Source organism: Punica granatum, chromosome 4 (assembly GCF_007655135.1).
Source record: "Punica granatum isolate Tunisia-2019 chromosome 4, ASM765513v2, whole genome shotgun sequence".
NCBI classification, from domain to species: domain Eukaryota; kingdom Viridiplantae; phylum Streptophyta; class Magnoliopsida; order Myrtales; family Lythraceae; genus Punica; species Punica granatum.
The window spans coordinates 17632919-17693866 of NC_045130.1; the positions used below are offsets into that span (position 1 = coordinate 17632919).

At 38.2% G+C, this 60948-nt stretch overlaps 9 protein-coding genes across 13 annotated transcripts; 4 read left to right on the plus strand and 5 right to left on the minus strand.

The window, feature by feature from the left end:
* The first annotated feature begins 7831 nt into the window (after window positions 1-7831).
* LOC116206133 (U-box domain-containing protein 26-like) lies at window positions 7832-9800 on the plus strand. The gene has a single exon (XM_031538907.1). The coding sequence runs from the start codon at window positions 8218-8220 to the stop codon at window positions 9472-9474; it is 1257 nt and encodes a 418-aa protein (XP_031394767.1). The 5' UTR covers window positions 7832-8217; the 3' UTR covers window positions 9475-9800.
* A 2820-nt stretch (window positions 9801-12620) lies between these two features.
* On the minus strand, window positions 12621-18052 carry LOC116206134 (transcription factor bHLH95). Its single transcript, XM_031538908.1, has 3 exons — window positions 17162-18052; window positions 13575-14048; window positions 12621-12987 (listed from the first exon to the last, which is right to left on the minus strand). Exons 1-3 carry the CDS (start codon window positions 17555-17557, stop codon window positions 12889-12891), a joined length of 969 nt encoding a protein of 322 aa, XP_031394768.1. The 5' UTR covers window positions 17558-18052; the 3' UTR covers window positions 12621-12888.
* An 11208-nt stretch (window positions 18053-29260) lies between these two features.
* On the plus strand, window positions 29261-31524 carry LOC116205999 (caffeoyl-CoA O-methyltransferase). The gene is made up of 5 exons (XM_031538721.1): window positions 29261-29479; window positions 29612-29691; window positions 29789-29933; window positions 30103-30234; window positions 31044-31524. Exons 1-5 carry the CDS (start codon window positions 29363-29365, stop codon window positions 31335-31337), a joined length of 768 nt encoding a protein of 255 aa, XP_031394581.1. The 5' UTR covers window positions 29261-29362; the 3' UTR covers window positions 31338-31524.
* A 1362-nt stretch (window positions 31525-32886) lies between these two features.
* LOC116206070 (40S ribosomal protein S16-like) lies at window positions 32887-34201 on the minus strand. Its single transcript, XM_031538809.1, has 2 exons — window positions 33746-34201; window positions 32887-33230 (listed from the first exon to the last, which is right to left on the minus strand). Exons 1-2 carry the CDS (start codon window positions 34078-34080, stop codon window positions 33131-33133), a joined length of 435 nt encoding a protein of 144 aa, XP_031394669.1. The 5' UTR covers window positions 34081-34201; the 3' UTR covers window positions 32887-33130.
* A 1468-nt stretch (window positions 34202-35669) lies between these two features.
* LOC116204756 (filament-like plant protein 7) lies at window positions 35670-39677 on the minus strand. 5 transcript variants are annotated; one of them, XM_031537019.1, is made up of 7 exons: window positions 39659-39677; window positions 39334-39437; window positions 39148-39258; window positions 38908-39055; window positions 36822-38829; window positions 36578-36626; window positions 35670-36343 (listed from the first exon to the last, which is right to left on the minus strand). In XM_031537019.1, the coding sequence occupies exons 3-7, from the start codon at window positions 39247-39249 to the stop codon at window positions 35882-35884; spliced, it is 2769 nt and encodes a 922-aa protein (XP_031392879.1). In that variant the 5' UTR covers window positions 39250-39258; window positions 39334-39437; window positions 39659-39677; the 3' UTR covers window positions 35670-35881. The 5 variants fall into 5 exon arrangements, with proteins under 5 accessions (XP_031392879.1, XP_031392881.1, XP_031392880.1 ...); XM_031537021.1 differs by having other exon boundaries at window positions 39148-39251; window positions 39659-39675; XM_031537020.1 differs by lacking the exon at window positions 39659-39677 and having other exon boundaries at window positions 39148-39251; window positions 39334-39615.
* Window positions 39678-44540: 4863 nt separating this feature from the next.
* On the plus strand, window positions 44541-46324 carry LOC116204194 (scopoletin glucosyltransferase-like). Its single transcript, XM_031536264.1, has 3 exons — window positions 44541-44828; window positions 44925-45668; window positions 45848-46324. The coding sequence occupies exons 1-3, from the start codon at window positions 44547-44549 to the stop codon at window positions 46322-46324; spliced, it is 1503 nt and encodes a 500-aa protein (XP_031392124.1). The 5' UTR covers window positions 44541-44546.
* A 3168-nt stretch (window positions 46325-49492) lies between these two features.
* On the plus strand, window positions 49493-51341 carry LOC116203516 (protein IRX15-LIKE-like). Its single transcript, XM_031535265.1, has 2 exons — window positions 49493-50189; window positions 50813-51341. The coding sequence occupies exons 1-2, from the start codon at window positions 49589-49591 to the stop codon at window positions 51178-51180; spliced, it is 969 nt and encodes a 322-aa protein (XP_031391125.1). The 5' UTR covers window positions 49493-49588; the 3' UTR covers window positions 51181-51341.
* Window positions 51342-54375: 3034 nt separating this feature from the next.
* LOC116203517 (60S ribosomal protein L38-like) lies at window positions 54376-55881 on the minus strand. Its single transcript, XM_031535266.1, has 2 exons — window positions 55727-55881; window positions 54376-54785 (listed from the first exon to the last, which is right to left on the minus strand). The coding sequence occupies exons 1-2, from the start codon at window positions 55748-55750 to the stop codon at window positions 54549-54551; spliced, it is 261 nt and encodes an 86-aa protein (XP_031391126.1). The 5' UTR covers window positions 55751-55881; the 3' UTR covers window positions 54376-54548.
* Window positions 55882-57687: 1806 nt separating this feature from the next.
* On the minus strand, window positions 57688-60544 carry LOC116203515 (uncharacterized protein At4g06744-like). The gene is made up of 3 exons (XM_031535264.1): window positions 59736-60544; window positions 58345-58493; window positions 57688-58272 (listed from the first exon to the last, which is right to left on the minus strand). Exons 1-3 carry the CDS (start codon window positions 60490-60492, stop codon window positions 57901-57903), a joined length of 1278 nt encoding a protein of 425 aa, XP_031391124.1. The 5' UTR covers window positions 60493-60544; the 3' UTR covers window positions 57688-57900.
* Between the last annotated feature and the right edge of the window lie 404 nt (window positions 60545-60948).

Here is a 60948-nt window from a genome sequence, read left to right on the forward strand (position 1 = left end):
TTAAGACATTTACTATTGGATATATTTATTTTTATAATAATAATTATTATTATTGCAATTCAAAATTTATATTGTATATTAATTTATTAACATTCTATCTCTATTTATTAGGATTGATACAATTATATATATATATATATATATATATAAATAGATAATAGATAATAGATTTGATGTGTACTTGGGTCCCCTTCAGCACAGTCCACTCGTGCGGGACCCGCCTAGCCAAGAAACCACTCTGTTAACGTTATCTACGGAGATTTTCTTTCCATTATTCGGTCTGTACGAAAAAAAAGAAAGATAATGAAAATAATTAAATGAAAATGAAAAGTGAATATGTTGCAGAGGTGGAGAGAAAGACAGGCTGGACCCGCACACCTGTAATCTGTTCATCTTTGACCTTTGACTGCCCCCACTTCCCTAATAATTAATTTATTAATATCAATTGACTATTCAAACCTAATTGGATGGATATATCACACAAAGAAAGAAACAAGCCCCCCACTCCCTTTTCTCTTTTTCGGGGTGAGCTCCTCCTATTTTATGATCTTTCCTTTTGGCCCTTCAGATCTTCTGATTTTATATTTATTCCTTGGATGTGAAGTTCTCCATTTAAGGCCATTGCTTGATTTAACCCAACCTTCTAGGTCACTCAATCTCGTTTCCAGGTTGCTTTCGGGGAATCAGGATTGGACCCTTGTTGTAGAGACACAACTAGTTGATATATTTTCTCCAGGCAATAATGACTTTTTAGCATTGAAGCCGAAAACAGTTAAAGTGCTAAAACATATGATTTTACGCGTTTTTTGTATCTAAAAGTTTTATTAAGAAACCAATAACCATTAGGAACTATGGGCGCTACTGTGTTTCTGTTAACGTGCAAGTGGTTTATCAGATATTAACATTCCTCTTCTATAAGAAATGCCTTCTTTGCACGAAATCCTCGCAGGCCATATTAATGAAAGGTTGGTGTTTTGCATTTTTTTTATACGTTATCCTCAATTTGTTACTCGATAAAGATTAACTACGTGAGTATGAACAAAGATATTGTGAATGTATCCGTTAAAAAAGATGATTAGATATGGGAGAGAGAGGCACGTGCAATTTATGAAGGGAAGTCTCAGTTAAAAGATCAAGGCAATTGATATATCTAGCTAGTTTTTTAAATGCTTGATAATTAAAGTATTGGCTTCTTGATTTTTGTCATTAACTTGCCATCTGCTGGTGCGATACAATACTTTCGATTAATACTAGTGTACCTTTTATAAACTCGAATATATATATATACTAGCTAGGTCCATCATGACATCTCAAGCATAAATATCCTTCCTGTGGGGAAGCTTCTAGCAATTCTCTTATACTTGGTGGAGTGAAAAGAAAGATTCTCATTTGGTTGAGCCAAAAGGGTTAAGGTAGAGAGAAAATGGTATTTCACCTCAAAAGCATGCATCATGCTTGCACATAATGTGAAAGGATTGCTTTGACTACATTTACGTTGTAAAAAGCCAACAGAAAGGGAACATAGGTATCGTGAGATCGATCGACCTGACATAACATAAAAATAAGCTCTTCACCTTCAAAAGTGTTCTTCGTATAATTACAACTTTCTTGGCTGGTTTTCAAAAGGTAAAACATGCATGGCTGTCCTTTTTAATTAAGGATTTCTCAATGTCTTGAAAGTTATGTGAGAGCTAAGTACGAGATTTATTATATATATTAAACTAATTTGTACAAAGTAAGATATGTGGATCTCATTGGTTGATTTTGATTTGCACATTTGGCCATGAAAGGAACATATTTGCCGTTTCCTTTTTGGTGGACAAAGGACCGTTTAAAAGTGAGGATGCTTTTACAAGGTTAAAGGACACACACACAATCTTCTCTTCACATGCCTTTTTATAGCTTCCGCATGCTGCATACATCATGAGTTAAAGAGATCATGGAGTACCCCAACCCTGTCAGTCTTCGGGGACAAAAGACCTTCCATCTTTGACACAGACAAATAACATCATCTACTCAGAAAAAAAAAAGGCAAATAAATCACATATATATATAAAGCGCCAAGATCAAAGTTCTATAAAATCTTTTGGAGCTAGCTACTACCTTTTTTTTTTTTGGAATTGATTTGCCATATGGAACCCCTTGTAAACTCTTCATAGAATTGTAACCAATATTGTTCAAAGGAGACTATTCCAGATATTCTTAAACCCGATGTGCCGCTTTTGAAGGAAATGACATTTATGTGCTTTATTTTTTTTTATAAGTGAGACTTAACCCCGATGGTCTCACGAACCCCCCAACCATCCATTCCTCCGGGGTCGGGTGTGTACGTGCATGATAGTGCATATGAGGGGGGGCCTCCAAAAGTTGTTGCAGTAAGGTAGAATCGAATCTACAATTTTTTTTTTTGTTATGCAATAGAGAGAGATGTACTTAATTATTGAGAATTTAGAATGCTACATGAAAAAGTTAAGAATAATTCAATAGATTTATAAAATAATAGGTATTACAACTTAAAAATTCGAATTTTTAGTTGAAGATAGATCTAATAGCTTTGAAGACCTGTAGAAATTTTTTATCAATCACCCAGTGTTAACCTTTCAAAGATTATATTCACTGGAATTTTTTTTTTGGGAAAGGCTATTCACTGGAGTTTTTATCCTTGCAAGTAGAAAACTACAAAGAATAATTTCCACAACCGAATAGAACAAGTATCCCCATTTTTGTACTTGTAGCACTGGTGAGCTCTGACCTTTTCTAAGTACTTGTTTGTTTAGACTTCAAATTTCAGCACTGAAATTTTAAGCAATTAATAGAATAAGTGTTGAATTGGTTAAATCAAATTGTTTGGTAAAATAAGTAGTCAAAAATTAAAGTTATATTATTAAGAGCCCAATTTTTTGCTTATTTGTACTTTGATCCCTTTTTTTGTTTCCAAAAAAATAAAATGAAAACTAAAAAAAAATCAGACATGTGATATAATATGAGGCCTCGTCTGTGGCGATGGTGGTTGGAGATGAACCACTAACACCGAGATCTCACCCTCACTCTATCTCGCTTTGAAAACAGAGAGAAGAAGGAGAGCAGGGGAAAATTCCCGCGATTTTCCCGCGATGGTGTCCCAATCTTTAGTCACCATCCCTCCGGCGAGGTGGCGCAAACTAGGCGACCTTGCCCGAGGGGTGGTGGCCTACGATTGGACCACTGCCTTTCGGAATCAATGACAGTGGGGGAGGGTTGAGTCACGTCTTCCCCCTCTCTCTCTATTGGGTCTGGGAGCTGAGGGGTGGACTAAATTGCAAACAAAGAAACACTTTGAGGGCTCTGATGTAATAAATGAAGAAAAGCCCCTGCTGAGCGAATCCGTAAAGAAATGACTGAATGAAGCAGGTCCTCACCTACTTAATCATTTAGCACCTTTGAGTTAAGTCTATATTCTTTTTAGTGTTTATCAAACAAACTTAATTTCATTAAGTGTTGAATGATTAAATTCAGTACTTATTTTGTGTTATTAAACACATGCTAAGATTGCTTCAAGTAGCCCATTATAGTGAGACTGAAATATAGGGGGATTGATACAGGATTTGGATCAAAATTAGGGCGCGGGTCAGTAAGGTGGTAAAAAATAAAGTTTCTAAGATATGGGGTAAATATATGTAATTTTGTCGAGAGTGGAAGAATTACATGTAAATTTCTATCAAGATTTAATGGGACGATGTCTCCTCCAATCCACTCCTTCCGTCCTTGAATATACACGATCCTAGAAACTCGTCTGTATATATATATATATATATATATATATATAGAACATCCCATCATTTGAGCTCATATACTCAGTTGATACTTACGTATATATTTCTTCTCATACACAAAGATATACCCCAAAGATCGAGAGAATGATAATGGTTGTCCTATAAGTTTAATCAAATTATCAATTGAGTCTTATAAATTTTATTTTTACTAAATTAGTCTCAAAACGTCTTGTTTATTGTGCACTTTTGATCCATATCGTTGCCAACTGTGTTAATGGGTGATGATGAGTGCATTTAGCAACGTCAATTTTTTTTTCAACAGTAATTATAACTCCAATGTGACCAGCAAAAATCTTATAAGTTCATTCAATTGACAATTTACACAAAATTATAGGATCATTGATGTCCTTCCCTCCAAAGTTCATTAAACTGTTCGAGGGATTTGTGCAGTCGTCACTGAGGAACATGGAAACGGGTGGACTCGGCAAATAAGAGAAAATGAGAGGAGCCAACTGCGCAAAATGGAAATCTAGAGGGGCCAGGAGTGCAAAGGTAACCACCAATCATAGTGGTGGATGGCGTATCAAATCTCAAAAACAGTGATGAACACTAATTTGGTCAAGCATTATTAACACCGATACTTTTGATGTAAACAGAAGTTAGATTTCAGGCTTGAAAATAGAAAGGAAGCCGGGCCCCACAATCCCCCTCATGGAAGCATTTGACCGATCCAACCAGCTGGAGAAATTATTGTGACAGATTATTGCGATCTCTCCTTTACCATATGCATTGATTCACTCACTGTCGCATTTAACTAATCCATACTTTCTCCCTTTTTCTCTACTTGGACTTGGATAGCTGAGGCATCAAGTATGGTATTTCTCTTTTGCCAAGTTTGTGAGCCTAACTTTGAGCCATCTCGCAAGCTTGCAAAGCAGAAATTGTTTACATCTACTAATATCAGTTGAAGAAAATGCAACTTGCATACTCTAACTAATATCAATTGTTTACATCTACTAATATCAGTTGTGAGTCTTGTAATATCAATTGAAGAAAATGCAAGTTGACACGTATAACAATTCTACAACAATAAAGAGTATCATGACAATAATTTGCTCAATGACACAGAACTTGAACATTCTCATCGGTACAGAAACAAAACTAATCCACTAACTCTTACCCAAAAAACAGAAAAAAAAACAAGAGAAAGAATCCACTAATTATATAGTTTAATTACAAGGAGATATTATTTTAATTGATTTTATTTTCTTATATGTATATGTCAATTGTTTCTTTTTGGTATGTATATTGTTTTGACTCTCATGATGTATCTCCTGCATTACAAATAACACTTATTAGAAAAAAATAATTGCTTCCTATATTAAATATTTAATGAAACCAAAATCAAATACAATAAATACAGTGTATGTTCAATTACAAAGGAAAATAGAGTATGCTATTAATACAAAATTTTCCAAGACTTCTTATCTTTCCACCCATTTGCTAGAGACATAAAAATTTAATTATATATGAGCTTATTATAAGATTTCTAAAGAGCAGACTTACCTTCCAAGCTTTACCACTACTTTGTTAATTACAAGGCTGTATTTTCCTCCCATGGTTCCTTCATTGGAAAAGAAGCTCGTTCAAATTAATTTTCCTCTCCTACCGAAAAAACAAGATTTTCCTCCCATGGTTCCTTCATTAGAAAAGAAGCTCATTCAAATTAAAACGTGATATATGCACTACAGAGATAAATATGCCAAAAGGAAAAATATTATTTAATTTAGTAATTACAGATTTGCAACCAGACTCCAACCTGCCATTCAAATGCATATAAAAAAATTAAAACCAGACATATATAACTTAGTATAAACAAGAGAATAAAAAGAATTTAAACCCTTGATAAATTACCTGCACACGGAATCCAAATTACCATCACACACAACTTCAATCTTAGTATGGGGAGTCTTCCTATTTGAGAATGCCGAAGTCAAATATTTTGCACCGAAGATCATCCTTGACAAGGCCTTGCTGCACATATGCCTGAGCTTGCTAATTTGGACCTTCCCCTTTTACCGAACGAGAGAGAATTTGGTACTAAGATCCGCTTGTTACCTGAAAAAGAATGCGCTTGATAGTATTCAATTGACACTTCAGTATTGGCGATTGAAACAAGCAGCCAGCCTTAAAGATGTAAGCATTCGATCGTACAATTTTTGAAGTGGGTAACTGCAGAAGATCATGAATAAATAGAGGAAGAAGTGGACAGTTATTTTTTTCCTATTAAATATTAATTTCTTTTGGAAATTTGGATATTGATAAGAGAGAGGAGAGATCGTAGGGATACACTACTAAGAAATTGGGAGGGATTTTGGGAAGAGGTTAGGGTTGAGACCTCTATCATTATCGGTTAAAAGAATTTGATCTTAGAATTTCTCTTTGTTATTTAGGGTTATGCAAAATCAAGGGATTTTATTCTCACTGATATTTTGATTTGCCTAATTTTATATCATCAGATGTTAAAATTCAAATCCTAAATTTGATTTATTATTATTATTATTATTATTATTATGACTGAGCAAAGCAATTAACTATTTATACTTTGGCAATAATAGATAGCATATGGACTCATTCATACTTAGTCGAACCAATAATTAATTAAAGTTGGTTAGTACCGAGAAGTTATTGGATGATCTTACCTCACCATATGACATGAAGAAGCACTAATCAAATTGTATGAAACTCTGGATTTGGAGATAATTACTTGAATAATTACTATAATTATTCTTTATTCTTATTGGTTTTTTCTCACCACATCATTTGAGGTAGGATCATCTAAAATTTTCTCGTTAGTACCCAAGTCGTTTGTTCAAATTATTTACGATACATCAACAAATAATTAGTTTTAAGAGACTTATACTACAAAGAAAGTAAAAGTTAAATTAATTGATCCTAACCTAATATCATCCTTACTATTTACTTATCATTTATAAGTTATAAATATCAAGGTTATTTATAATTTGCTAACTCTCAAATGAAATAGGGTGAACTGTAATTATTTTAGTTGCAACAAAGGAGTCACTATAAATGACATCGTAATTAGTGGCCAATATAGATGTTCTCACTATAATAACGTGATTGGCGCCCTATTTCACAAGATTTAGCAACAATTTCTTTGTGACCACTCTTTATTCAGTCACAAATAATCTCGAATCAGTGAGTATTTCAAAATTGTCACTAATTATAATGACCAAGTGTAACATCAATGACTTTTTTTTTTAATCACTGTAAGTAAGATCATTAGTGACTAATTTTCTTGTGGTCACATATAAATCATCACTAGACATATATTTTCTTGTAGTGACAAGAGTGAACGCAGAGAAAAGTAGAAGTTTAAATCTCATACTGTGTCTTATGTTGCATAGCAAGGACATGCTTTACAACAATATGCAATATATGATAAATGTACAGCGATACCATTTCCGCCAAATGAATGCATAGCAATGTACATTCATTTACAGATGGATGAAATACACCAACGTCGATCGACTCGGAGGGACTTGTTTCTTGTGGACAATACAAAAACTCCTGTGTCAAGGAGGAAGTAGAAGCACTCTTACAGTGTGATCCCATGAATCACTGTAAATGTATCCGATCATGGATCATTTTTTTTCTCCTAAAATTATGAGGTATTTTTAACTTATTAATTGAAATTAATTCTCCCTCTAATATCAATCTGTCCTATTCCCCGTAAGTAAGTTTCAAACCTCCGCACTTTATGCAAAGTTTATCTACTGATAATGCAAGGTTTCAACGGTATCAGGCATCGTAATTCGTTATGGGATTTTTAAAGGGAGGGAACTAGAGTTGAGGGAATCGCCCAGAATGAGAACCACACGTGTGGCCCGGGGGGGGAGAGAGAGAGAGAGAGAGAGAGAGAGAAATGGACGAAGCGGGTCAGGGAGAAACCAAACTGAACCAAACCAAACCAAACCAGGGACTGTGCGCTAATTGGCAAATTGTCCCACCCAATTTCCATTTCTCATCATTTCCATTTCATGTATAAAGAGCACAACACACCCAGCATTTTTGCAGAGCTACCCTCTTCCCACTCTCTCCCTCTCTCTCTGTCTCACTCTCCCAAGTCTTACCCTCTCCTCTTCCACACCCCACATCCCATCCCTTGAACACTTCATCCTTTCTCCTTCTCCTTCTCCTTCTCCTTCTGATTTATAGTACTGCTAAGTTGGCCCTTAATAGAGAAAAAAAGGAGAGGGGACACAGACTTATTTAACAACAAAACAAAACCAAAGCTTTAGCTTTAGACAAGAGAGAAGAAAGAAAACCCACCCAACAGCTGCAGAGGGCACAAACACTGCAACAACAGCAGCAGCAGCAGCAGAAGACAACAACAGATCTGGTAATAGAAAGAGAAAGAGAGAGAGAGAGAGAGAGAGATAGAATGCCAGGGAGTGTGGAGCCGTTGGATCTGGTGGGCGTGCAGATACCGTACCACTTCAGGTGCCCAATCTCGCTTGAGCTGATGCGGGACCCCGTCACCGTCTGCACCGGCCAGACCTACGACCGCTCCAGCATCGAGTCCTGGGTCGCCACCGGCAACACCACCTGCCCCGTCACCCGCTCCCCTCTCTCCGACTTCACCCTCATCCCCAACCACACCCTCCGCCGCCTCATCCAGGATTGGTGCGTCGCCCACCGCTCCTTCGGCGTCGAGCGCATCCCCACCCCTAAGCAGCCCGCCGACCCTTCCCTCGTCCGCTCCCTCCTCTCCCAGCTCTCTTCTACTTCTTCCTGCCTCCCCGCCCTCCGCCGCCTCCGCTCCCTCGCCCGCGACTCCGACAAGAACCGCTCACTCATCGCTTCCCTCGGCGCCCGCCACGCCCTCCTCTCCATCCTCTTCTCCTCCCCCGACCACCCCGACCTCGCCCTCGAGTCCCTCGCCGTCCTCTCCCTCTTCCAGCTCACCGACTGCACCGAGTCCGACTGCACCGCCATCGCCTCCGACCCCGACAAGGTCTCCTTCCTCGCCCGCCTCCTCTTCCACCCCTCCTCCCTCGAGGTTAGGGTCAACTCCGCCGCCCTCATAGAGGCCACCGTAGCCGGCACCCGGTCTCAGGAGCTGCGGGCCCAGGTCAGCGGCGCCGAGGGCATCTTAGAGGGCGTCGTGGCCCTGCTCCGGGACGCCGGCGCGGCCTACCCGCGCGCCGCCAAGGTCGGGCTCAAGGCCCTCTTCGCGCTCTGCCTCGTGAAGCAGACCCGCCACCTCGCGGTGGCCGCGGGGGCACCCGAGGCCCTCGTGGACCGCTTGGCGGACTGCTCCGCCGGGGCGGACGCGGAGCGGGCGCTGGCTACGGCGGAGCTGCTGTGCAGGGTGCCGGCGGGGTGCGCGGCGTTCGGAGCCCACGCGCTGACCGTTCCGCTGCTGGTGAAGGCGATACTGAAGATATCGGACAGAGCGACGGAGTACGCGGCGGGGGCGCTCCTGTCGCTGTGCACGGCGAAGGAGAGGTGCCAGGGGGAGGCGGTGGCGGCGGGGGTGATGACGCAGCTGCTGCTGCTCGTGCAGAGCGACTGTACGGAGAGGGCCAAGAGGAAGGCTCAAATGCTGCTCAAGCTTCTCCGGGACTCATGGCCCGATGACTCCACCGGCAACAATTCCGACGATTTTGCTTGCAGTGAGGTCGTTGTACCCTTTTGACCAGAAGAAAAAAAAGAAGAGGAAATGCTCCGACCAGAAAAAAGGAAAAGAAAAAAAAAAGAAGAAATCTTCTCCTTTATTTGTTTTTTTACCTTAGTTTAATTAAATGATCTCATCTTATTTTTCTAATCCGTAGATAATGAGGGAAAAAGAGAGCAAGGAAATGAATGATGATTAGTTAACGTCGGCGGAGGAGGAGGAGGTAGATTTGGTGTATAGAGATTGAAATGTAATTTCTGTATGTAATTTTTGGATGCAAGGATTTTTCCTTTTTTTGTTTTGGCAAAAGGATTTTTATGTGAAAGATTTGATTAAGAAGCATACAATATGCCCACCCGAGCAGCAAATGATCTCTTCTTCTCATTTTTTTTTTCTATTTCATGATGTGTTATTACGGCAAAAGTTCCATCACAAGTAATGCAATAAACGGAACGAGATTCGCTGGTAAGGCAATCCATTTTGCGTATCGATATCAACTCGGGTCTTTCGCATTTTCCGTTAAATTTCTTTTTTTGGGGTTGATTAATATTAGGAGAAAAGCTTATTATATATTTGGGTAATGGAATGAAATCAATGTGATAGGAATAGGAATAGGAACAGGAACGGGAATAGGAACAGGAATAGGAATATATTGTGGCTTGCCCAATTTGAAGGAAGTGGGCAGAGTCTGGCATCGTTTTCTTTTATTGGTGAGATTGTGACGACCACGCCAATTCTATCATTTTTTTTTCGGTGAAAACGCCAATTCTATCATTGAACCTTCGTTAATGTGCACTAAATTTTGTCTCCCCAAGCCTAAGGTTTTTTCCCAACTCCTCCTTTTGATAATCGGTGCTTCAACATTTAAAAGTTGATCGTGACTCCATGATAAGATAATGGGTTTCTTATCGTACTTTCTAAAAAATCTCTTCTGAGGTTTCATATGAATTTAAGAAGCGACATGATAATTATTAAATATTAGTTAATAACATCTCGAGGTTAATTTCTGACTGCTATGATTCTTACTGCCGTTGTTTTTCCTGCACTTTCAAATTGTTAGTGTAAGATCTCAATGGATAGGGAGTACGACAATGAAACGTATTTATCGCACAGTAAGGTCTTTCGACATCATATGGTAAGATCGTGCAAGATATAATACGATAAGACACCCGAATGCGAACCATAGAATGTCAAGAAAAAGTGTTTGAATTCAAAGGGATCTTGACGTGGATAATAATAGGACAGAGATACACAGAGACGGCCCCTGATGTGATTTGTCTGAGTTGGAGACATATACGAGTGAATCACACTCCCTCACTATCATTAAGAGAAGGGAGGAATTGTCGGACTGGCAAGCTGAGGAGGGATATGATGTGGAGGAGGGAGGAGGATAGAGGCAAAGTCACATGCAGTGTGAATAAAACCATGGGAAACCTCATATGTATTATTGGGTTTTGATATTCTATCTTCCCCATTAGTTGATGGGGGCACTAGTGGTCACATGCATGCCCAATCTAACCTTTTCCCCACCCCTTTCTCTTCTTTTAGTCCACAAGAACAAAAGGCTATAACATATGTTCATTTGTCTTTGAACGAAAGATATGCGGCACTCGAGACCCAAATTATTCAATGACCCCTCTTCCTTTTTTGTCTAGGAGAGGTTATCAAAGTGTTGGGTTGACACCTCCTCTGCCCATTTGGCATCAATGGGTTATAATTTTCCCTGAACCCCACCCCCCCATATGATTCCGAGTGAATTTACGTACTGGAAATATCTTGTGATCTTTTTTTCTTTTTAGCTATGTAAATTTGTAGGGGACACTACTCTCGCAATTTCAAGAAATCGATCATTATCCCTCTTCCAATAAGTGCATTTTCCGATACTCGAAATTGTGTTTTCCTCCTTACGGGATTGAAATCACTTACCATTTAACCAATACTTTATTGGTTGATACTAGTTATCATTATTTTGTAATTTGGATATATCCTGCGAACTCGGATCCCTCTAACTACGACGACTATAATTGATTCGTTACGAAAAGAGCCGTGTCATGATCTAGCCATTCTACTGATGAAATCTTCACCACCATTGTATTGATAGTTTGAAAGGTAAAATTTTTTAACAGATGAATTTGATGGAAAAACTGAAAGTTTCACGTCCACCAAAGGCGTGTAATCTGAAAAATTTTCAAATCATTGCATATTCTTTATTTTTTGCTTGGTCGGAGGGATTTGGAAGAAAATAAAAGCAGAAAATTCACATGAAGAGTACAATTCCTTCGAGTCCCTTCTTTCAAGGAAGGAATTTTGTTTTGCCTAATGTAAAAGTTCCTTTTGACAACGAATTTCAAGAGGAATGGAATGACATTAGTAACGGATGGATTAAATAGGAACTCTTAATTTTGGGGATCCTCTTGCCTTCATTTCTCTCCCGATCCCTTCAAACAAAAATATAAAAGCTCACGCAGCCGTCAAGCCCATCATATTTCTTTCTACGGTCCCTCCATCCAAACAAAATGTAAAAGTTCCAGTCGGGGTCGAGCCCATCATAATGGCTACAGCCCAGTGGATCCCGTCTCAGTTTTTCTCCATCGAATCTTCTCGGCCCGAGGCCCAAAAACATTGCTGAACTCGAATGTTGATGGGCCGGTCGTAATTGCAATAGCAAGTTTTTTCTTTTCTTTTCTTTTTTGGTTGAATTGTAAAAGCAATTTGGTTCCCATGGAAAGAGGCTATTCTTAAAATTAGATAAAACCAACACACCAAAATGGCATTTGCAAATTCGAATTAAATGTCAAGCGAAAGAAATAGCTAATTTGGGATTCATACAGTATAATGTGCTAGATTTTAGAGGTACAGTTTACTGTATATGTGTCGGTCTCACCAAATATTTTCTTGTCAATTATCAAGTATTTTTTTTTTACTATGTATTCAGAAGTCCAACGGGCCCCGACTAATTTGATTTGAGTGGGGTCGGCATAATAAGTAGGTAAAACTCTCTGAGTATGGACTAAGCATCGACACAAATAACTCAAATATTGAAACAGTAACAAGTTTTTGAGGATTTTGTGAATTAAAAATGAAGCACATATGATGGATCTACTACAAATTGAAGTTCAGAGGGAGGTTCATGATCTTCAAATGATCTTCTTAATTAGAACCACACACACATATCAGGCTGAGCCATTTGATTAGGAGCTCCACAAACACGACCAGTGCAAATCTTAATTCGCAACTGAAATCTGAGCCACAATATATGTGTTCAGATTATCACAAATTCACTTAACATTTTCGAAATGATTGGGAGGTTCAAAAAGTACACTACTTTTGTTTTACTTTATTTAAATGTTTGGACTGCAAATATTCTAGCTAGGGTTTGATAAAGTTGCAAATCCATATATATATATTTATATAGATATAGACTTATGAAGAAGATCAAGGAGATGTCCAGAGCATGATCTCCCCAGCAGCCTGCCTGCATACATCTTCGATGGTGAGCACCTCGGTCAACTGATCATGGGCTTCCATGTTTACCTGCATCGATCGTATAATTATCTGAGCATCTGAGTCACAGCTAGACATATACATGTATGTGCATATATATATATATATATATATATACCCATATGATGCAACACCTAGTTGATGGAAATGCAGGATGCATGCATAGTTATACAGCAAATCAGTATCAACATTTCATTGAGTCGCTCGAGTTTGAGCGAACATTTCCCATTGATGCACTTGTGATCTCTTCGGAACATCGAACCAAAACATGGGAAACTCTGGAATTGTTCTAGTCAAATATCCAGTTGCAAGTACGCTCGAATCTGGTGTTCTAGCAAATATAGTGTTATGTGGCGCCATATTACTAAAGCTATTTGTGTACAGCACAGGAGTTTTATTCACTGAAATGCATTGGACTGCTCATGAAAACGTGTTTTTTGGGAACATTATTATCTCTATTACCTCTTAACACCTAAAAACATGTTACAAAGTTAGAAGCTTTATTGATCTTGCGGTGCAGTTTAAATATTCTGTATATATGTGCCTGAGAAGTCAGACAAAACCACAAGAACATATTTATGTTATAGTCGGAGGTAGAGAATCCATGAAACACTTACATGTGCCTGAATCATGTAGAAGGACCGATGGCAATCTGAAGAAACATGGACAGACATGACCTCAATCTTGTACTTCTCCAGCGCGCACAGAATCGCTGCCAGAACCCCAGGCCTCCTCGATGAGCAGATGTTGAAATGCACTGAGTCTCCGCATATATTAAGCACGACGTTGGAAGAAGTCCATGTCTGGAACACCACCGGGTATCTGGGGAGGGGAGATGAGTTCGAGCTGCTCGGACCACTTGGTGGCAGTGAGCCACCGTGGTTAATGTTGGAGGAAGAGCCTTGGTCGGCTAGGAATGCTTCGCGCGAGTTGTAAGGCAGCTTTTGGATCGGCGTGAGCAGGGATGGGTCATAGCTGAAGGTGGTGGCAGTGTGGAGCCTCTCCAGCTTCTGTTTCTGGAGCTTTTGGAGAGTGACTTGCAGGGATTTTATGTAGTTCACCGCTTCATCAACAACGGTCGACTTGTCGGCCTGTACATTATGCTCAAATCAATCAGTAACATATTCACAATCTTATCGATTGCATATAATTATAATTTTTCATCCATCGTTTGTCCTATCAATTCAACTGAAGTACCATAAACTTTGTTCTCAAATCTTGAAATCAATCTTTTGGTTCCTTATTATGAATCGAAGAATGCAAGTATATCTGTAACCGAAAAAAAGAATGCAGGTATATTCCTTAATCAATGCATTTTTCCCAGAATAGACGGATTCCTGAATACATATATATCCTTAATCAATTTACTGGGAAATTTAAATTACATGTATACTGACTCATAATAGAACTCATTGACAAAATTTTCAATAGTGAATATATGAAATAATTAAATAGATCTGTATATGAGCCCTGAAATCAATCATGCACCACTGTCTTTCTCTTCGTTAATTATACGAAACACCCCAAACCATCTAGGTGACAAAACCTAGCTATTTTCTTATTGAGCAATACATTTGACCGGAAAGGCCGAGCAATACCACTTTTTTAAAACTAATTGATGGCAAGAAGCAAGAAAAATGACATCTAAATAAATGGATCTATGATTTCTCTGATTTACTTCGATTTTGCAACTATGAAAGAGGTTGATGAGTCTAATAAGGAATAAAATAAACAGAAACAAAATGGTATGATTGGTCCAACTAATGAGAATCAAACACAGAATATCATGATTTCAAATTGGCTTATGCAACTGCACCAAAACTCTTTTTTGGATGAGAAAATCTAAAGCTCTTTTATCTTGAAATTCTTTTTGTTCCTTGGTCAGATATGATGGTGACTAATTAATGAAGGTATAACAACAAATTAAATGCTGAAAGTTATTATAAGGTCCTATATAGAAAAAGGCAAAGACGAATAAATGTGACAAACAGATTTCTCCTTGAATCTTTCTATATTGATGGAGTTCTTAAATTTCAAAAGAGACCGCATTAATTGTTCTTTTACTTTGTGGATCTTCGGAAAGAATGTCGAATATAGCAATATAGGGAAAAAAAAAGGATAAAAAGTTGGTGAAATCATAGAAGTTATTGGTAATAATCACTTGGATAATTGCCATAATTATTTTCTATTAAATAATTTTTATTGATGTTTCCACGCCAGCATCAATATGAGGTAGGATCATCTAAAATTTTGTGTTGAAATTAGGATTTTGCACATAAAACCGCAAGAAATGATGGGAACTTCATTAAATGGAACAATAAAATAATAACTAACTTGACATGCCATAAAGGAATTGCATGTTTCTAAGTTGGTAGTCTATTGATTATAATTAACACTAGAAGAACTTGAGTATTACCGGAAGAAATTTTCCAATCGATATGTGGATGCACCAAATATGACACAAAATTCAATCGGAATTCCTTCTCATGATGAGCATGAATTAGAGAGATAATCATGCGTAATTTACTGGCATATAGCTAACTGGGTAATCTATTGATCACAATTAACACTAGAATAACCTTGAGTGTTACCAGAGGAAATTTTCTGGTGGAGATGCAAATGTACCAATTATGACACAAAATTCAATCGGAAGTTCTTCCACAATGAGCATGAATTAGAGAGATAACCATGCGAAACCTACTGGCATATACCTAACTCAGAAGTCTATTGATTATAATGAAAAAGGCAAGAACTTCGAGTATTCCCAGCCAGAGGAAATTTTCTGGCCAACTATGACATAAAACTCAATCAGAAGTCCTTCTCACAATGAGCACGAATTAAAGAGATAACCATGCGAAACCTATTAACATATATCTAACTTGGTAGTCTATTGATTATTTAACACTACAAGAATTTCGAGTATCCTCGGTGGAAATTTTCCGATGGAATGCACCAACTATGACCCAAAATTCAATCAGAAATTCTTCTCACAAAGATACTGAATTGGAGAGATAACCATGCGAAACCTACCGGCATATATGTAACTTGGTAATCTATTGATTATAATTAACACGACAAGAACTTCAACTATCCCCGGTGGGAATTTTCCGATGGTATGCACCAACTATGACTCAAAATTCAACCGGAATCCTTCTCACAATGAGCATCAATTAGATAAATAACCAAGTAAAACCCACTCGCATATATTTAACTTGGTAGTCCATTGGGAATTTTTCCGATGGAATGCACAAACTATGACCCAAAATTCAACAGGAAATCCTTCTCAGAATGAGCATGAATTAGAGAGATAATCCCGCAAAATCCACTAGCGTATATTTATCCTACTACTCATTATGATTAACACTGGAAGAACTTCGAGTTTTCCGAACAGAAATTTTCCGATGGAGATGTGGATGCACCAACTATGACCCAAAGGTCAACCGGAAATGCTTCTCACAATGAGCATGAATCAGAGAGATAAGTATGCGAAACCCGCTCGCATATATTTAACTTGGTAGTCTATTGGAATTTTTCCAATGGAATGCACCAACGACCCAAAAGTCAATCGGAAATCCTTCTCACAATAAGCATGAATTAGAAAGATGATCCCGCGAAATCCACTAGCATATGTTTAACTTGATAGTGTGCTCATTATAATTAACAGTGGAAGAATTTCGAGTATTCCGGACAGAAATTTTGCGATGGAGATGTGGATGCACCAACTATGAAACAAAATTCAATCGGAAATTCTCTCAGAATGAGCATGAATTAGAGAGATAATCATGCGAAACGTACTACTATATCGAACTTGGTAGTCTATTGATTATTTAATTAACGCTAGAACAACCTCGGGATCATCGGCGGATATTTTCGGATGGAGATTGGATGAACCAAAAATGACGCAAAACTCAATCTGAAAATTCTTTCACAATGAGCATGAATTAGAGAGATAATCATGCGAAACCTACTACCCGAGCCGATAATTTCACGAATGCAAGTCTAATGAAAAAAACCCTCAGGCTGTTTGTTTATTCCCTTTGGCCAGAAAAAGAGAACCCTAAGTAGCACATCTTCCTTCAATTTGATGTGTGAACCATTTTGCAATCTAATTGATGCAATCATTTCACATTATAATTTTACCTTTTAGATGCCTCACAAATTTGTATATAAAAATCTCTAGATAATGAAACTTTTAGATAGTCACCTTTGGAGGAAGTTGAGGAAGCAAAGCATGAAGACTAGCAAACATGTTCCTCATCTTCTTCCTCCTCTCCCTCTCGGTCCATATATGAATCTCATGATCGCCCGCTTCACCACCGGCGCCACCCTTTCCTTCACCATTCTTGGGCACTGCCGAGCCACCTCGGCACCGCTTTTTGCTCGGGGCAGCAGAAGAAGGCTGACCCGGAGCTGCCACCGCTTTGGCTTCTACCGCCAGTGTTTGGTTGTTGTTAGAGCTCAAACCGGGGGCCTTACTAGGGTTCATGTTGGATTTGACAATGCCTTCGCTGTTTCCACTATTGTTGTCTGAATTCGAGAAGCCCCATGACTGGCTCTCCCAGAAGAAGCCTTCATCATGGTCTCTTTGATCTTCAGACATAGTTGAACTATGAAGCAATGAGAAGAGATAGTGAGACAAAGGGAGAGGGAGAAGGGCTGATGATGTAAAGGGAAACGAGGGTGAGTATATAAAGGAGGAGATGGAGTGAAGAGACGTTCAAAAGGTGGCAAAGTTTTAGGATACTTGTATTGTAAATTAAAAAAGTTAAGGAAAAAAAAAAGAAAAAGAAAAAGAATGGAGAGGACTAGAGAGTGAGGGGAGAGAGAGAGAAGGTTGTTTTATTCAATCAAGGGGCAAAAATAGAGAAGAACCTAAACAAGAGACAATCATAGGGCAAAAAACTTGACGTTTTATGGGATTAAAACAAAAACTGATGGCTGTATAGCTCCAGAGGATGACAAAAGAGATTTCCCTTAGAGGGTCCCACCCCTAATGTCGGTCCCACCTTTCGTACCATATATTTTCGCCCTTAGCTTTCTTCTTCTTCTTTTTTTTCTTTTTTTCTTTTTTTCTTTTTTCTTTTTTCTTTTTTCTTTTGTGAACCCTTTGCTATTTGTATTCATGGAAGGGAGATAGTGTTAATTGTAACGGATATACAATATCTATTGTTTCTTTAGAAATATCACTTTTTTATTGTTAGCAAAAACATAACTTTTTTATGTGTTTGTTAGTACAGTGTCATTTGATATGCGCATTATACAAAATACTTTCTCATATTAGTAACTCTAGTACTTGCCAAAATCTATTTGTTCATAGAAATTTTTTGCAACAGTATTCCCTTTTTGATCTTTACATGTCGTTGCAATATGTATACATATAAGAAAAAAGACACTTTTAGTCCTCAACTTATAACATTTTTATCATTTTGGTCGTAAATCTTTTTTTTTTTTGCTATTCTTATCATCAAACTTTTAAGACATATATGTTTTCAGGGTTAAAATCACAAAAATTTTAACTTTAACTCAACCCACTACACAACAAAATTACACATTTTCCAAGTAAAAAATTTTAACTTTAACTTTAACTCAACACACTACACAACATTTGTCATTTTCCACAATCAAAATCAAAGTTACTTTAACTCTGAAACCAAACGCACGGTTACATTTTTGCCACTTTGACCCTACAGTTACATTGTCCATTAACTTTGTTGACACGGCAATTAAAAAATAACTTTCTAAAATTTAAAATTAAAAACAAATAATTTAAAAAAAAAACAAAAAAAAAACGAAGAAGAAGAAGGGGAAGAATTAGGAGAGGGGAGGTGCGGCCTACCACCATTGGCCACCCACCCCAAATGAGGGTCGCCGATGAAGTCGAAACTCGCCTCCCAAATTGGCAAAAAAAAAAAAAAGAAGAAGAAGAAGGGGAAGAATTGGGGGCGCTACCATCACTGGCCAACCACCCTCGACAATGGTCGCTAGTGAGTTCCAACTTCACTGGCGAGTTTTTAAAAATTATTTTTAATTGCCACGTCAGCAAAGTTAACGGAAAATGTAACTGTAGGATCAAAGTGGAAAAAACACAAAAGGTTGAGGAAAATAATATAAAAAAAGGTTTAGGACTAAAATGTCAAAAAGTTAAAGGTTGAGAACCAAATGTGTCTTTTTTTCATATATATATATACACATATGTTAATTGTGAACCTCGTGTATGATGTATCGCTTGGAGTAGAATGTATCTATCATGCTTTTTATCAATTTTATTATATATCACATTCATGTTTTATACTATTATAAATCGAAATTTACAATCAATTAAATCTACTATATATATTAGATTATATTATAATAATGAATTAGAAAAATGTTTTGTCTAATTCGAATCTTATCATATAAGATCTTTTAAAAAATAAAAAAAATCATTTTTATTGAAAATTATTATAAATATTAAAAAATTTGAATATGAAAAAAATTCTATTTAATGATAAAAATTCATAAATCGTAATATGTTAATTGTTTTGTTTAATATTAAATTTTGAAAAACTCATCATTTTTAATTTTAAAAATCCGAGCATTTGTGATTATTAAATATTATGTAACTAATATTGAGCATATGTTTCGTGTTTTGTGAAGGAAATTATTGCGCAGATTAACTTGCAAAATATGCACTTACGCTTTCAGTTGGCGTTCATAAGCTTAGTCTTTGCTCTCCTGGATTCCACTTCCTTTTTTTTTGTGATGTTATTGCGGTCACCATGCCTCGTTATTGTATCGTTTGATTTATTTTCATATTGAACTTGGGCCTCAGCCCTAATTCACCAAAAAAAATGTAATTAACAATATCTCATAAAAAAATTTAAAAATATTTGGCTTCATCCATATTTTGTCAAAAAATATCTTTTGAAAATTTTTGCAAAAGCTTTTTTATTTAAAATTACTATAAAAAATTTAAAAATAAAAAAAAGAAAATTCTAGTAAGCGATTGGGCTTTCCGAGGCCATGAGGCAGGCCCATTATTTTTGTGCTTTCATACATACACACACATATATATATATATGTATTATATTAATATCATACTATTATTTAAAGGATAAAAAATAAGGGAAAAATACAAAAACCCCATTGTGGTTTAGGGTCAGAACAAATTGCACAATGTGTTTTTGTTATGGACAATTAACCCTCATGTGGTGTACTCCGTTAGACATAAGGGGTTACGGAGTTAGTTTTTTTCTTTTCTATTTTCAGCCCTCAATCTTTAGCTTTTTAATCATTTTGGTTCAAAATCTTTTTTCTTTTATCATTCCTACCTTTAACTTTTCATTTTGTTTCATTTTAGTCCTACAGACTCGGAGTCCCTAGTCGATTCGGGGTGGAGGCTGTCAATCGCTGACCCCGACCCCTCCATCGAGGTCTCCGACGTCCTCCGTGGGTACCGGCGACCTCGGTGGAAGGGTTGGGATCGCCGATTGGCGGCCCCGACCCATTCTTCCCTTTCAATTTTCTTTGTAGGACTAAAATGAGACAAAATAGAAAGTTGAGGGTAGGAATGATAAAAGAAAAAAGATTTAAAATCAAAATGATTAAAAAACTAAAAATTGAAGACTGAAAATGAAAAAAAAACTAATGTCATAACCCCTTAAGTCTAACGGAGTGCACCACATAGGGGCTAATTGTCCCTAACAAAAACACAATGTGCAATTTGTCTCGACTCCAAACCACAATGGGGTTTTTTTACTTTTCCCAAAAAATAAAACTTTTAAGACTTGTTCATACAGTTTTATACTATTTTTCTATTGATTTTGGTATTTGCACATCGATATTGGTGCCACCTTGCATAACCATTTTCCTGGACCTTAGCCAGATATCAGCACATATGTCTTGATCTATAATCACCAGATGAACTTATACGGAGAAATCTAAAGATTTTGTACTATATTTATCCACAGAAGTTCTCTGCATACCACAGTGCCCGATACACTCATTTCGATCTTCACTAGTCTATGCGCACGATGTTGGTCCCACCCTGGGTAACATATTCCTTGGCCCTTGCTAGATCTATAACAATACATATGTTCTGATTTTTATTCACCGAATGAACTTGAATTAAAAACTTATGCATTTGCAGTCTATATCGGTCTATAGAAGTTCGCTGCATAGTGCCATAATCCTCAACGCTCTCAGTTTGATCTTCACTCGTCATTTTAGATAAGGTCCGATATTGCAAACTCGGTAGATCTTCAGCCCTATCAACTATTTTATGAGAATAAATTAGATATATTGTTGAAAAAAAAAAGAATAAAAGGGAGAGTGGCAGTGAAATGAGGTGAGAGGAGAGAGGAGAGAGAGTTGTAAATAGAGGTAGTTTTTCTTTCATAATTACTATGATATCCCCAATTGATGGCTGTTATTAATTTTAAATATTTTGCTAATGGTATTTTTGGAAGTTGAAAGTTACACCACTGAGAGATATTTCAGTATAATTATTATATACAAGAACGTGATCTGCGCTACGCGTATAACGAAAATAATATCAGTTTACAAATCTATATATTGGAGCGCATAAGTGTATTGTTGTATGAACTATTCTTTGTTATTTTATCAATTATCATATTTTTAAAATATTAATGAATTATTTCAGTATTGAACCATGTATAGTGAATTCTATGTATATAGCAAAACGTAAAAGAAATGGCATATTGGATAGGTCATAGGTGTGGAGAGAGAAGAAAGTTTGAGAGGGAGTGGAACGGCTACGGTGGGAGAGAGAGGAGAGAGGAGAGAGAGAAAGGTGAAGAGGGAGAGAAAATAGAAAGCTGGTGGTGGAAGAATAAGTAAAATGACTTCATTTTGTTATAATCTAGTAGTAAGATGACTTTACTTTCAATTTATAATCTAATAGTTGCTAATTAATAGAATTATTTTGTTATGGGCAAACTGGAAATGGAATAGTATCCCAATTGCTTCTTTATTCCCTTTTATAGTATAGATTTAGATATATATTTATATATATATGCATTGATCTTAAATACATATGTTTTTTTTTATGACAAAGAGCTCTCGGTTCATGTATCGTTCCAATTTTATCGGATGTCTCTGAAGAGACATAAAAATTTGGACCATTTCTCAATTTGTGTGTTTCGTCCTTGAGCAGTGGCCATGCTCTCGGTTCATGTAATCCTTTAATAAGGGTAAATAGAACTATTCGAACCAATATTTTTTATTTTCTAAATTTTTGTTTAAATGATCATTTGTTTAGCGTATTTGTTTTAAAAAAATTTTTCTTGGATACTGCCCAAGAGATAGAACATAGATGTACTCGTTTCTCTAAAGTTATATTATTCAAAATGAAAATTCTAAATTGTTTCTTTAGTCATTCTTATGAATTGCTTTATGCGTCTCTTTTTTTTATTTTTCCAAATAATGATGGTAAATATTTTTCTATTCGAAACGTACGTGAAACAAAACTAATTTTTAATTTCCTATGATTTTCTCTCCTTGCTTTTCTTAAAATTCCACTTAATTATAAGTGGTTGAACCCCTATCCAATTCAAAAGCTTAAAACGATAGAACCGTGAAGTTAATCCTCTTATAATCCAATTGGTTTTTTCTTATTTGATCGAAGTGAGATATTAGAATCCTTGACACTCGCCCTCATGCACAACGTGAATACAAACTGGTCTGTTGTCGGATGAGACGCAAACTCAGCATGCCAGCATAGGCGCAGTGGTGGGTAGTTTTATGTATAGTGTGAATGCCTGGATGCAAAGTGTCGCATAATTATCACGTTGGCAAAGTCTCAGTCTGGGTCTGATATTATATATTAAAATTTTATTGGATTTATAAGCGATTGAATCCATGTTCAATTTAAAAATTTAAGCCGATATGATAATCGATTTAATTTTCTTATAAACCTATTGATTTTTGCTTAGTTTATCTACGTGAGATCTTAGGATGATTGACAGCTTTTTCACAATTGCAAATTATAAATGACGTGAGATTTGCTTCTCTTCTAAGCCACCAATAAATCCTCGGGGAATCTTGATCATTTCTGAGATTGGCTTTCTTTTCCTCCATTTTTTCCCCGAGAAAAACAACTGGCTTTTTCTCTTTTTTCTTTTTTCTTTTTTCTTTTTTGAAGGTTTTATTGTTAATAAAGCTCATACCTTGTGAAGAACCCTAACTGAATTTATGCGTTACAAAACCGAAGTAATGATTAAATTGTCAGAGAAAAGAAGCCCCTTATAACCATATCACCTCTCCATGCATTGGCCCCCTCGAGATCAGGTCATCTGATTTGTACTATAATCAACCAAGCAAAGGTGAATCTTTATTTTTTATTTCTAAGAAAAGGTGAATTACATATACTATAATATTCATTTAATGATATAATTACAGTTTGTGTTTTAACAGATATGTCTTAATATAACGACTATATACGGAGCCTTACCATTCAATACACCGCTATGGTGGGCAAAAAACGCCTGCCCCATTACATGATCGAATAAAGTTTTAGTAATTCTTAATTTCTTTAAAATTATACATATTTATTTAATAAGAAAATTAAAATTGATTATAAAATAATAATAAATGATTAAAATTCTTCTTAAATGTTTCTTCTGAATATATTTTCTTTACTTACAATAATTCAAAATCTATATGGCATGCTAATTTATTCATATATTGACTATTCGACTCATATTTAATAGGATGTGATCCAATTGTGTATATATATATGTAAATTCTCGGGTAACAAAAAAAATTGGGAGGTTACAACGAATAGATCAGGAATTCGTTGGTCATATATATATATAATATACAAAAGTTAAATTCGAGGATATAGATGCGCCGCGCATAAGTGAAAATGATAGAAACAATGAACTCCATAAAAAGCGATTTTTCAGTTTTATTTTTCTAACACTAGCTAGATAAATTCACATTTTACTTTTATCACATTTGTTGGACTTTCACCTATCTGTCCATATGACTGGTGCATATGCGAATTAGACAAAAAAATAGATTATTTTTTAAGTAAAAGGATTCCAGAAAATTTATATGTAAATACAAAATTCATTTTTATGCAGCTTAAACATGATGTGTACTATCCGTGATTAGCGTCAAGCCAACGTTCGATTGGAATTAGTCTCGACAACTAAATTGAAAGTACTTATAATCTCACCGAAAAACATGATGTGCATACATAAAGTTATTTCAATAAACTTTCCGGCATATATATACATTAATAAGCACATAAAAATTCGTCTCTCATCAATTGCGTTCTTCTAATCCTTGCCCTCATCGCACCGTTCCTGGCTTTCAATGCATATGTAGCATGTCTAACTATTATATTACAAATGGAAGAAGGAAAAAATTGGAGTAAATTTCTTTTTTCTAAATTTGTCTATAACAAATAATTCAATTATTAACAATCGTCATATTACAAGAAAGTTAAAGAAAATTAATAATTTTACCAATGTGAGTTGGTTCAAGCAATCTGACGCTTGTTTCGCTTAAGCAAGATTTCTAGTTCAAGTTTTGTGAATGCAGAAAATCAACGCTGTGATAACTTTATCCTTTAGTGGACTAACCCGGCTCCACTGAATTAGTCAAGATCCAATTATACTTCTAAATACTAGAAGTCATGCCAAAAAAAAATTAATAATTTTGATTTTTCTTAGACTATCAAATACCTACTTCTCACTTTCTCTCCTCTCTCACTCCACTAAATTCTCACTTTTTTATTCTCTCATTTTATTCTCTCTCATCTCCCTTTAAACAATCTACGTACATATTAGAAAACTATTATTATTATTTTTAAGGATAAGAAAAAAGTTATTGCAAACCGTGTAAAATACGCGTCTCGTATTACAAAAGGAAAAAATAGGAAGTTGGGGCAATACTACCTTTTCAATTTCATCCATAATAAAAAAAAAATTCATTAACTAACCATTCTATTTTTTGTGAGGAAATTCAAGACAAACTAGTAGCTTTGGTCGTTCTTTATCCGATATAAAGATTGCACATGTGCTTAATATAATGAAATAGCAATCATAATAGTTAATAAATAGATGTAGATACGAGTATCAAATTTGAAATTTTATTGATTATCAAGCAAAAACAAACGTCGTTATTCTCTCTCCCTCTCTTTTTTTTGGTTATTCTTTAATCACCAACTTCATAATTCCTATTCTCTCTCCCTCTCTTTTTCTCCTCTATCTCTCCCTCAAAGCTCTTAATAACAATTTTTGCTTTCCTTTCAGAATTTCTTTTTAATTTAACTAACTCTATTAATTAATAAATCACTATAAACAATCTATATGCATATTAAAAGAATTATAAAAATATTCTAATAGAGAATCTTAAAGGACAAAAAAGGATTGTGACAGTCTTATATATATAAATACACACACGCACGCACACCGTGTCTTAGTATATGTTCATTCACAAGAGATGTTGATATATTGGTTCTTTTCTTTTTTCCTCTTATACAAAGATTATATTATTATCCCCTAACGTTTCCTTCAATTCATTTTTCTTGGTCCTAATTTAAAAAACCTTCCTGAATTATTTAAAGGACATGTATTCAATTTTTTTATGTGCCACCAGTTTTTTATATTCACTTTTATCTACCTCCCTGTCCCAACCAATAGATAGATGCCATATATTCATTTATTAAAAAAAACTCCAAGTAATTTATTTGTAATTTAAAAACAAACTCTAAGTAATTTATTTGCAATTTAAGTAAATAATGTAAAATACAAATAAATTACTTAGAACCAAATAATTTACTTGAAGATGTGGTTGCCTTCACTTTTGAAGTTGATTGTATTATAAACTATAACTCGGTATTTCTTTTTTCATTGTCCTCGTGTGCATCAGTCCTGTGTCGCGCTAGCCACAGCGAAGTTACATTGGCTGTCGTTAAGTATTTATATGTATTAGAAGCAAAATGAACCAAATGAGAAAAGAATATAGGGGTATGGATCATAATAATCAAAAACAAAAGCGAATAAGAAGAAAGAGCGGGAACAAGATCATAAACAACCAGATATAAGGGGACCGAATCGCGCAAAGGAGATATAACCGCCTGCAAATAAAGGAAGAAAAAAAAATGTTACGAATGTCCTCCATCATGAACCAACTTCATGCGGGGGGAAGAAAAGGGTTCAGAACTCGCTGGAAACACATGATGAAAATAATTTCCGAGTGAGAATAAGTTCTCGGTCAATAATAGACGGAGGAGATTTTGTGGTCTCACCTAGAAACGAATTTACATAAGATTAAGAAACCCACATAAGATTAAGGAATCATCCGAAGTGACAAATGCCCATTGGCCAACAAAGAGGGCCTTTCATATTGAAAGGACCCATAATTGGCGCATTGACCCTCATGGGCCCAGCACGAGCCCCCGGATCTTATTGCCAGATTGGGCCTTCCACATGCGGGCTCTGCCTATAAGCTTGGAATCCCTGGGTCCATGTCTAGGTTTTGGTAGATTATTTGTAGGTTGTAAATTACGGTAATAAAAAGTCCCTAAGCCCGCGCACTGCGAGAATCCTCACTTCTTTTTTCTGGTAAATAAATTTTCAAAATATTTTATCACGATTGATCATAATTACATTTATTGTTATGTATTATATTTTAGATTAATGAATATATCATTGCTAAACGGGCATGGATTTGGCTTTTCTAATTTTCGGCGAGCGAATTTAGCATTTTTATATTTGTTATTCTATGTACTGTATATATATATATGTAATAATGCAGGCGAATGAGCCAATCCAAACTCAAAAGTCATGGAAACCAAATATCGGCAAATCGGAAGCTCCTAAATATATTGGGAAGCATACGTGGCAGGTCTTTCATAACAAGAATTTGAAGAACTTACGTTAATTACTTATGCGGTTGATCTTTCACCACCCTTATTTATCGAAATGAAGATGATGTGGGATATCCTCGTCCGTTGAATTTTCTTGCCCTTTAGTTTTCTTTACCGGATGACCTATTTTTTCAATATTTTAAATTGGATTTTTCCACTTTTGTAGAGTCCATCCCTATCTTGTTATCAATTTTTGTTTTGGGTGAATTATCTTGCTATCATTTTTATTTTTTTGTAATGTAAGTATCGTTACAAAAAAAAAAAAAGAAGAAGATCTAATATCGCAAAGATCCAGGACCATCCTCGGGAAAGACCCGAGAAGTTGAACCCGTTTTGGAGGCCAATAAGAAAGAAACTCGGTCAATCTTATGATCCAACGAACATATATTGGACCTAGTCGACGTAATTGGGGACCCGAGGAGAAAAGGAATCTATGACCAGAAAAATACATCAAATAAATGAATGAATAAGATATTCTTGTCGAACAATACGACATAATTTTCCACATTACATATTTACATATCATCATATATCATAATATATAATATTTAAGGGGAGGAGATGGCCACCAACTCTTTGGCCTCTGCACAGCAAAGACCGCCATGATTACCAACCTCCCACCAACTCTCCCTTCCCATCACCCAAAATTCTCCAGCATCAAGATGGTGGGACCCTGCAACCTAAAAAAGATGGGGTCCCAACACTCGCTCCTACCATCTTCTTGATAATACCGTTTTTACTTCTTTTTTTATTTATTTATTTATTTATAGAAAAGTTGTAGTAGTAGTAGTAATACGGTTTTAAAGAAAAACGAATACCTAATCCATTCAAACTGATATCTTCCCTACTAAATAGTTTTATATATCTAATATAGTTGTTGTTTTATAGATGATTCTGCAATTGATATTAAAAGTTCGTCTCGAGGCTATTACATGTATATATAATTTTCTCCAATGAAAAAGTAACTAGAAATACCAATATAGAGAAGGGGCTTCGATGGACTTTGTAATTAAAATTTGCAACTGCCAATTTTGATTCAAAATTCTCAATCATTAAATTTGGGGAAGGTCCTTAGAGTGCATTAAATACATTAATTTATAGTAAGTAAGTTGAATTTCTATTAAATTTACTAATTTATATCTATATATTTTGTAATTGAAAACTACTTTTATGAGAGTTTTTCGTTTATGCGAGGTGGATCTGCCACATAAACTACCTATCCATTAAATTTATTCCTTCTTCAATTTATAGTAAGTTAGGATGCAATTGATTGCACTAAATTACATCAATTTATAATAAGTCACTTGAATTTCTAAATCTATATCTATATATTTTGTAATTTAGATCACTCTTATGAGAGTTTTTTTATTCGTGCGAGGTGGAACTGCCACATATGTTACCTATCCATTAAATTTATCCCCTCTTCAATTTATAGTAAGTTAAGGCGCAATTGATTGCACTAAATTACATCAATTTGTAGTAAGCTGCTTGAATTTCTAAATCTAAATCTATATATTTTGTAATTTAGACTGCTCTCATGAGAGTTCTCCGTTCAGGCGAGGCAGAACTGCCACGTATGCTACCTATCCATTAATTTAATTCCCTCTTCCACCAAGTCATCTTTGACTCTATTCTTCCTCGGGCTCCTCTCCAACTACTTTTTTGCGATTCCTAAAAGTTGTTATTAATATTCTTCTTTTCTATTTTTTCTCATGCCATTAATTTATATGATTTTCATATATTTATTTTTTATTATTCGAATAATTAATTTTTTAGAAAAATGTAAATAAATAATTTATTATATATATATATAATGTGAAATTCATTGATAGATTCTTGCCAAAATTATACAGAACGAACTGACGATATTTCAGTGAAAGTGACACGTATCGACTAATAAAAGAATTAAATAACTAACAAAACAATTAAATTATACAAATTTTGAAATAACATACGAAGATTTCAAAAATTTTAGTTAAATTTTTAGTAAAATAGTTAACTTTTACTCACATGTTTAATAATGCATTTGATGATATGGTGCAATCAATCTTATTGATTCAGTGAATTTCCCTTTAATTTCCTTCCTTCTAATTATACATATGCATTATCTTAATTTAGTGAATCAATCTTCATTAAGAAAATCAGTTATAATCCGGATTAGTCCACATGCTTTCACAAATATACGTAGAAAACACACTTATTAAGAGCAGGTCAACGGATCAACCCACTACTAAAAAAGTACCCAACCCGTGGGAGGGCGAGTGGGCCCCACAGAGCACGAAACGACCTTCGAGGGGGAACTCACCAACCCCCGACCGGAAGCAAACCCTGGCGGGCGGCCCAACAACCACCGAACCCGGTTCAGACGGGACTTCTCCACTTTCCTCTGCACATCGTCATTGGTCGCTATATATAAAGTTAAGATCACCATTTCATCCCCATCTCCATTAGAACTCCATTCCTTCCTTCCTTCACATAAAGAGCTCAAAAACCTTTTAGTGGGAAGAAGAAATAGAGATTGCATCAATGGCCACGAAAGTTGCCGGGCAGCAGTGCGAGGCCTCGAACGGAGCCCAGAACCAGGCCGGGGGGCACCAAGAGGTTGGCCACAAGAGCCTTTTGCAGAGCGATGCTCTCTTTCAGGTATGAGACTGATATGGCCGCTTCTTCCAAGAGTTTTAGCATTTGAGACAAGAGCCAGTTGATCGGCGGACGATATCGGGTCTGCTTCCGAATCCCGATGCCTGAGCTATGTAATTTTGGCCTTTTTTGCAGTATATACTAGAGACCAGTGTTTACCCGAGAGAGCCAGAGCCCATGAAGGAGCTCAGGGAGCTGACTGCTAAACACCCGTGGTGGGTTCCCCATTAAAACTCGATCTATTTATGTTCATCGGCCGAGCAAAGGAGATATTCGGCTAACTTTGGTTGTGATTGATATTCGATGTGACAGGAACATAATGACAACATCAGCAGATGAGGGGCAGTTCCTGAACATGCTGCTGAAGCTCATCAATGCCAAGAACACCATGGAGATCGGCGTCTACACCGGCTACTCCCTCCTCGCCACCGCCCTCGCCCTTCCCCAAGATGGAAAGGTCTGAACAATTATGATCTTCCCTTTCTTGTTTGCAGATTGAAATTATTAATTGCCAAAAAAGCTAAATTTCTGTAATAAATAAATAAATATATATGATCTTCACTTGCTTGTTTGCAAATTGAAATTAGTTGCCAAAGAAGCTAGAAAATTTTGTTCGTGCTTTGCAGATATTGGCAATGGACATCAACAGGGAGAACTACGAATTGGGCCGACCCATAATCGAAAAGGCAGGAGTTGCCCACAAGATTGACTTCAGAGAAGGCCCCGCCCTCCCCGTCCTCGATCAGATGATCCAAGATGTAAGTTTTCAGAGCCTCCTTCCCCATCCATGCAGGTAGATCCCCAAGACCGCACGAAAAGATTATTTGCTGCGTAAGCCGGATCCGCTTCATTGGACTGGATTCGCACGGCCACCTTTGTTCTCACACACAAACACAACACAAGCTTACATACTCCTAGCCGAGAGCCTCAAAGGCCATAGCGTCGTGGTGAATATCATCTTAGTCGAGATTCGAGATCAATGCTCTCTCACTTAGACTGAACGACCCAGAATAGGCTGATGGACTATAGTCTAGTTTTTGCAAAAGAGCTTCACCTAATTGCATCCTCTTATTAGATGACTGGATCGCGTTTTTGCCATAAAAGAAGACCTCAAACGCTCAAAGCGGTTTCTCGGATTTTCACAGGAAAAAGAATGTCGTTTTTAACGTTAGCCACACAAAATATGTTGCCAGGTTCGGTGGTTTGTTGTGTTTCTGACGGATGAGGATATTAATCCACATAAAAAAAAATGAATGAATATTCATGAATTTATATGAGATTTGGGTATCATTACTTATCGGCTTGAGTTTTTAAGTGAAAATGAGTCCAAGCCCGTATAAACTAAATGAAAATTCAATATGATATTAGAGCGCAACCAAGAGTGTTCTCGTATAAGTCCCACACGCTCGAGCACGAAAAATGAGCTCGTTTCGAAGTCAGTTGTTGAGGAGGGTCGTATAAACTTTATACATTGTTTCTCATTGTCCTTTGCATGCAGGAATTAATTGCAGGGATAAACTTTACACATTGTTTCTCATTGTCCTTTGCATGCGGGAATTAATTGCAGGGGAAGTACCACGGGTCGTTCGACTTCATCTTCGTCGACGCGGACAAGGACAACTATCTTAACTACCACAAGAGGCTGATCGAGTTGGTCAAGGTTGGTGGCCTGATTGGTTATGACAACACCCTGTGGAACGGATCCGTGGTGGCCCCACCCGATGCCCCGCTCAGGAAGTATGTGAGGTACTACAGGGACTTCGTCCTGGAGCTTAACAAGGCCCTGGCCGCCGACCCCCGGATCGAGATTTGCATGCTCCCCGTCGGCGACGGGATCACCCTCTGCCGCCGGGTTAGCTAAGCAGCCTGAAGCGAGAAATGTCGAGAGAAAGGAGAGGGAAAAAAATGAAACTGTATTGTCTTATTTTTACATGTTCTTCTTATTCCATTTCTATTTGTGATGTTTAAAGAATGTATTTGGTGATGGAAGTGGGGCAGTCGAGGAACCCCCAATAATGTTTAAAGAAAATGATCATTTGACTTCTAAATTCGATTACGATAATCTCTACGATAATGTTAGGAAGAGAACCCAAAACGAAAATGCCCAATACCCGAAAGCAGACCGGAAGCAATTCATCATCAGTACAGTACATTACCGGGTGATATATCCGAAACATGAGATGCCTTGTTGCTGATTTAGAGTTCAGTATGGTACGAGGTCTATTTCGAATTTGATGGTAGGTATTGGGTCACATAGAGATCACTGTATTTAGCTGCACCTAATATGTTAACGAACTAGCACCTAACATTATAATGAAAAATGAGAAACAAATAAAACTGAAACCAAGGGGCAATTGAGTGAACGAGTGTACTTTAAGCAAAAGAGATGAGAACCAATAGCAATCTTTCAAGATATGATAGAATTAAGTAGGGCTGGGCTTGGGGCTGCAATCTATATACTCCACAAGCTATCAAACTCGTAATGGCATTGGGTTAGGCAAAGTTTGGTTAGTTCAGTTTTGTGCCACACGCCAACCCAAACATCGCAGTTCTCACGTCCTCTCACGACATTCTTTTGTCCTTGGTTTGAATCAACCGATTTAAAAATCCTGTCTGTCGTAGATCAAAACAGCTGATATTCGTATACAATACTCAGAATATTCTGGTGGTTGAGCCTGTACTTGGATTAGCTGTTACCAAGGTAGGTTCACTTTCGGTTCTTCAGCTCCAAGAATGCAAAGGGCCAAATCTATCTTTTTGATATGCGACCTTGTTCAGCCGTCTGAGAGCGATAGCTATATGCTTTGATGTATGAGCAAGCAAAGGGAGGGGGGGGGGGGGGGGGGGGGGGGGGGGGGGGGGGGGGGGGGGGGGGGCGTTATAATTGAACAAGGCCAATTGAAAATTTCATGTTTATGGGCATTTTACAATTGGGTGGCGCTTGCTTGACAATCACAGCTTTCACAAACTCAAAACACCAGCACAGCTCCTGACATAAACCAAGTATTTCTCCCTAGAAAGCCAACGTGGCTTTTTCACCCTTAGGAAATGAAGCATCACAGTTAAGTCCCAAAGGAAAAAAAAGGCGATCCTCGCATTGCAACTAACTTCACAGACTGAACACTATATACGCGGCAGCTGCAGATTAGACGTCAATTCTTCCTAACTGAGACTCCTCGCATTGTTTCAGCAACCTAAATGGTTGGATTCACCATAACAATGAAAGAGGATCCAAGCCACCCAGATAAGATTCACGATCCCTGTTCGAGTAATAATGAGATAAGGTATCTCATACCATAGCAAGTTTTGTAGAGAAACCGCTTTATTTCCAATGCACAGGTATAAACATTCAATCACCATGACGCCCCTGAACTCAAGGATTTTAGTGGATGATAGAACCGGAAAGGGAATTAAGAAATGTATGATGCAGTATTTGCCATTAAGATATGCAAATTGCTTAAACTGCATTTACTTCCAACTTTGTAACTAACATAACAGAAACATATGGCGTCTCTCCAAAGGCTAATCAAAATTGCAATATTACGACATCCCATCAAACTAAGCATCCTTACCATCGAAAGCAACAACTCATAACATAAATAGGAAAGAAAAATGACAAGGCAAGACCTGCCCACTTGTGGGTTGGTATCTTGATCAACGGTAACTCTTCTGGAACCTGGCGCGGGCACCACGTCCGCCGAACTTCTTGGGCTCGCATCTCCTAGGGTCAGCCACGAGAAGAGTCCGATCGTACCTGATAATAATTGCCAATATCTCAATCCCATCAACCGCAAGTCTAGAAGCGCTATTAACAATAAGCTAAAACGATCTAATCATCCTGAACTCAGAGACACCCTGACCTTGATTCCCCGACACTACACTATAGTAAATGCCCGAAAACAAACTACACCTAAAACCCAGAAAACTAAACAGTCAACAAATCCTGCATCACAATCTCCGCAACATCCATGATCAGGTTAAAGTCAACACCTTTGCTGCTCAAAGCCATTCCACCTCAAAAAAAAAAAATCTGTTCTCTTCATCAATTGCAAAAAGAAGCTCATTTCTATCTCTCCATATATCTTCGAAACAAACTCTTCTGTCAAAATTTTCAGCTTGAAGTTGTTCAATATATTAAAACAGTAACAAATTGCCGCTTTCAGTTGCTACAATTGAAGAAAAGGCAGCTGAATGCTCTTCTCACGCTATCTCCAGTACTCCCGACGGCACATCACTGAAAAGAGTACGCCAAAATCAATGCTCTCATACCTGACCAAGATGTCCTTGATCTCCTTCTTGCTCTGCTCGTCAACGTACTTCTGGTAGAAGGCGACGAGGGCCTTGGCGATGCTCTGCCTAATGGCGTAGATCTGCGAGGTGTGCCCTCCTCCCTTCACTCTGATCCTCATGTCGACCCCAGCGAAGCGGTGGCGGCCGAGGAGGAGGATCGGCTCGTAGGCCTTGAACCGGAGGATCTCAGGCTCCACCAGCTCGATCGGGACGCCGTTGATCTTGATGAGGCCGCGGCCGCGCTTACAGTAGGTGACGGCCACCGCCGTCTTCTTGCGGCCGAAGCACTGCACCGACTCGATTGGTGCCGCCATTGTTAGGGTTTCCGAGGGGGTGTGTCTGCTGAAGAGAGCCCTTTCCGCCGAAAATCTGAGAACCCTAACCCTAGTGAAGATGGAAAAAGAAACGACGTAAAGTGAGGACCAAATATATATTCGACCTGTGCTAGGGTTCGCATTCATGTGGAAATGCTGCTGTATTAAGCAATTCATATAAACGACGACGTTCGAGAAATATTTCGGGCCCAACCCAAAGTTGATAATTCCCAGCCCAATACCAAAACTTTTTTTTTAAAAAAAAAAAGCCACAACACCGAAAGTAATTCAAAAAATTAATTTAATTCAATTTATAAAGCAACATGCATTAGTTTAGGTGGTTCCGCACATCTTACTTTAAAATAAAGTTTTCAGTCTGATGAATGCGGAAAATATATAGTTAAGAGAGTGTTACCCCTTTAGGCTTGGTTTGAGAAGGTTGTTGTTGAAACAAAAGTATTGAAGTATAATTGCTTAAAAATAAGTATAGATTTCAGAATAAGCAAAAGCATTTTGGAGGTAACAATTTGAAACTACTGAAATTAAAATTAATTCTTAAAATAAAGAATAAGCAGAAGCAATTTAATCACGTTACTAACCGTAGAAATTAGCTAAATCATGGTTTTGAAATAATTCACCAAACAGTGCTTCTGCTTAAAACTCAAATAAGCATTTATCTAACTGCCTCCGCACTCCCAAATGAAATCTTAATCAACATGGATGGATTATTTTAGGTAGTTCAACATATATTTATTTTAAGTAAGGATTCAGGTTCGAATATTGTGAATGCAAAAAATTCATTAATAAACATTCAACTCACACACAAAATGATAGAAGATAGAGCCCTGCTTGTTAGGTTATGGTATTTTTTTTCTTATATGTAATTCTTTGTTTCAAATTGTTCAAGTTTTATTGGATTCACCTTTTTTTTCACTGTACTTTGATATCTAGAAGGTTAAAAGATTCCAACTCTTTCAATTCGAGTTGGGTAGTAATTGGATTCGCCTTTTTCTTTGAGTGTGTACTTTGATATCCATAAGCTGAAAAGATTCTGACTCTTCCAATTCGACTTGGGTAGTATTTGGATTCACCTTTTTTTTTTCAGTGTGTACTTTGATATTCAGAAACTCAAAAGATTCCGACTCTTCCAATTCGAGTTGGGTTGGTTCACTGAGGTGATAAAACTCTCATAGTATGAATTTTTTTTATTCGCAAGGCTGAAGTCGAGGACCTTGTTCAAGGAACAAGTATCGAATCTACTTGAACCAACTCATGTTGATTGGATTTTCCCATCCTTAAATGTTTTTTTACACATTAATAACAGATTTCATCTACAAAAGGAAAATATTAACACACAATTGCATTTCCGAAAGTCGGTTTGATCCGTGATTCTAATTGTACAAAAGGAAAACGTGAACCCTATACCATGATGTAAATGATCCATTAGATAAGTTTCCATGGATGTCACCGAATCTCATCAGGATCGGAAGTCTGCCACTTCACGACGTTGGATGCCTATGGAATCAACTTGGTGGCCTCTTCATATGGCATGTAACTTCAAATTAAGATAGAAAAGGCCATTGAAGTTCGACCAAACCAACATGAAATATGTACAAAATCAGAGGCAAAATCAGCATAAATGGCCCTGTCATCAAGTCTTTCATAGAAAAAAAGAAAAAAACAAATGTATCAGCACATGAAAGCAATTTCAATCACCACCAACAGCAACAGATTACATTATTAGCCAGACAAAGTAAACAGCTTTGTCTCTTCCCAACTTCACCTCCTATTGTTTATCTGTTCAGGTCCTATGCAGGGGCATGGACTTCTTGCTGCTCCCTCTTCTTCTCCTCAGCAGCAGCCTCCTCCAGAATCCGATCCCACTCTGCTTCCTGCAAGGCACCAAGGCCATAGCCCCCATTGTGCTGCTCCCTTGCCTATGCTTCAGACTCGCAGAGGGCTCAGGAGTTTGGACGAGGATGTTCGGAGAATCAAGATTTTGCCCGTTTGTCTTGGTCAGTACTATTCTGTTCTCAGGGGATTTAGCATCCTTCTTTGTATTGGAGACGTCGTCTTCCGCTAGCAATCGGTCGCGAAGGCAGGCTCGCTTGTTTAAGATCTTGCACGTGTTTGGTCTGGAGAAAACTCTGTCGAGGAATGCAGCTTCCCTCGGAGAAGACAGAGCCTTGAGCTGTCTTCCAAGGTTTAGGATGGTTTCTTGGCATTCTGCTAGCTTCACTGAAGCTGCTGTGATCTCCCACCCCTGGAAATTTATTGCCAATATAATGTTACATTAGTTTTAATTAACTACGTGAGTGATTGACTGATGCAAGATAAGCAATATCGAGTTTGCCAATGACTAATCTCGATAATTCAGTTGTAGGATCTTCTTAAGTTGACTATCTGGTTGGAAAAACTATAGGAGCCTGAAGCGAGTAATAAATCAGAGGCATGTCAGGACTTGAAGAAGAAGTAGAAGCAGATTTCGGTAACTTACAGTTCGGGAAAGCATGAGCTCCTGCTGCTTCGGAGTTTCCTTCGCAACACTGCACACGAAGTTTCAGTGGCAAGTTTAAGCTTCTATTGTAACAGAACAAACAGAAAACAGATGAATTATTCCGGAATATTTTACTTCCTCTGATGTTTTGGTTGAAACCACTGTCATTCTTTAGTCAGCTTTCAGTCAAAATGTCACTTAAAATTCTAAAGCATGTTTTATATTTTCTTCTGGTGAATCGCACCTTTCTAGTTGAAGTTGAAGCTCAAGACACTTCGACTCCAGTTCCTCGCAGCAGTTGTTCTTCTCCTCGTGCTCGACTTCGAGCGAAGAGAACTTCTGCAAGACCTCGTTGAGCTTAGACTTTGCCATGGTGAGTTGAGTGTCGAGATCTTCATTTATCGACTTCTGGTTCTCCATCTGATCCTCAAGAACTCTCTTGGATTCCTCAACGGTTTTGAGCTCCAACGTCAAGGTCCCAATACATTCCTCAGCTTTATTTAGCTTCGCTTCTACATCGGTCTTGGCAGACTCCATGTTCTTCAGCTCAAGTTCGAGTTGCTTCTTCTCATCTTGCTCAACTGAAGGCGAATGAGGCGACCCGCTTTCAGCTTTATTCTCTGTATCAGATTCTGACATAGGGTCCTCTTCACCTGGAAATTCAGTTCGACCAATATTTTTCTTGATTCTGTCCCTTACATTCGACACGTTTTTTCTCGGCATCGTATCACTGTTCATGATCCAATCCAAAGCACTCGCTAGCTCTTCAACAAACATCTCGAGATCAAATTTTTCCTCGAGGATATTGTTACATGCTGTGAGAAATTTCTCTCTGACTGCAATCAGCTCCGAGTTCTTCTGTTGGAAGACATGGACAAAGTAGTCTGAATTCTTCGTACTCGCTGGGGTAAAACCTTCAATAAGCTTGATGATTTTCCGGATTGAGTTGCTCCAATTATCCGACCCCAAAGATGCCTTTGGGGATTTCCAAGTGAGATAGCCCGATATCTGAAGAGGTTCGGAATCAGAAACAGATTCTGCCATATTGCTCGAACTAGGCAATAATTTTCCCGATTCTTGGCCCGGCTGGTTCATAAAACCCAGAGCAATTCTGACATCCTCAAATAGTTCCAGCAGACTTCGGTTTGACACTCGGGTTTGCTCCATCATCGCATTCAAGACAACCTGGAGCCAGTCGAAAGATATTTCGGTAACTGTCCTTTTTTCAGAAGGCGGAGCCACCGAAACTATAGCTAACTTATCCATCTCCAATGCACCAGAATCAGAAGATATTAATTTCAATGCATTTGTAAGTTTCTCGTTTCGGAAATGTTCCAATTCCGAGATAAGGGCATTGGCCCAGGACCCAGAGGATCCTGCCAAGGGCGAAGACGACTCCTTTGGTAAAGGCTCTTTTATTGCCAACTCCATGCCTTGTCCTCTTGAGAGCTCAGAAACTCGTACCTCTAGCTCCAACAATCTTGAACTAGTCTCGGAATTCAATACCTTCGAAGAAATTAATTCAGCTTCTTTAAGAGCTACGAGTTCTTTCAGAGATTTATTTTCCTCCTCGACGTCTCCCAGCCGCTCCATCAAGAAGCCTATCTTAGTGCTACTTCTCGGGACTTCGAGGGGCTTTCTTCCTTTCCCGGTCTCCGATTGGTTTCCCCCTAAAACTCTCACCTCTCTCTTCATCCTGGCCAGGTCAGTGGGTCCTGGGATCCTCTTCTGCATGAGCGTGCGAAGCCGTTGGCACTCCCCTTCTAGCTTGGTGATCTTCCTGGTGCTCTCGAGGTGCTTCTGGTGGGCCGCTTCTGCAGCCCGTCTGTTGTACTCCAGCTCCTCATTCCGGATAGAGACCTCCTTCTCCAGCACACAGAACTCATATTTAAGGAACGCATTCTCCTTTTCGATCGAGTCCAGCCTTCCCATCAGGGCATTAAACTCGGACTCTGCATCAGACTTAGATTTCAGGAGATCTTCAATCAGCTTATCCTTTCCCGAGAGTTCAGAGCAAAGGCGGGTACTTTCGAGAGTTGAGAAAGCGAGCTTTTTCTCCACCTCTGATAGTTTCTCTTCCAAGCTCTTCTTTCTTTGCTCTGATTCTTCTTGAAGGGAACTGAGCTTCTCAGAATATTCCTTCGCTTCGGTTTCCAAACGAGTCGATTTCTCATTTGCAGCTTCCGCTCGACCCAAAGCGTCATCCAGTTCCCGCTTTAGGAGGGCTGCCCTTGCTTCTGCCTTCTTGGAATCTAAAGTGAAATATTACCTCAAGAACCAGTTTTTTTTTTCTAAATCTATTGGTAAGCAGAATTATCTGAAATTCTCACCTGCGATTGCTTCCTCTGCAGCTTTCGCGTGCTTCACGATAAGGTCGTCTTTCTCGTGACAATCAGTGAGTACCGAAGCTAACTTCTCGTTGAGGCTCTTGTTCGACATGTCGCTTCCCAGTTCTTTGTCCGGTGGAAGTGTTTGTATCTATGGCAAATCGAAAAAAGGAACAACATGTGAGGATTCGAATGCTTGGGGAAAATTAATGCGCTATAAAACGAGAGAAGAAGCTCCAGTACCATTCCTTCGAGTCGGTTCAAAGAATTGCTGCCGGTTTTCTCATTCGCAACTATAGTTTTCTCCGAAGATCGTTTCCTCCAACGCCAAGTCTTGGGATCCATGTCTTGTTTCTTATCAACAACTACAATGAGACCATCGCTAGACCTGAACTACTTGATCATGCCGAAAAAACCAAAAGATCTTACCAGTGATTAAGAAGCCGCCACGGAGGAAGATTAGTGGAAGTGAATTAGCTCAGCTCAACTCAGAACCCGAACGTGACGTTAGGGATGAAAGCGATAGAGACCAACTGCAACAAAAGCAGCAGAAGCAGCAAACAACCACTCACACCATCTCATTCATGGAATTTAGGAACTATAAACTATAGAAAGAACATAATGCAAATTAGATGATATCATTATCGTTAATTTGTTTTTCAAATTTAATTAAAAGAAAATCGAGGAAATGCTTTCTTGTTCTAATTTAATCATCGGATGCTTTTGGAATTGTCATTGTGTGGGGCTGCCTTACCACCGACAACTACCTCTGGACTAATTATAACATAAGAAGTCAAAAGGGAAAAATAGAAGAAAAATAAATTCAACGGCAATGGAGGCTCCAAAGAGATGGAGAAAGAAGGAAGATAAAGGGCAGCAGGACACTGGCCATGGACCCATCGATCTTATTTCGTACGGTAGGCGTCATAAAAATGCAGCGGTGGACGTATTAATGAATTCAAATGTACATGAACATGATGATAACGGTCCTTCATGGGACCGGTATATGGACATGTTACAACTAATAATAACCGTTATTGCTATCGTTCTTCGTGTAAAGCTTTGTTTGATAAAGTGCTTATTGAAATGGAGAGGTGAGGGAGGCGTGATGAATGACTAATGCGTAATGGCACGGTAGGGGTTCCAACCGGGCGCGGGGTTGGTGTGGATTAAGAAGTGCTGAGTTTAGTCATCAATTGACAGTTTGGCATAAATTGAACAATTCCATCAAACTGTGTATATGACTTACGGAGGTTGCCATTACTTAGGTCCACCGGCACGTAAATGACATCTGATCTTTAGCACTGCATCAACAATACTTGCACAATTTACAGTTGTTCATTAACATCGGTCCGATATCTAGATATGGATATGGCTGGCCGATTCTTCGTTCCCCTAGCATGGACCAAATATCTCTACTGGGCCATATAACCAGTGAAAAATCTTCAATAACGTGCACTGATGAAGTCAGAAATTGGACCATCTCGATTGTTTCTTCCACTGATAGCTAAAGTAAGAAATTGCTTCTTCACAGCATCCACATAATAATAAATGAAAGATCATCGTTTTTTGTAGGTATAATGTTCGAGTACCAGTACAAGTGTATAACTCACGCTGCTTGAGCGTCGATCAAGTGCTGAAAATAGCTGGTAAGCCTACGGACTTTCGTGGTTAATCCGATTTATTTCATACCAGCGAACAACTGTCATGAAATGGATCGATACGTCCACAGGACCACATATATTATACGCGGATCAGGAATTATGAGAAGTTGCACTGTACCGCAAACGTATATTTGTATTGTAGTTGAGAGGGAACTTTACACCATTATTAGGGATCTCCACCATTAACGCTAACTTTCTTCCTTTTAAAAAGCTGGAAGCTGCTCCCTCTAATCTCCACATAGACATATACATATAATTAATAAAAATGAGTGCTGTGGAGGAAGGAAAGGAATAATTGAGGCAAATCAATGGCCCGCCAATCATGAAAAGACCCATTAAGCACGCAAACCAACTTTTTCTTTTGCTATTATTATTGCACTCATTTTAATGGATTACTGTGTGATTTGTGAAGGCAATTAGGTAGCCCTCATCGAGAACTGGGGATGTCAACATTTGATTCTCCCGTTGCAGGCAGAGAAAATCAAGGGTCCCTGTGTTTAAGATGATTATTATCGCTATAATCATCATCACAGTGAGATCTAACCGAAACAGAACGTTCCCGCATAAGGGAAATAACTTCTCTTTGAGATTTGGGTGGGTTTCGATCGTGGTCCGATGTCGTACGATAATTTATAAACGAAAAATGCATACCTTGCTGAAAGTATAGGACATCATTATCTTCTACGTCTCTTTCCGCAAGATGCAGGTGGACTAAGTAAGGTATTGTCAATTCATTCGAAAAGCTATGAGTGGTTCACAAATTTAAGGTTTCCTGTTCGACCTTTTGCTTAATGAACTGTCCCGGCCGATCGTCTCCCACTCCAACCGCTTGTTCCTTCTCTCCCCCCCTGACTAGGCAGGACAGTTCAAAATGTAATACGATGCACGGCGCGGCTATTAGGACTCCTATTATTCGATCGTGAAAAGTCTAATTGGGCTACCTTCTGTTTTGGGTTGTTTCCTCATAGTGGCCAGTGGCCCAAGTTCAGTTTTATTAAGTAAACTTGGGCAATTAACAGATCAGCCCAAATCCAAATGATTTTCGAGCTGGCTCAGGCCAGCCGAACACATTAATAATATATAGCACATGCTCTTCCCTAAAACCAAAATAAGTTTTATATACTGACGACCTAAGACATAAATGAAAGAGGGTTTAGTGCGTTAGCGCATGCCTTCACCTAGTGACCAAGAGGTTTTAGGTTCGATACTCGTTCAATCACTCACTCTCCTCCTCATGAGAGTTCATGCAAGTGGAAATGACGGGTTCCTTGTCGAATTGGATAGATATCGATGAACAACTTAAATAGGAAGAGTCGTGTTCGATTGTTTAAAGTTTGAGAGAAGACTCCAATAAACTCTAGAACAAAGGCATATATAGATGCCCGTGACTTACAACTACAAGTCAGCAGGGAATCCAGAGGATATGGCCAACCGTTGGCTGTGAAGGAAGAATCTTCAATGTTCTACGGGCCCAGGGCCCTCTTTACGTCAAGCCAACCGACAATCTACTACCATTTTATGGGTGTGATTAAATGGGAAGAAGTTCTAAGATGGATCAAAGTAGAAAAATAGATCCCATAAGCTGACTCGAACTTATGGATGTGTGCCCGTTCGTGATGCGCTCGTATTGCTGGTCACGGTGTCCATAGTCAGCACCATTTAGGAACCAATAAAGGATAATATGCAATCATAGTTTTCTATTTGAGCATATTTCAAGGCTTGTTCTTTTACTGAGCCGATGAATTTGGTCATTGATTACAAGGTTGTCAGAATCGCGATTCTACCTAGAATCGATCGAAGGTTGTGGAATCGTAAATCGTAAAATCGAATCGTGAATCGTAAGATTCTACCTATAATAAAATATATATATATATATATATATATACACCAAATATCATGTTAGAAATAGTAGAAGTAAACATCAAATGATAAATCTTGCTGCTTCCTATATCGTTCGTCAAAATCAGATGGTGCTTAGTCTTCACAAGAGAGTCATTCCACTATAACAACCTCAAATAAAAATTGATATAGTACCGTGGTCACGGATCCTGTAGACGAAACTGCTTTTCCTCCCTAACTTCTTCTTGGTCTGTCCCTTCTTGGAATCATCTTTGCACCAAAAAAAGTCAAAAAAATTCTAGCCTAAATCATCTCAAACAAGACGGCAATAAGGAATTGGTCGGAATCCAATTCAAAGCAGTTCTAGAAACTTTCCAAGTTCCTATCACTAACAGTCAAGAGACAAGTTTCAAACTTTTTATAAAATAAGAGAATCGATTGACAATATTGTTGCACAATAAGAAAGATGAGGAGGGAGAGAAAGCGGACATATGATTTTGGGTTGAAACTAGAATCGTAGAATCGGTCTGATTCTACGATTCTGAGATTCGAATCGCGATTCAGCCACGATTCTACCTTCTCAATTCATGCCATGGAATCGGAATTGGTAGCCACCCCTTGAATCGTAAGATTCTACGATTCGAATCGCGATTCTAATAACCATGATTGATTGATCTCCTTTCTTTAGGTCTCGCCACTATTGATCGAGTAGGTCTTCTTGCGCTGCGGTCTAGGTCAGGAACGTGGTGGCCAAGGATGTCCTGGCTTCATGAGATGTCTTCGCAGAGAGGATCGTGACTCTGACGTCTTCTGTGATTGCCAACATAACACAGGTAAGGGCAAAGTTATCCCTTGATTGCCAGCTGAGATAATCGGGATTAGATATGATTGCTCCATCTGTTCCAGTAGTTGTTCTCTCTAGTGCCACGACTCTGCCTTTAACATAATCAAAAAGTCCATAGGTAGTGAGTAATGGAGTCATTACTCCTTTCCAATACAGATAGTTCTTGCCGTTGAGTTTGATAATGGAGTCATTACTCCTTTCCAATACAGGTAGTTCCTGCTGTTGAGTTTGACAGGAATTGTTGGAAAGGATGTGCGAAGAATAGTTGAGAATGAGGAAGAAGAGGGTACAATAGTGAGAGTCAAGGAGGATGAATTTTCAGCCATTTTGTGCCGAGAGATAGGTCAAGAAATAGATAGGTGAGTTAAGGAGAAGGAGCGGAAGCAAGCCACCTAGTTGGGAGTTACCCGATGACGCTATGATACCATAAAGAATAAGCACAGAATAGCTGAATCCTCACTTATGAGGTTAGGTGCGTGTATTCAATTAAATAAGCACTGTACATGACTTATCTAGAAAAGTGCATAAATGTGTATTGATTACGTCCCTAATATACAACAAGTATAAATAGAAAACTCATTACGTCCCTAATATACAACAAGTATAAATAGAAAACTCAGAGTTTTCTATTTATACTTGTTGTATATTAGGGACGTAATCAATACACATTTATGCACTTTCCTAAATAAGCACTGTATATGACTTATCTAAGAAAGTGCATAAATGTGTATTGATTACATGCCTAATATATAACAAGTATAAATAGAAAACTATGATTGCATAATATCCTTTATTAGGAACGAATCATATGGCTTTTCGGAATGGATGTCAACAAAAATTTCAAGAGAAAGCATGAAGTTGTATATACAAGTGCAATATTGACTGTTATGGTACGTTTGGTTTCAGAGTTAAAGTAACTTTGATTTTGATTTTAATTTTGATTGTAGAAAATGACAAATGAGATGAGATTATAAATTTGACTTGGGAAACGTGTGTTTTTGTTGCGTAGTGTGTTGAGTTAAAGTTAAAGTTAAAATTTTTGACTTGAGAAATGTATATTTTTGTTATGTAGTATGTTGAATTAAAGTTAAAGTTAAAGTTAAAGTTTTTTGATTCCCTATCCAAACAAGGCTAGTCTTGAGACTTTTTGTTGCGAAGGGTTGTTGTGACGTCACACGATTACAGCCCACATCCACGTATGTCTGTTTATATATATATTGAAGTTCGTATTGGTGCCCGTGAACATTAACTAAGAAGCAAAGTACGTACAGGATCCGAAACAAAGGCCATCGAGAATGGGAATTGAGACCCACAATCAGCAGCGAATCCACACCTACTTCTTCCCCTTCATGGCCCATGGCCACATGTTGCCCATCGTGGACATGGCCAATCTCTTCGCATCTCGGGGCCAACATACGACCATCGTCACCACCCCTCTCAATGCCCCCGAATTCTCCCATACCATCCAAAGGACCCAAGTCTGTGGCACCAAAATTGATGTCAAGACCATCAAGTTCCCCTCTGTCGAGGCCGGCCTCCCCGAAGGGTGTGAGAATCTCGATGGGGTCAAATCGAAGGCCAGGAATCCCTTCTAATTCTGTTCATGTCTCTAGGAAATTTTCGTTGTGTTCTTCTCATTTGTTTGCTGTTCTAAACCATCATGCTCATTTTAGGATATGATGGACAAATTTATAAAGGCCATCAGGTTGCTCCAACAGCCGTTAGAGCAGCTTCCGAGAGAGCACTGCCCCGACTGTCTAGTGGCTGACATTTTCTTCCCTTGGGCAACTGACGTGGCTAACAAGTTCGGGATTCCTAGGCTCTTGTTCCATGGAACAAGCTTCTTCTCTTTATGTGCCAGTGAGTGCATTAGGCTCTATGAGCCCCACAAGAAGCTTTCGTCTGACTACGAGCCCTTTGTCATCCCAAATTTCCCGGACTCGATTGAGCTGACCAGAGCCAAGTTGCCCGAGTATCTCCGATGTGATAATGAGACCGATCTAACCAAGCTCATATGCGATTCCAAGGAGTCTGAACTTAGGAGCTATGGCATCATCGTGAACAGCTTCTATGAGCTAGAGCCTGCCTATGCTGACCACTATAGGAATGTGCTAAAGAGGCGGGCTTGGCACATTGGGCCCGTGTCACTCTGCAACAGGGACATTGAGGACAAGGCCAAGAGGGGAAAGAAGCCCGCGATCGATGAGCATGAGTGCCTCAAATGGCTTGACTCGAAGGAGCCAAACTCGGTCATCTATATCAGCTTTGGGAGCATCGCTAGGTTCAATAGCTCTCAGCTCCGGGAGATTGCACTTGCCCTTGTGGCCTCTGGACATCAGTTTGTCTGGGTTATCAGAAGACTTGAGGACGAGAAGGATGAGGAAGGATTTTTGCCCGATGGGTTCGAGAAGAGAATGGTAAGGAAACATTCCAAAATACATTTTTTTAATAAGTAAAAGGGTCTACAGTGACCGACACAGCAATCCTCATAAGACGTGACTACATGGGTCTGAACCCCATCTTGGGACATTTCGAACTACATATTTTTATCGTGACTATTTTAAACTAGTTAATACATTTAGTGATTTCCGTACAGGAGGGAAAGGGGTTGATAATAAGGGAATGGGCCCCGCAACTCCTGATCCTCGACCATAGAGCAGTTGGTGCATTCCTGACGCATTGCGGATGGAACTCGACATTGGAAGGCATCTGCGCCGGGGTCCCAATGGTGACATGGCCGGTCGCGGCAGAGCAATTCTACAATGAGAAGTTCATTACTCATGTGCTGAGAACCGGGGTCAGGGTCGGGGCAAGGCGATGGGTTGGGTTTCAAGAGGGGGGTGGATGTGATGTAGGGAAGGAAGCCATAAAGAAGGCTATATGTGAAGTGATGGAGGGTGAGGGGGCAGAGTCAATCAGAAACAAGGCAAAGGCACTTGCGGCAATGGCTAGGAAGGCCATAGAAGAAGGAGGGTCGTCTTATTGTGATTTGAATGCTCTAATTGAAGAGTTTGGGGCTCTTAAGGCTGCCCGTGAAGCAAGAAAAGACCCAAGTGTAGAATGTGCAAAATAATTACCCAGAAATCAAGTTAATTTTTAATAATTTTGTGAGCAAGATCGATCTCATTAGGAAGTTTGTAGAATACAAAAATGGAAGCTTGAGTATGATAAACTGCAATGACCGTATGAAATTATGGATACTCGGATTCGATATGTGGTGAGATCTTATGGAGTCTTTTTTTTTTTACTAACCCGGGGTGTTCAGGCTTCGCCTGACTAATCTCCGAGACTCCGTGAACCCCCGGCGCCGCACGGAACGGATAATCATGCCAAAGGTGCTCCGGTAGCTCCAATGGGATCTTATGGAGTCATTTGCTTGCCATAAGCTTCCTTACTTTCCTTTACTCTTCGTCCGCCTAAATCTGAAGCTAGCAAGTGCTTCCCCAACTTAACATTGTGTTAAAAGCAAATTCCACAAGAAAATAACTTTACACAATATTTCACATCGAACGCTTGCCAAATCCATCAAGGACCTTTGATTCGGGTCCCGGCATTCCACCACTATGTTAAAATTGACAATAAGTTTGCTACAATCAGTTACCGCTCTAAACAAGGCAAAAAAGAAAGAGTGTCGAGGTGCGAATATATACACGAGTCCGCGGCATAGCCGGAGATAGGAGGGAAAAGGAAGGTTTATGTAATGCTTACCGATGCTACTGTTTCAAACTCGATTAGTTCATGTAGATAAGAGGAGACAACTTTTTGTAAGTTGCAGTTCTTAATTAGGATTACTACTGGTAAAACGAAATATAGTGAGTAGATGGTAAAAATAGCTTAAGATTCGACTTTACAGTTAGATCAATCTTTTTTCTTTTCTCTTTCTCTTTTCTGACCAAAATTCGATCTAATCCACCTACAACAACCGCGGATGTGTTAGGTGAGACATAAATTTGACATGTTTGTTTTCAAAATTAAAATTACAAAAATTTTAACTTTAACTTTAACTCAACACATTACACAATATTTGTTCTTTTTTACAATCAAAATCAAAGTTATTTTAATTCTGAAACCAAACGTACTGGAACATTCCCCGGTTAAATCCAGCAATCTTTTTCATTAGCCAGCCAGCACGAATAATCACTTGTTTTTTAAACTCAAATCATCATTAGAGCAAAGATTAATCATCTTTGATCTTTAATAAAGAGCTTTGTGCTTGGGAAAAGTCTTGGTTTTATTTAACCGAAAAGGTGGGGCCAGCGCTTGCCATGAGACTCCCCCTTTTCCTTAAAGTTGCTTCTTAACGGGAAGGCACTCCAACATGCCTTCCTACTTTCAATACTTCAATCATATTCAAAATTTCTAATCTTCTTTAATCCCTATCATCTTCTTTAAAAACCCAACTTTGACCCTAATCCATTCATACGATTACAGAAATGTTTGATCTTAATTAGGATCTTCAGTGAGAAAAAAGATGACGTAGTACAATGACATACACTTCAATAAAAATCGAGAAATTCCAAATAGTAGGATTTCATATGATATCCATTAATTTTCCTTTCACTATCTTTTTATGGGTCATAACCTCTATTATAATCCAAGGTGAATTAGAATTTTCAGTTAACTATCGGATTATGATGTCCCATTTTATTTATTTATTTATTTATTTTATTTTATTGGTGATTCTATGAACTTTGCAAAGTTAATTTTTTTTCAATTAAAACGAGGTTCATGAATTTATAAGGGAACATATCATTAGGATAAAATATAAGCACACATGAAGTGTTACTAGTGAGAATCGAATGAAGGACCCTTGATCCTAGATTGAAGATGATGCCACTATTTACTACTCCTTTCCTCGCTCTGCCAAACTAATTAAGCAGGGTGTTATTAATGTGAATTTGAGTTAAGTGATTCGACATTTGTTCCTTTTAAACAAAGTCATGAATTCGAGTGTTATAGATTGAGAAAATTAACATTAAGAAAGCCTTACTTATATTGATCCGACTCGAATTGGATTAGTTGAGATCCATTGGATTTTCGGATACTAGGATAGCAAAATAAAAAAAAAGGGTCAACCTAGTTTTTCTTTCAATCGAACTTCATAAGATTTGCTAAGTTCATTAATTGCGCTAGCTGATCGTTTAATCCATCCTTTTCCTGATCACTAAACCTATGAAGTGGGGCATGATTCCCATGTCCAACAGCTAAATCCCACCATAGTACGCCCTTATTAATTAAGCATTGATGGTGCGCACGAGCAACCGCCTTGACAGCGACTCGCCCCTGGCCCTGTCTCCGCCACCCACGTCAGCCCCCCGCCCCCTGCCTCCTCCCCCTCCCACCACGGCGGCCCCGGATCATGAGCTGCCCCCGTGAAATGAATTAATTCATCCCCCGCCGGTTCAACCGGGCCCGACCAGTAACTGCCACATTTATATGCACGTACAGTGAGCTATTGCGAATCATAAAATATCCGGCAAGGGTCAACTATTTGGCTCCGTCTGTCATACATTGGCATATTTTTATACCAGTTGATAATATTTCGAGCTGCCTTCCTTGCAACTATTAGCAAACGTGTTAATCCGATCTCCCGGTATGAACAATGGGTTAGATTTTTTTTTTTTCCGTCCGGATCGAGATCAGCATGGTCCCGCCTGAAAACCAATGTTTGATTCCTCTGCCCTCCTATTCTCCTATTAATTTCTCATCTTATCCTTTTTTGCTCACAGTGAGGAGCCGTGATTTCAAAACTTGAATTCCTTATCCACAAGTTTTATACACGGCCTTTGTGGTCCTTTAAGCACTTCCCTTCACTTCAAAAACATCCCATTGGCTTGACTTTCCGAGGCAATAGCTTTCATGGTGACAAAGCTCTACGGACAAATTAATGGCTTATCTCTTCATTGCAACAAAAAATTACCGCTTTACCTGTCGCATGTATTAAAAACTAAAAGACTTCTGAAAACTAAATCACTGAAAATACTTTCACAATACATATATATACATGGGTATGATAACATTGCTTTTGTAAACGGAGACAGATTGGATCTGTGACGATGGCATCACATCACATGTATGCCGGTATTGTATATTATATACATCTAATCGGGAGGTACAAATCTAAAAAGATCAACGAATTACTTTTACCCGAAGTAAAGGGGCACGGATTATCCATTCAAATTAATGGAGCTGATCAATTAATTGATGACAAAACATGAAATTGGGAAAACAATCATAAAGACTTGCCACAGAGAGAATATATCACTTTCTCCTCCCTCACTTGGGAGGACGGAAACCCCCCTCTCTCTCTCTCTCTCTGACAATAAACATCTGTAAAATGAAGAGCGCCACCAGCGCGAGGCTTATACTATTCCACCCCCACCTCCACAAACAGCTGCCCACCGCGGCCAGCCGCCTTTGGACCCCCCTCCTCTTCTTCTTCTTCACCTTCTCCACCTTGGCCTTCCTCACCCTCACCCTCATCAACACCGCCATACCCTCCCTATCCTCCGCCGCGCCCTCCTCCGCGTCTGCCCTCCCCATCCCACCATCCGTACGGGACGCCCTCCTCCACTACGCGGCTGCCGCCAATGCTACCAGCACCGCCCGAATGTCCGCGTCCGAGCTGGCTACCCTGTCAGCTGCCATCAGACGGTGCTCTGCCGGCGTCAGGGCCAGGTGCAACCTCCTCGTCTTCGGCCTCACGCACGAGACCCTCCTCTATCGTGCCCTCAACTCCAACGGCCGCACGGTTTTCCTGGACGAGAGCGAGTTCTTGATCTCGAGGATGGAGCAGCAGCACGAGGGCATCGAGGCGTACGACGTGCAGTACACCACGAAGGTCAGCGAGCTGCGGGATCTCCTCTGGTCGGCAAGGGAGGACAGTCGAGGTGACTGCAGGCCCGTTCAGAACCTCCTCTTCTCCGAGTGCCGGCTAGGTAATTCGCATCACCCACCCAGCACGGTCGTTCGTAATAATTAGTAACTCGATTGGTACGATAAAATAACGCCGTAACTAAAATGGAATGGCTTAAAAAATCATGACATCTTGGAATTGTATTACCTTTTTTATCCTGGGATCGATGTTCATCTAGCCATAAGGCCCATAAGTATAAGCCGTCTTGGAAATGCATTTCCTTTCTATTTCGGGACGCTAAATACTAAGGTCCGGTATACTACGTGGACTGAAAGTGTGTAACAAACTATAAGTTATAAGATTGATGTAGCCAAAACGAAATATGTAGGATTCGATGGACAAAAACAGCAAACTGTTACGACCTCTGCTATAATTTTCCAAGTTGGAATGGGATAAGATGGTGAGTTAGGAGGTCAATTCCGTCAAATCGAATCGTACAAACTCTGACTCTGCCAACAAGCTGGGCAACTTTATGTCATCAAATGGTACCTGCATCTTTCTCAGTGCCTATCTTAATTATTTGAAGACACTTTAAAGATTCCGTATTAGTGATTATGGTTCATCCTAAAGCCCGTATTTGATCTTATCAAAGGTTGCCCGTTTGTTTTGACTCTGTATATGCATGGTGATCCGCTACACCTGCAGCGTTAAATGACCTGCCGAACCACATCTACGAGATCGACTGGGACGTGATCGTGATCGATGGACCGGCAGGGTACTCCCCCACTTCACCGGGCAGGATGTCGGCGATATTCACAGCTGCAGTCCTCGCCAGGAGCAAGAAGGGCACCGCCGGCGGAACTAGCTCGAAGACGCACATCTTCGTGCATGACTTTGACCGGGAAGTGGAGAAGGTGTGCAGCGAGGAGTACTTGTGCAAGGAGAATCTGGTGGAGACCGTAAATAGGCTGGGGCATTTTGTGGTCGAGAGGATGGGAAGTGAAAGCTCGAATTCCGGATTCTGCTCGAATTCGAGTTCCTTGCCATCGCCATTGGTCACGACTTCATTGTAATTATTATGGGACGGTGATGATGATTTAGGGGCGTCTAATCTCTGAATCATTGCATCGTAGAAGTTTTTGGCATAGCTTGATACTAATTTTTCTTTTATTAAATTAGAAGACAAAATCATTAAATGGTAGCCATACAAGTGCATGAAAGTTGCTGAAAGTCATTGATGGGGGAGCTTAATTAGTGGTAGGGCAGAGTATCCCATTCTCATGTCTACCTGCCAGGCGCCGGCCTCGAACGTACGTTTAGGAAGGACCCAAAATTAACATAGAAAATAGATAAAAGAGAGAGAGGATTGAACTTAAAAAATTAGTTTGTAATCACTTTTCTTTATAATTTTATAATTTGTATTACTAAAGAGCACAAAAGAATAAAAGGATAGAAATGGGCTGATTTTGTGCAAACGGCTGCCATATGATTGTGAACGGACGGTTCTTAATCCGGGAATTGCCTGAAACAACAAAGCAGTCGCTCCTCCTCGTCTCCTTACTCTTGCCTCTTTTGACCGTATCTATGAGTTTTCTTAGAATTTTTTCGTAACATAAAAAAAAGGTGTTTAATTAGGTAAAAATGCGCGACATTTGCACTTTTTTTTAAATATAGCACGATTTTTAAAAAATTATATAGAAATGCACGAACTTTGCACTTTTTTATGAAATACAGCACGGTCTTTGAAAAATAGCAAAGAAAAGTATGAAATTTGTACTTTTTCCTAAATATAACACAACCTATGAAAAATAACACAGAAAAACACGACTTTCAAATTTAATTACGATTCTAGCATGACATCAATTATTCCGTCAAATATAACGGTAATGGCTAACATGAAGCTAAAGATAGCCGTTACCTTTTGACGAAATTATTTATGTCGTGCTGGATACGGAACTAACTGGAAGGTTGTGTTTTTCTATACTATTTTTCAAATGTCGTGCTGTATTTAAGAAAAAGTTCAAATGTCATATCTTTTTGTATTATTTTTCAAATGTCGTACTATATTTAAGAAAGAATGTGTTTAATTGCAGATTTTATGTGGATATAAACTAATTAGGGTGTTCGCCGTGTGTCTAGTTCAAATTTAAGAGGGAATATGTCCTTTGCAGTTTAATTGATTTATTCGAGGAAAAGGATAGAGTTATTCAATTATTTGGTATGTTCTTGGAATTTCACTGTATTACAGAAATATTCGTGCGAAATTTCCTTCAATTATTGTGGGGGCAGTGTCCCGCAATTTCTTGTATTTATATATTTTTGTCATATGATTAAGATCACCTCGTTCACGTGATTGGTGCGTACAATTTCGGGCAAATATAGGAAAAGAGAACAAACAAAAGAAAAAAGGAAAAAAAAGAAAAAAAAAGAAAAAATAATGAGGGGTGACTATAATAGAAAGTGTCGGTGACCCATTTTTTCTATTTTCTTCATCATTTTTTTTTCTGTATTTATCGGTAACATAGGCTCCGTTTATTTCACGTGAATGGTTTTCCCAGGGAAAATTATTTAAATGAAAAGTAATTATCATGAAAGTACTTAATTTTCTCTTGTTTGGAAGGATATCAAAAAAATCATTTTCATGTGCTTGGAGATACGTGTCAATTGGGCCAGGTAAGAGAGAGCAAGAGTAGTCCTCGGGAAAATGAATTTTGAAAATTTTCATATGAATTCATTTTTTCCTTTAGTTTGTAGATTCACCGAATACACTTTTATGTGGATGAATGAATTTTGTGTTACTAAATATAGGAAATTGAGGAATTCACTTTTCTGTAAATTATTTTTCCCAAAAATGAAGAATCCACTTTTCTGTTCATTTATAGTACTATGTTTTATTTTTTTCATGTTGAAAATAATAAGTTCGAAAAAAAATCTCTTATCAGCATGACAATCAAAATTAGTGACGCTTTGTCTTCTTTGAAAATTATAGGATATAAGTAAAACAAAAGTTTAACGTTTAGAAATGTGCCAAAATATTTGAAATCCCATCACTCTTGGATAGTAGGCAATAGACTCCACAAAATCCAACCGCTTGAGATGGAGCGATTTTTATGACGATTTTCATATGCATCCCTCTATTTCCCTCCATCTCCCTTCTTCTCCTTTTATTTCTCTTCCTCCTAAACCGAAGGGAAAGTATCGCTCTCTTTTAGAATAGTAGAATTTTTTCGACTTTGTATATAGTGAAAGTTATGTTATTTTATGGAAATATCGACTTATATTAATCAACAAAATAACACGTACATATGCTGAAAGAGCTTTACCCCTTAGTTGGCCGATCCTGGTGGATTAGATTAGTCGAAATCCAATTAGACTTCCGAATACTAGGGTTCATTCTGAAAAAATAACACGTACATCATTGACAGGCATAGTACGTAAATCAAGTCTCACGTAATTATTAATGAGCTAAATATATTTGAAAGGTGAACAAAGAGAATTTTAAATAATCATTCTTCATAGAGGCTTAAAGATTGATAATTCAATAATCATAAACTCATTTTATCTATTTGTTACAATTTAATTAGTACTTTTATCACATCGTGTGACAAAATAAAGTAACCCGAAATTTCGTCATGGATAGAGGGGATGAATACCAAACTCAAATTCTAAGCCTGAACTCGCCCTTTCAAATGAGTTATCTTTTTTAGTTTTCAATTACAAAAGAGACAAAACCTAATATAATGAAAAAAAAATATTAACATAACTAATAAGGAAACACTAGTAGTTCTACTGTGTATTAACTTATAGTCCCACTAAGTATCAAACTTGCGACCCGCAGATCAACATGCAAGGATCTACCCTACTACGTTACATCCACCCAAAATGAGTTATCTTCTTGCTTTGGTACTTCGAGCACATTTGGCCCTCGCACTAAATGAGAAACTCCCAATTGGTCTATTTGTTTGGACATTTCAGTGGGGTCATTCATTCTTTGTTTCTTTTTTTGCTGGATAGGGTCCTTCATTCATTTGTAACAAAGGAAGTTGGGATTTATATTTCTTCAATAAGCTGTTTAGCTTGAACTAAACAAGCGATGTACTATGACATTGTGAAATTTTCCCACCCTCGCAGTCGCCCGTCTCTCGCCAGTCTTAAGGAATTGATTTGTCAACCTAAGAGCCAGTCAGTCCATAACCGAATTTCAGTGTTCTAGAGAGCGCACCTTCTTCTGAATCAACATTCGAGCAGGTGTAGTCTATAGGGAACAATTTAGCAGGAGAAAGTCATCTCAAATAAATGCCATCACTACCAAGCCAAAAATTGAACCATGTCTAACAAGGATAAACCATAGATTCTTCATAGTTTGCCAACAAAAAAAGGGTAGAACTCGAAACAGTCCTTGTATCTTCATCATGATGCCCCGACTGCTGAAAGATTAACATCATCTCTTCAAAGGTCTTGTACACTCAAACCTGCACAAGAAATGAAACAAACCTGGAGGAAGGGACTGCTTCAACTTGTCAGCCTTCTCAGAATCAAAGACGCAGAGGGTGTAAAGGTACTTGGAGCACCTGACCTTGAACTTCACGACATCCCTGCTCCTCTTGATCTTCACTGATCGCGCATCTTTCCTCCTTACTGTAAGGAGGAAATCCTTAATCTCGTGGATTTGCTTGGGCTGCAAACCAATACAAAAAGACAACTATTAGTACAGATTACATAGAAATTTAAACTTACCAAAATAGCAATTAATCTCTGAGACTCTTCAGTAACACAGGTTTCCTACCACATTCAGATATACTGATCCAAAGTCCAAACTTCCCTAATTTTCATGGAAAGGTTTCCAATTTCTACTAATGGGTTCAATAGAGACAGGTGTGACATGAACCACATGGTGCCATCGTATTACTGCCCGCTCAAAAGATCAAAGCAATATGGCTAAGAAGTTGCAGTTATCTATTCCGCCGAATTAATCAAAAAATCTCAGCATGGTAGACATTAAAAATCTCCCATTTCACAGCAGTTTGACCATTTCTTATATGTTACCACTTAATCTACTTGACCAATCAAACAAATCCGTACACTTTATACTTTACTGAATGGTAATTGGTAAGGGCAGAGAAGATCAAAATAGAGCGAAGATCTTTGCAATTTGTATCATCATAATTTTTAAAACAGTAGACATTCATTCTAGAAACCTTAATTTAGATCAAAACATCTTTTTTCGCAAACTAAGTTTGATCCGAATTCCCGACGTTTCACATTTTTTAACAACACCCAACTGTCTATTCAACAGACTGAACACTTATCAGGCTCACTATGAGCTACACTGAACCAGCATGAAGCAGCACAAAGCACTATTAAAACACAATGAACCGCGATGAGGTTGCTTTGAAACACGACGAAAACATCCTTACGAAGAAACTGCCTACACAACCTGCCCTATGGCACTCGGGATTTGGGACCTACAGACCTTAATTCGATCCTAACACAGAGCAGGGTTTTTAACGAAGAATGAAAGCCATTTCCCATTCTAACAAATACGAAGCACGGAACACCATTAACATCGAAAAACGCAAACTGTGCATCTAATCGGAGAGCCGGGGAAGAGAGAAGTACCATCTTCGATCGGAATAGATTCATGCCCCTGGAGAAGGTCCCCCGTCAATGCCGGCTACTATATCAACAGGTCTGGTTTTTCCGGAGAACACTTAACTGCGTTTGAATTGTTAGTGTGATTTTAGAATTATGATTATGATTTTGATTTTGATTTTGATTTTGATTGTGGAAAAAGACAAATGAGATAGTATTATAAATTTGACTTGGGAAATGTGTATTTTTGTTGTGTAGTGTGTTGAGTTAAAATCAAAATCATGATTTTAAAATTAGTTTAACAATTCAAACGGGGCCTTATATATGTAACCCTAATTTCGTAAAACCTAGCTGAAAGACAACTGAAATCCCCCTTTTACCCTCCCAAACAGTCACCTGAATCCATATCTCTAATGGGCTGGGCCTTATGTTGGGCCCGGAGTGGCCTTTTTGAGAGTAGTGAATTGGCTAGTTTGAAACAACAACGCCCGACTTTCGTAGTCAGGACCGACCCGACTCCAAGCTAGAATTAGTCTCAGCGGACTTACTGGAAGGAAAAAAGAAATTAAGGGCTTTCAGATGCCCTACTGTTATTGTTCCTTTAGTGATCTAATTGTCCTGCAATGCAAATTAGTTGTCAATGGAGACGGTTTTATGTGGTTTATCGATCTAATACGGAGTTTCTTAGTCATATACATTGGTCATCGATAAATGGCATGACGCATGAAAGTCCTTAAAATACCGAGTGATTTGGTCACTAGATGAATTCCGATTGAATTTAAGATGAAAACCAAATACGTTGATTGAAAATCATCAAAGTGTACATGAATGTATTCAAAACTTGAAATTTGAGTGTCCAATTTGATCGCTCGAGCTTGTTCGATATGGAACAACTCGCCAGTTCCGACAGGAATGCTCTAATGTAATGGCTTGGTTAGGAACTATCAAAATGTTTCAGAGCTCAATTAAATCATACAATGATTGAGAAATGGGTTTTAGTGTAGTGGCACAAGGTGCTGATTTGGAATCAAGAGATCCCGAGTTCGATCCTCACCAATAAGATTTATGTTATGTGTCCCTTGTACTAGATCCATAGGCCTCCATTTATCACCGAAAAAAAAAATCATACAACGATCAGACTATAGACCCTTAACTAAATTTAAAAAATTGAAAAAGAATTTTTCTTTTTTTTTGAATGAAAGGCTAGGTCGGGTTATTAGCCCGCTGTGGCTGTCTGAACTAAGAGAACATAACGGCCAAGGAATGTTCTTTTCGCCATAACTCGCCGAGACTTAGCCCAACTTGGTCACCGTAACCCCTCCAACATACTAGTGAATTAAGTCCAATATCCATTGGATTAAGCATTATAGGCCGGTTATTGCTGGCCCATAATACACCCATGTAGTGGCGAGTTCTATGTCTTTAGTGAGGTTCGAACTTGTGATGTTCAAGTGGAACGCTTGAAACTTAACCACTAGACCACCGTGCTGATGGTTAAAAAAAAAGAATTTTACTATTATGTGCCCTGCTTTTTTAAACATCATTAGTTGATTTATTTATCTATGTCAAATTGAGGTTTCCACCATCGTTTTTAACATTATTAAATACAATCTGAACAAGGTTCCCTATGGAAATCACACCCTTTAACCACCATAATGTCGACCTTTTTTTCTCTCAACTCCTACATATTTTATGTCCAATTCTAAATAATAACTATTTCTATTATACTTTTGTTTCATTCATATTATATTATATATTATTTCTATAATATGAGTGTTTTGTAATATTTTATTGATAATAATAATCTCATACGAATCCATTTAGCTTAAAGATTAAAGTTTAAAAATGAAACATTTTCTCAATTCACGAATGTATAAAAAATTCTATAAAAATAATTAAAAATCACATAAATTAAATAAATTTTCAAATCCGCCTAATGCATGGGTTTGTATCTAGTTATATAAACTCGCCCTGTGCTAGAATACTCATTACGAGAAAATTGATTGCATCGGAGGCATACGTGTGTGTGATGTATTGAATCTGCTACGATACTATGTGAAATTCTGAGCTTGCTACAATTGTATACTTTAAAAGGTTAATCTTTTTAAATATGGTATGATTTATTTGTCGATTCACTAACAATTTATTTATCTTACAATTGATTAATTATTTTGATTTCACCAACCGCTATTATTTTTTATTTATCGCAACCGATGCCTATTAAGAGCGGAATATGTGATCGAGGAGGAGGCAGGCCGATATTTGGGTGGCGGCGGACCCGCTGAGCTCTTGGGCGGCATTGGCGGAGGTGGAGAATGAATTTTGCAGGGCACATAATATTGCCAATGCCGCCACCACCAGTAAGGGTAAGTAGGACAAGCTCTCGGGTGGGAGAAGAAATTGAAGCAATCCCAATAAGGCCTCTGATCAGGAATCCCATGGATGCAGTTCTTCCTCACGTCCAACACCCCGCTCTTCACCAGCTTCCAGCATGTTGGCCCGATCTTCGTGAAGTAGTTGTTCGATAGGGACAGGTTTACTAGGCTCTTCACCCCGCACAATAGCTCGGGAACCTGTTTCAATATTCGAGATCAATCAGCTTATAATATCGAATGTATGGATGTTCAGAAGGATATAGAGTGAACCTCTCCATATAGGTAGTTCCTGGCGAAGTTGAGCTGCTCAATGCTCTCCAGGCATCCGAGGGAGCAGGGGAGCGGGCCCGTCAACAGGTTGTTCCCGACATCGAAAACCGTGGCTTTTTTTAGTAGCCCGATCTCATGGGGCAGACATCCTTAATTCAGTTACAAAAAGTAAGAGGACGCTGAAAAGGTTGGGTGGTGTTTTAAATAGCGAACAATAGTTGTATATGAGAAAACTAGTGTTTTACCCGTGCATTGCACGGGATTTTTACATTAGTTATTCATCAAAATTAGTAAAGCTAATTGTACTTTTAATGTCAATATATAATTTCTATGCTTGATTATGTGTCTGATAATTCTATTTATACCTTTTTTAGCATCACTTTCTTTATATATTAGCAATGAAGAGACACATAATTATACAAAAAAATTCAGAGATAAAAATACATCATGTTTGTATATTGATAATGCATTTAACATAATCAAATGCGACATCTTAATTATGTAATATAAGTTCATTGTTACTTATTTTTTAAACTTAAGTGAATGTTTTGCACAAGGTTTTAATAAGATGGTATTCTCTTGAATTTTTTCTAATTTTTTTGACATGTTTTTTTAATCTTAGCTTTTTTAACCTCCCAATGTATGATTAACCTGACTTCATTTATACCTATATAAATTTAATAAAATAGAAAAAGGTTTTTATCTTAATTATTATAAACTTTTTGGATAATTACGTTAGTAATATTTTTTAAACATATGAATAAGAAACTATTCTAATGTGGTTCACTTGATATAAATATAACATATATATATATATATATTTATACGTACTTACCTAGACCGCCACTTTTTAAATACAATTTATTTACATTGCATATAATAAATCATATAATTTGCTAACTTAATTAGCAAGAGTTAAATATTTTCACGGTCAAGTGCTTGAATATTTCTATTTTAAATCAGTTAGCAATAATATTTTGCTTTTTTTAATAAGTTAATTTGTCTAAACTATAATTTTGAGGCCAAAAATTACAATTTTTATGATTCATTGATTTAGTTATTTAAATATAACCCATTATGAATATTGCATGCATTTTTCCTTCAAATTCTTTGAATATTCCAAATTTTAATCATATAAGTGACTATATTCACTTTTTTAATTAATCAATTTATAAAAAATATATTGCTAGGCCATAAATTCCATTTTTTATTTTTCATGATATTTAGAATGTAGATACTTAAAATACTTCAATAAATATGCATATTATACACATTTTGTATTTTCACTTTTATTTAATTTAATAATAAAATAAGGGTTAATTGACGCACATAATGTGTCAATTCTACTTTACTATATATGCCGATTGTTGAGAAAGAGAATCATATTTAACCTGTGAGATAATTGTTTAGGAGGAGCACTTCTGTCAAGGTTGATGAAGCATTGCCGATGCTTGTTGGTATCGGGCCAGTGAACTTATTGTTAGCTAAGGTAAGGTATTGGACCGGCGTGGAACCGAAGTTATCGGGGAGCTTTTGCATGAAATTGTTGTTGTTGATGAAGAGCGCGTCCAGGGCTTGACTGAAGACCTGTGGTGGCACAGCCCCAGTGAAGAAGTTAAATCGAATGTCCAAGAATGATAGTCCAGCTATGCCGAAAACGGCAGATGGGAACTGGCCGGAAAACTTGTTGTTGCTTATGTCAAGCTCGTAGAAGTAAGGGAGCTGAGCAATCTTCGGTGAGATCGTGCCGGAGAAGTTGTTACTGTTTGCATGAAAGATGGCGAGGTCCGGGAGCTGGTCGATGAACCCATCGAGGGTCAGGGCTGCAAGATGGAATCCATTGAAATCAATTGCAGCGAGTGTCGTCGCCGAGGTGTTGTCCGGTGGATTGTCACAGTAGAAGCCCGTGTAATTGCAGATATCGGAGCCAACCCACGAGCTAGTGATCCCTAGTGGGTCCAAAGTGATTGTGAGCTTGAAACTCTGGATAATTGGATAAACCACAGCTAGCCTCACATCGGCGAAGGTGAGGTCTGGTGATGGCGCCAGAGAAGGCGATGTGCATTCGCAATCTTGTCGGAGGATTCCGAGGAGAGTTAGAAGGATGATGAGAATAGTGCATGTGATAAAGTGATTGTTATGCTCCATTTTGTACAAAGAAAGTGCGGAAGTGTGGATGATGATATAGAGAAAGGTTGAAGCATTAGGGAGAAGATTAATATATAATGGAGTCCTCCATTTGTCCATACAGGATTCTAATTTGAGTTTTTTTTCATCGATTACGAGAAAGGCCCGTGGACCCAATACAAATAAAATAAAAATCATAATAACTAATAAAAGGGATATGGGTAGTCCCACTGAGAATCGAATATGAAATCTCTTGATTGCCAAATAAGACCGTGCTCTATTGTGCTACACCCTCTTTTAAATTTAATCTGATTTTTGAATCTCACCTTTCTTAGTCATCTCCTATGTCCATTAATGTTGCTTTAACTCCTTTGTGGCCACAACTATCTAGGATATTCTATGGAAAACAGAATCGATCTTATTGTGCTCGAGTGTCAATAACGTGATCATTCGTCCCATTCTGATAGCGTTGAAGGC

Coding starts and splice junctions, on each gene's coding strand:
- LOC116206070 (XM_031538809.1), bottom strand. CDS start 34,080: ATGGCGGCACCAATCGAGTCGGTGCAGTGCTTCGGCCGCAAGAAGACG. Junction 33,231..33,745: donor ATCAAGGACATCTTGGTCAG/GTATGAGAGCAT, acceptor AATTATTATCAG/GTACGATCGGACTCTTCTCG.
- LOC116206133 (XM_031538907.1), top strand. CDS start 8,218: ATGCCAGGGAGTGTGGAGCCGTTGGATCTGGTGGGCGTGCAGATACCG.
- LOC116203516 (XM_031535265.1), top strand. CDS start 49,589: ATGAAGAGCGCCACCAGCGCGAGGCTTATACTATTCCACCCCCACCTC. Junction 50,190..50,812: donor CTTCTCCGAGTGCCGGCTAG/GTAATTCGCATC, acceptor CTACACCTGCAG/CGTTAAATGACCTGCCGAAC.
- LOC116204756 (XM_031537019.1), bottom strand. CDS start 39,249: ATGGATCCCAAGACTTGGCGTTGGAGGAAACGATCTTCGGAGAAAACT. Junction 39,056..39,147: donor TGAACCGACTCGAAGGAATG/GTACTGGAGCTT, acceptor GATTTGCCATAG/ATACAAACACTTCCACCGGA. Junction 38,830..38,907: donor TGCAGAGGAAGCAATCGCAG/GTGAGAATTTCA, acceptor ATTTCACTTTAG/ATTCCAAGAAGGCAGAAGCA.
- LOC116206134 (XM_031538908.1), bottom strand. CDS start 17,557: ATGTCTGAAGATCAAAGAGACCATGATGAAGGCTTCTTCTGGGAGAGC. Junction 14,049..17,161: donor TTCCTCAACTTCCTCCAAAG/GTGACTATCTAA, acceptor CATAATGTACAG/GCCGACAAGTCGACCGTTGT. Junction 12,988..13,574: donor TCTACATGATTCAGGCACAT/GTAAGTGTTTCA, acceptor CGATCGATGCAG/GTAAACATGGAAGCCCATGA.
- LOC116205999 (XM_031538721.1), top strand. CDS start 29,363: ATGGCCACGAAAGTTGCCGGGCAGCAGTGCGAGGCCTCGAACGGAGCC. Junction 29,480..29,611: donor AGAGCGATGCTCTCTTTCAG/GTATGAGACTGA, acceptor CCTTTTTTGCAG/TATATACTAGAGACCAGTGT. Junction 30,235..31,043: donor TCGATCAGATGATCCAAGAT/GTAAGTTTTCAG, acceptor AATTAATTGCAG/GGGAAGTACCACGGGTCGTT.
- LOC116203515 (XM_031535264.1), bottom strand. CDS start 60,492: ATGGAGCATAACAATCACTTTATCACATGCACTATTCTCATCATCCTT. Junction 58,494..59,735: donor CCTAAACAATTATCTCACAG/GTTAAATATGAT, acceptor AACTGAATTAAG/GATGTCTGCCCCATGAGATC. Junction 58,273..58,344: donor GGAACTACCTATATGGAGAG/GTTCACTCTATA, acceptor ATATTGAAACAG/GTTCCCGAGCTATTGTGCGG.
- LOC116204194 (XM_031536264.1), top strand. CDS start 44,547: ATGGGAATTGAGACCCACAATCAGCAGCGAATCCACACCTACTTCTTC. Junction 44,829..44,924: donor TCGATGGGGTCAAATCGAAG/GCCAGGAATCCC, acceptor TGCTCATTTTAG/GATATGATGGACAAATTTAT. Junction 45,669..45,847: donor ATGGGTTCGAGAAGAGAATG/GTAAGGAAACAT, acceptor ATTTCCGTACAG/GAGGGAAAGGGGTTGATAAT.
- LOC116203517 (XM_031535266.1), bottom strand. CDS start 55,750: ATGAATCTATTCCGATCGAAGATG. Junction 54,786..55,726: donor ATCTATTCCGATCGAAGATG/GTACTTCTCTCT, acceptor ATTGGTTTGCAG/CCCAAGCAAATCCACGAGAT.